The sequence below is a fragment of the Carettochelys insculpta genome, chromosome 6 (genome assembly GCF_033958435.1).
Source record: "Carettochelys insculpta isolate YL-2023 chromosome 6, ASM3395843v1, whole genome shotgun sequence".
Classification (NCBI taxonomy): Eukaryota; Metazoa; Chordata; order Testudines; family Carettochelyidae; genus Carettochelys; species Carettochelys insculpta.
The window spans coordinates 19,531,893-19,603,981 of record NC_134142.1 but is presented as its reverse complement, the minus strand read 5'-3'; the positions used below and the strand labels follow the sequence as shown (position 1 = coordinate 19,603,981).

The window sequence follows — 72,089 nt, the reverse complement described above, 5'->3', positions numbered from 1 at the left end:
CTTCCTATTGGCTCAGTGTCCAATGACAGAGTGTCAGTGATGGTGGACCCAAGGTAAACGAACTCGTGGACGACCTCTAACGTATAGTTGTCAATGCTGATTGATGGGGATTCAGCAACATCCTGACCGAGTACGTTTGTCTTCTTTAGGCTGATGGTAAGCCCAAAGTCCTTGCACGCTTTGGAGAACTGATCCAGAAGTTTTTGAAGCTGGTCTTCTGTGTGAGACACTACAGCAGCATCGTCTGCAAACAGCATGTCTCTGATGAGGACTTCCCGCACCTTAGACTTAGCTTTCAGCCTTGCAAGATTAAGCAGTTTCCCATCAGATCTTGTGTGCAGCAAGATGCCCTCTGTTGAAGATCCAAAGGCATGCTTCAGGAAGAGTGTGAAGAAGATCCCAAACAACGCCAGAGCAAGCACGCATCCTTGTTTGACACCGCTCCTGATTCTGAAAACATCCATAATGCGCCGTCATATTGGATGGTTCCTCTCATGTCTTCGTGGAACGACTGGATCATCTTGAGTAACCGTGGAGGACAGCCTATCTTGTGGAGCAGTTTGAACAGACCATCCCTGCTGACCAAGTCAAAGGCCTTGGTCAGGTCGATGAAGGCTATGTAGAGTGGCTTCCTCTGCTCCCTGCACTTCTCCTGCAGCTGTCTTAGAGAGAAGACCATGTCAACGGTAGACCTCTCTGCGCGGAATACGCACTGCAATTCGGGGTACACCCTCTCAGCAACCTTCTGGAGTCTGCCAAGGATGACGCGAGCAAACAGTTTACCAGTGACACTTAGGAGGGAGATTCCACGGTAGTTGTTGCAGTCACTTCTGTCTCCTTTGTTCTTATACAACGTTACAATGTTAGCGTCACGCATATCCTGTGGAACCTCACCCTCTTTCCAGCACAGGCACAGTAGCTCATGTAGGGGTTCCAGGAGTGTGTCCGTGACACACTTGATTACCTCTGGTGGTATACCATCCTGGCCAGGGGCCTTTCCTGCTGCAATGCTGTCGATGGCTCTCTTCAATTCATCCACAGTTGGTTCCTGATCCAGTTCGTCCATTACTGGTAGGAGCTCGACGGCATCGAGGGCTGCGTCAACCAGAGCGTTCTCGCGTGAGTACAGCTCGGAATAGTGCTCAACCCAGAGCTCCATCTGTTTGGCTTTGTCAGCGATGACTTCACCAGATTTAGATTTCAGAGGTGCCATCTTGTTCTGGGTGTGTCCTAATGCCTTCTTCATACCCTCGTACATTCCTCTGAGATTACCAAGGTATCCACATCCCAAGGGAATCTGTCAATTACTTTCAAGGTGTGCAGTGTTATAAAAGTGCCAAGTTTTGTTACAAAAAGGGCCATCTTAAGCCAGCAAAAAACTCTAGGAAGAGAGCAATGTGGTAAGATGCTCTCTTAGGAGCAGATGAACCAATTAGAGAAATGTAAGAACTTTCCTCAGTGTAACAAATAGTGTAGCACAAAGTTCATATGGTTTGGTTTTGTTTTCCTGATTTCAGTACTGCAGATGTGCTCTGCTCCTTTGTCTACAAAATCCCACACCTGTCCCCTCCCTGTGCTTTCTGTTTATCCACACCCACTACACAATTAGCACCCCACCAGGCTACACATCTGCAGCAATTTTACTGTCAGATAACTATGCTCCATTCTTTAATCCTTTGATCTGTTTTCATTATAGAATCCGAGATGTGAAGTAGGGATGGTTTTGAACATGGATTAATTTAATTACACCCTTTCTTGCCAGGACTGGATTAAGACATAGACCTAGACCTCTGCTTAGAGCCCCAAATCCTAGGATCCAATCATGAGATCAGAGGCTCAGATTTCACTTGAAATAAATGTGCTTCTAGCCCCCAGGGATGCAATGAAAAGCTTGAAAATATAAGCTGAAAGTACCAATGCCCCGCCTGAGTCTGCAGAGAGCCAAAAACAATGGCTCCAAGAAGGGCACAGAAGAAGGCCCTATTCATCTCAACTCAGAAATCTGAAGTCCTCCCTCAGAGGGAACAGGGCCCTGAGGCAGGTGATAGGATCAGGAGAGGTCGTATGTAAAGTCTGCATATAGCCTGGAATACCTTTAACTTTCTGTGCCAAGGTAGTGAAGTACAGCATTTCCACAGTGATACCATGGCAATCACTGGTGGTGGTTCAATCGAGGGTTTAATGAGTGACAGTTCCTGACTACTCTCAAATTAAGATTGAACATGTATCCCACCAGAGAATATCTAGGGTGTGGAAAGAACAACAAAGCCATTAATTGCCAATGCTGTGCATCACCACATGAGCTGTTATCCCACATCCTGGGGCAATGTCTAGCAGTGCAGGGAACTTGTACACTAAGACTTAACAAACTCTGTGACGTGCTGAAATGTGAGGTTAAGAGGTTAAAATAGGTGGTATAACATGTGCCACACCTGCTCGTGACCAATGGAGAACTGAGGAAGATGGAGTGGTAGTTGATATCACAGTTTGGTTTGAATGCAAAGAAGATGTCTTAGAAAAAGTGGCAGATGAAAAGGTAACACACTACGAATCCCTGACAAACCAGATAACAGACCTTACTGCTGCCAAGGCAGTGGAATGCTATGGTGCAAGGGGAAAATGGCCCAAGATCAACAGAATAGTCTTGACAGCCATTGGTATGCCAAAGGAAAAATGGGGAAGGCTGGCAAGAGTGTTTAGTTGGAGAACATTGTTATACTTTATAGCCATGCTAAATGCCTTTACTAATATTGGAAAGAACTTTAAAAAGACAACACATGTTCCATGAGGTATTATCCCTCATGAGATGACCTTTTCTTTCTTTCCAACTGTCTCTTGTTCCACCTATCTCCCATCCCGATTTTCTTTGGAGTCTCTTAAGGATTATACAAACTCATGGTTGCCCACTGAACTTGGCACCTTGGTTGGACGGGCCACCAGGAGTATACAAACATTCCAAATAACCCAGAAAAGGAAACTTGCCTGAGTTTTAGAAATTGACTTGTTTTCACACGCCCAAATAGGCCTCCTACTTTTCCTAGTAGCTCATGTAATTTATCACACATCTTCCTGTTTCTGTTTCTGCTGGCTCAACACCTCTTTTCAAATCACAGGTGCTCCAGAGCTTGAGGGTCATTAGCATACTATGAACATGACTGGACCTCTGACCAGGGAAAAAAACAGCGTGAGCAAGATTTGACTTAAAGCTGCCAGTGACTCTGCCTCTGTTAACCTTCCTCTCCCACCTCCTTATCTCTGGTCTCTCCGCTAAGAATGGAAATCACTGGCTTGATTCCTGAGCATGGCCTTCTCTGATTCCTTATCTTGTGTGAGGCACAGTTCAAAGAGCCATTTGCTGTGGGTCAGATGGCAAGAGGACCCTTGGAAGAATAGCTTCCTGTTAATAGAGAATGGCTTGTCATTGAACTAGAGTGCTGAAGTGACCTACCTGACACCTGATAAAAATAAAGAGGCTTACCAGACAGGAGCATTAATTCAGCAAAGCAGAGACCTCACCATCTAACACATCAGTGCAGGGAAGGAGATACCTGTCCACAGGTCGGTGAGCATCCCCACTGAGAGGTGGATGTGCCTTTGCTGAACAGCAATTCTCCAATGGGTTTCACTCTAGCTTTTCAGCAAAGAACTGGACTTGCTGTTTCACCTACACAATATCGCCAATGCTTATGATTTTTGTCACGAGTCTTATACCCTCTGTTTCATTTAGGTCAAAGGCGAAACCCTCATTGACTTCGGTAGGGCTAGGATTTCTCTGCTCCTAATGTTTTTCTTAAAGCCCAGATCCTGGCTTCATGCATCTACCTATGAATGTTAGCTTTCATTTTAAATCCAAAGTGTCTAGCCCTGAGGGTTGCAGAAAGAAACTCCAGACGTGAACCCTACAGAGGCAAAAAAACAGACACGACACAATTGAACACTACAGATGCAAAAAACAGAAGGCCAAGAAAAAAGAATCTGAAAAACATTTTTAAATAAACTCATGGTTTTAAAGTAATGCTTTTTGAGAGTGGGAGGTCTGACTCAGGATTCCTGCATGCTTGGAGCTGACAAGACTGTATTTGGGTGCATATTTCTGTATTCACTTACTACAAATTTGCTGGCAAATTGCATAGATAATGAACATGCCAAAACCATGTAAGGCTCATAAATTACTGATTACGGCTACACTTATCTGATTTGGGCAGGAAGATGTGGTAACTGATGTCATAAAGCCTTGCCAATTTTTCCTTGTTTTTAAAAAATTAGCTTTTAGAATTTGGTGGCACATTTAAGAGAGGTAACAACAAGAAGTCCTGTGGCACCTTATAGACTAAGCTTCTGTACGTGGGCCACAAAAGCTTCTGCTCCAATAGAAGTCTGTTAGTCTATAAGGTGCCACAGGCCTTCTCGTTGTTTTTGCAGTCATGAGTGAAATTAATGCAACTCCAAACATTCAACAAAGTCTAAACACTAAATACATTCTTATAACTACCTATTGTAGCGATAATAACACACAGGTGAGCCAGAGTGACGCCAGTTTTGTCAGCTGTGTTCAGTGGAGACATGGGGCCCTGCATCACAGTCCTCCCAGCTACATTTCTTTCTAAAAATAAGCCAATGACCACACCTGTCTCCTTCCCTTTCTGCTGTCCTGTCAGCGCAAACGAGAGCAAACAGAGCACCTGAGCATCTCCCTGATGCAAGCTGAGCTGGCGCTGCACCATCTGCTGCTGGCCCATCCTCATGCTGAGATGGGAGCAGGGAGGTTTTGGCTGCCTCAGGATGGCAGGGGTCAGAAGGGGTGTGGCTAAAGTGCCTTGTGTTCCTTTCTTCCCCTATGCAACTGTTCCTGGCAGCACAAGTTAGAGCAAGCGACAGGCTGCTCTAAATAAAGCAGGGGCACCAACTGGCTCTCAGGCTGCTTCAGTAGTGAGTTAGTAGAAGGTTTGCTCACAGGTCCCTTTGTCCTTGCCTTCCTCATTGTGCTGCCCTGAGCAGAGCTTGAGCAGATCTTGGGTCTCCAGTGCTCTCCGTAAGCTGTGTGCCTGGGCGGCCACCCAGGAGAGCTTGAAACGTCGCCCTGCTGATTAGCAGATCGCACACAACTGCCCACACCGGGCAGCACGTGTTCGTGTGGGTGGTGCACAGGTGCACACGCCTTAGTGTGCGGAACAAACTTTATTCCGCCCTTGAATGGAAAAAGTTAGAGGGAATATTGGCCTGAGTCCTATATCTTGTACTGTTAAGGGAGTAAAGCTGAAAGCATTCGAATGTAAGAACAAGGCATTGTCCTCCTGGAACAAAGGGAATGGACTGCGTGTAGCATCTCTTCATTTCTCTTCACTGAGGCTCAACGAACAGTTGCCATCACCTAAAGGCAACCTATGCTCTTATTCTCCCCCTTAGTCTGCGTGCACTTGTTCAGCCATTGAGCTTTAATCTTTCACTATTGATTTCCACCCTGTTAGCTGAAATATTGTTCTGTTCCCTGAGAAAGGCAATCGCACAGACCACTCTCACAAATAATATGCAGTTTGGAAAACAATGATTGAATTCCCACAATACTCTCTGAAGGAAAAGCACTCTGCTTTGGCAAAGAGACAACATTTTACCCAGATAAGATCATAGGAATTCATCAAAACGGTGCTTTTTTTTTAGTTCATACCGCCCACCTGAGTACTGCTGAGATTAAAATGTATTATCCTGGGATATGGGAGCTAATCAAGGCAACAAGCTCTGCGACTCAGAATTCAAACTGTAATTCACACTCTGGAAATTGTAGATCCACCCTTAGATAAATCTCAGCTATAGTGCAGAGGAACTAGCTAGGCTTTGCATGTATACTTCAGTTGCATCCATGTGTATACAAATGGGTAGATAAATTGCCATAAGGGAGTTGATTAGCATATGTTTTATGATCCAGAGGCAAAGACAAGCTGTGTGAACATTATGACTTTTTTCCCACTTGGGCAGTCACAGGAAAATTTTCTCCGGTCCATTTTTCTGAACTTTTAAGGTAACAGATTTTTTTAAAAAATAAAAAAACTGGTGCAAAGGCAAGGAAGTTACTGCCTGGGTGTCTAAACTTAGGCTTCTAAATCCATATACAGACACTTAAATAAAAATGGCCTCATTTTCAGTGGTGCTGAGTACCCACAGCTCAGTACCTGAGTGACCAGACTCCATCCCCCACCAGGAGAGAAGATCCCAGTGGTACTTGTGCATGTGGCATAGCACCTGTGCGGATGAAGCTAGTGGGTGAAATCTTAGCCCATTAAAGGCAGTGGGAGTTTTGGTATTGACCTTAATGGGGTCATGTTTCCACCACTTTTTTAATGGGCTGGTTTTGTATTTGACCTATAGAAGGCTGCCCACAGATGTTGCACTGAAGATTAGCAAATGATCATTTCTGAGATGTGTATGTAGTGAGGCTCTCTGACAGCAAACACAGGGATCTCATATAGACCCGTTGGCTGCAAAGCAATCACCTCTGGCTCTCATCAACTTCGCAAGGAAGCAGGACTTTGTCTTTGCAGTCTTGTGTTAGGAAAATGGCCCTAGTTTTAACAAACCAGAAGCAGATGGTACTGTGGACATGGCGCTTCCCAAGGGTCTCCAGTTGCCATGGTGGGACGGAAGACATCTGCAACCCCTTCTAAAGGCCCAGTATACATCCCTTCCACAGCCAAAAACTAGAGGACAAATAGGAAGAATCATACCTTCACCTATGCCGCCTACCTCACTCCCCTCATTTGCTCCTAGGGAGAACACAGATATCCCGCAAGCATCCAGAACAGTAACATAGCTAGGCCTTAAATGACTAGCAAGAGATGCATGAATCCTTCCTCCCTCTTGCTCTTCTGTAATTTACTCAAAACACCAAGAACTAGATCAATATTCTTGGGCTCTGTTGCCTGTCTCTCGGAACTCTTCCCTTCTGGGTATCAGATCAAGGGACCCCTCGGTTACTTGCTCTCCTGCATTTTTACCACAGACCTTTCTCAGTCTTGATACGATTTGTTACCTTCCCATGCCATTTACTGATTTTTCAATAATGATTATGCAGTAGGAATTGCTCCGAAAAACTGCTTATGAGGGTATTATATCTATTGCAATGGAAATTCTATTTTAGTAACAACTCAGTCATAGAGGAAAGGGACATTGACTGTGAAGTTACTTCAAAATCATAGAGTAATAAAACCAATAAAATTTTAAAACCAATATAGTAACAGAAATATTTTGAATAAAAGCACTGTACACATCACATTGAAAGAAATATCAGGGTACAAGAAACTAGAAGATTTTTTTCTCTCCCAAACTGTTTTTGTTTTACTTTTTTATGCATTGAAGAAGTATTTCATCGTAATGGCTGAATAATTTTACCGTAAACAGAACTTGTAAAGGATCCATTTTATATGCCATGGGACTATTTGATGTTCTTAATTACCTGAGGAGAAAGGAAACATACCAATATCTAGGAAGAGCAGAATAAAGGCTGAGTGACAGCCTAACTCTAAGGCTGTGTCTATACTACCAAAATAACTTCGTAGTACAACTTTGAAATAAGCAACTTTGAAGTTGAGCATCTACACACGCCCTCCTTCGAAGTTAAACTTCAAAGTAGGGCACTGCTCCATTCCCGGGAATAGAGTAAAGACTTCAAAGTTGGGCTCCCTACTTTGAAGTTAACTTTACAGTAAGGAAAAAAAATAATGTGTGTAGACTCTCTCCTGGCTACTTCGATGTAGTGCCAAACTTCAGAGTTAACTTCAAAGTTAGTTCCTAGTGTAGATGCACCCTAATGGTTTAGGGACTGTATCCCCTCTTCTGCCCTATGCTGAGGGACAGACAAAGTCTGTGATTGTGAGCTAGGAAAGGAGAAAACGTGGGGAAGATCAGCCCCACACCAGGCTTCCCGCTCCCTGGGGAAGAAATTTCCTGGAGATCCCAAGGGTACAGCAGACAGGGTTTGGAGAAGGAAGGAAGTTGAGAAGGAGCTAGCAATGAGACACAAATTTTTCCCTAGCCACCGAGCCCATATGATGTGTCTGCCGTAACATTTGTGCAAGTTTATGCCATAAGGTCTTCTCCTGGCAGTGGTTCTCAGAGCAGACATTGTCAGGGAAGCTTCTGGTAGCAAAAATCTTGGTACTCAAAGGCAGTACTGAGCCCAGGGGCTGGATGCACAGTCCTCTTACTTCCAGCCAAACCAGAGCAAGCCAAACAGATCAAAGCATATCCATTCTGTATGAGGCTGAATCCCTGTCCTCTTCCTTGGGTCACCCTTCCTGTTCACTGGCCCAGTAGGAGGTTTTCCGACATAGAGGAAGCCTGTCTTAAGACTTTTTACACAACTTTGGGAGACTGGGCCTGAGGCTCTTTTGAGTGCTGTACGTTGTACATCAGTGTGTGCTCACCTCAGACCAGACCTCCTCATACAAACCACCAGGAACTGCCTTTCTTCTGTAAAGAACAATGAGTCGGATTATGGTTCAGCAACCTCTTCTCTGCCACGCGCTGCCAGCTCAGTCAGCAAGACCCTGCGTGGGGATGGGAGGAACCAGGAAGTCGTCCCCTCATGCCAGAGTTTGCAGTCCACAACCTGTAGCTCCCAGGGCTGCTGCTGAAACACACTAGCTGTTGGGCTACACTTGGCAATGCAGTTCCTGCCCTGCTCTAGCAGGCTGATTGGAATAGGGAATTATTAACTGAAATTCCCAGGCCTGGAGTCACGGGAGCCATTCTGGGAGGGCAGGGGGTGAGGCAGCAGCCATGAATACCAGGGTGACACTTGCTCATCTTCCTATTCTCCCATCGGGGGTGAGAAGAAAGTACACAGACTGTGGCTTTCTGGTTCTTTCATGCCTTCATGAGCCCAGATTGCCCAGACATTATTTTTATTTATAGCTGGCGTTAGAAATACATATCAGTTTGATTTGCTGATTTAGGGAGTTTATTTTGCAGAGCAGGGAGACATTTTCATTTGTGTAGCTACCATAAAGGGGGGGAGTGCGAGAAAGTGTGGTTTCCTTCCTGCTGATTTTTCAGAATGAACAATTCTTTGACTGGTAAATGGCCATCTCCTGTGAACTGCAATGCATGGATTTGTCCTCTCTTTTTACTGATACAACAGATGACTAAAGACCCTTTTAGGGATTAAATGCAGTGTCAGATCATACCATTTCCATGCATAAATATGTAAACAGGTGGTTATTTCTGGGGCAAAGTGATGTACTTTTTTCAGGACAGTAGGAAAATACTACCAGCAACAGCTACAATGGTATGAGAAATACAGACACTGAGTTTACAACCCAATGTTCAGTCACCGTAGCCTTGAACACCAGATTAAAATAACCATGGCAGGAAATCTAGCCATGGCTCTTTAGCCACTAGAGCCAGAGACGTGGATCCAATGCCAAGAAATAATATCTTGGCAAAAGTGTTAATGTCCAAAGTTTATTCACAGATGGAGATAGCTCTGTGAATAAGGTTTGGAATCTAAGTACATCCATTATATCAACAACACAGCGAGGTGCTGGGTATGCTGGCCCTGATCCGGCCTAGCACTTGAGCGTGTGCTTCACTTTACCAACCATTATTCCCTTCCCAGATGGCCCACACCGCAGCAGGAAAAGCAACTTTTGAGAGACCTTAGATCCTCCCAACATAGAGATGGCCTGGAGTGGGCAGGAATAGGTGGTCTTAGCTCATTCCCAAATGCATAAGCCAGAACTTGTGCCCTGCAAGATGGGGGAAGTACACTGTGCCGCAGATAGATCTGGTGAGGTAGAGTTTCCTTCAGAGGAATCATCCTGACGTATGCCTTTAGGGCAGCTCAACACCACCTGCCCCTGGCTCTTACTTCTCTCAGGGTATGTCTGTACTTAGTGTGGGTTCAACGTGCCATGATTGATCTGCCAGAGTTTCATTTTGCCGCGTCAGTGAAAATGCATTAATATCCATCTCTCTGGGCTCGTCCATCGATCCTGGTACTCCATGCTATCATGTGGAGTAAGGGACATTGGCATGACCCCGAAGGACCCCCGCACCCTATCTACACCAGGGAACAAAGTCAATCCTGATACGTGAATTCTAAATAAGCTAATGGTGTAGCTAGAATTGCATATCTGGGATTGACTTTGTGCCCTAGAGTAGACCAGGCCTAAAGGACAGGAGGTGTTGCCTTTCACAGGAAGAACAACACCACAGAGCTATTTCTAAGGCTATGTCTACACACGAGACCTTAGAGCTCTACCAATGCAGCTGCGCCAATGTAAGATTTCTTGTAGAGCTGCTCTGTGCTGAGGGGAGAGAGACACCCTGATGATCTAATTAAACTACCTCAACGAGATGCTGTCCCTCGCATAGTACCATGTACACTTACCACTCCATCGCCTGGGGTAGGGTGCTTTTTCACACCCCTGCATGACATTTGTTTCGCCGACATAAGAAGTAGCATAGACATGACCTTAGTCACCTTCCTCATGGGGTGAAATCCATTCATAGCAGACACCTGTGCAAGCTCCCATGTCAGTGCCCAGGGGGTCAGATGTGCAAAGGCATTGCATGGGTCCTGTGCTCAGATCCCCCACCCCAGGTAGGACAACACTCAGACAAACAATGTTTACCTTAAAAGATTAAATGTAAAAATAAATACACGAGACAGACCTCTGGATCTAACACTTGCTGCACTGATGGCAGGTTGTTCCATTTGTACCTACGCAAAACCCACCCTCAAGTGGTTAAAAAAGAATGGGCCCTCATGAGCTCATTAGACTTGTCAAAACTGCAGACATTTTGCTGAGAAGTGTGGAAGTGCTTGTGCAACCACGCAGGCATAGATGTCAGGTTTAAACTGTGGTATCCAGAAAATGGTGTGATAAAAGAAGACAGACTGCCATTGTCAAGCACAATTAGCTTCAAATTATGACAAGGCAAGATACCCATTTAGAGGTACTTTGCTGTTGTTGTTATTATTTACTTCATTGGTGCACCTAGTTCCCCGCAACTAAGATTCAAGCCCTACCATGGAAGGCACTATGCAAACACTTAAAACTAACATTCTTGGCTCCCAAGATTTTACACTCCAAATAGACAAGATAGAAAAAGGGTGGGAGAAAGAAAGGATTATTATGCCTGTTTTAACTACGCAGGCACGGGCAATTAAGTGATGTGCCCAAGGTCAAATAGGAAATCGGTGGCAAAGTTAGGAGTTGAGACCCCAGTTTACCAAATCCCAGTCCAAAGACATAGCTACAAGATCAATTTCCTCTCCATACACCATATTTCATCTACATGATAGAGCACGTTATTTTCCCCGTCCCCAAATGCGAAACAGAAAAATAATTCAACGGAAAGCATGACGTGTTGTGCCCATTGCACTAAGACCTACAGGTTGAACTGCTCTTGTCTGGCACCCTTGGGACGTGACTGGTGCTGGACAAGAGAATTTGCTGGACCACAGGAGGTCAATATTGTTTAGCAGCATTACCGACACCTCCACTGCTTCCTGGGCTCTTAGAAGATATTTGGGGGTACTTTAGAGCTAAATAACAGCACTGAATACTGACAGCCAGGACTGGTGGCTGTAAACAACTTAATGGGAGCACAGGAAACTTGGCCGTATCCATGATAAGTGGTTGTCTGGCTAACTAAAATTATGCCGAATTACAGATGTTGCTGGATGAGAGAGTTCCAGATTAGAGAGGTCCAACCTGTAAGTGCAATGACGAGGCAAAGTGTTTAATAAATTACAGGGGCACTGAATATGAGCGTGGTTCTCTGGAAGCCAATTGTGTGATATCTATTTACACCAGCTGAGGATCTGGTGCTAATCTGATGGCAAAGAAGAATTGTAGTGATTGCCTTTGTTCAGTTAGTTAAATAATACAGCAACTATACGCTAAAATATTGGATTGAAATGGAATTATATCATCATCCAATCTATTACCAAGTTGCATAGGAACTAGAGTGAGATGTTCACAGGACCCATTGGCAATCAGTCCTCTCCATCCTATCTGCTCTCTACCTATTGGGCTCATCCCTTTCAATCTATTATGACGGTAAGCAGTGTTCCCTCTCGTTTTTCTCAAGCATGTGCAGAGTGAATTTTATTAGGTGCACCACTGATGGTGATGTGTCACAAAATTCATGTGGCAGGGTGAGGCCAAGGTGTTTGGTGTATGGGACGGGGCTCAGGACTGGGGCAAGTTTGAAGCTCAGGGAGAGGCATCTTTCCCCACAGTAGCCCTGAGCATCTATGCAGCACTTAAGAGGCTGCTGCACTGTCACCCAGCTGCTAGGCTTAGAGGGAACGTAGCTGCTAAGGGAGATAGATAGGTCTTTGATCCCAAAGAACATAAGAACACCCAAACTGGGTCAGACCAATGCCCAGCTAGCCTAGTATCCTGTCTTCCAACAGTTGCCAATGCCATATGTCCCAGGGCAAATAAACAGGGCAGGTTTCCTTTCAATATTTTGCGGTGGTTTCTGTACCCTACCATATTTTATTCCTTCCATCGCTGGACAGCAGCTGTAAGGTTTTCTGGATACTTTAGGCCTCGTTTTCTGCACAGAGCTCTAAAATGTTTCAGTTCAGGTCTTTCAGATAAAGTACCTTTTTTTCATTTGTTTGCATTGACTTAGCCCCTGGTTCAGGGAAGGGTCCCTATTCAGGACAGCAGCTGAGCATGTGTTTAAAGTTATGTGCTTTCTTAAGCACTATCCTGAATAGAAACAGACTTTAACGTGTCCTTTCCTGAATTCCATCTCAGGGAGAGGAAAGATAATTTTCTGGTAACTTTGGTGGCTGAAGCCCTCTGTTTGTTCCCAGAGCAACTAGAGAAAAGACAGTCCCCCTGCAAGCTTCCCCAACTTATGTCACTGATGTATCTCACTCTTGTCCTGGAAACAAGTCTGCACAAATGGAGCCAGTGAGAGCAGCCTTAGGCCATTAGAAGGACCCCAGATTCATATTACCCTTCATTAACTTCAGAATTTCACTTCTTCCCTGATTTTAATTTAGCCTCAGGCTTACAAGTTTTCTTAAAAGGGAATGAGCCTTCCTGGCAGATATTTTCCTAACCTCCAAAGCTTAATTTCTTATTCACTAAATTACCCATCATGTTAATGGTAGCTTACAGGCAAGTGACAGTATAGTAGCTTTACTGCTGATTCTCACCTACATATTTTGGGCCTGCTTATCTGCTTTCACGTGGCCAGTTTGCTCTGCAGTACTGGTGGATTCTAGGTAAAAAGTGAGTTTAGTCAGCCATGGAACGTTCTCCAGTGTAGGGAAATCCGCAGTGGAGAAAGTGTAACTCTGGAAATAGAGGCATAGCCAGAGCTGCCTTGTGCTCTGCTATTCCCAACTGTGATATCAGCACCAGGAGGCTGTTGGCAGCCAGAGTAAGTTAGACTGACATTCAGGTTGCTCTGATTGTTCTGGTAACCAGCCTGATATCCCACCAGCCTGAGATCAAGGGGAACACACAGGCATGCTTTGTACCTCTCCTTCTGAGCTATGGCTTAGATAAAGACTGGTGCCTTCATAAATAATTACTTTAGCGAGTTATTGCTTGTGCTTTCATAAGGTTAAGTTTTTAGTTCATTGTTTTCTGCTAGGTTCTATTAATCTTTCTTAAATAGTAGTTCTTTCCTGCATGCAGCTACTGTACCTGCCTTGGAAAGAATGAAAATACCTCTTCCAGGGAAGGATTTAATATAGTAAAGCCCCGAGACACGAACAATCAAGTTGTGTGTGTCTCAGTTTGATGGAACTGGGTTCCCTGATAGGAGTGGTTTCCTGTCAGGGGCAGCAGTCATGAGTCAGACTGCCATCCCTGACAGAAAGCTACTTGCGGTGTCGTTTCTTCCAGCTGGGGAGCCTGTTGGGCACACAGAGACTTGTGGTGTGGTTTCTTAGTGACTGCCCCCCCCACCCGCCTGCTCCCCCCAGCCCCTCCAATTTACGAGAAATTTGATTTACGTGGAGGTTGCCCAGGACGCAACCTCCATGTAAATCGAGGGATTACTGTATTGGTGCTAGCTGTGAGTGGAGATCTTTGCAGAAGTGCATACTTATACTTAGCTAAACTAAATTTACCACAAGTAGTAATTTTATTGTTGGTTTTAGAAATGTACACACACACACACACACACACACACACACACACACACACAGTTTGTTTGTTTGTTTTTTCCAATAATATCCTGCTGAAAATAATGTATACCAGCAACTCAGCTACAGCCCAGCTCCTGACCCTGGAAATATGTAAGGAATTGCAATAGCAGCCAGTCACCAGGGAGGGGAGTTGAGGCCACTTTGAAGTACTTTCTTGCAGGTTTCTAACCACTTTCTGAGGAGGTCAGGGTTTTTTTGTTTGTTTGTTTGTATGTTTGTCTGGTTTCCTTTACAAGAACAAATCACTGTTTTATGCACAGACACCCTCCTGTGCACACATTCAAGCACTGTCTTAGTCGTAGCTACTGAGCAACAGGAAAGGTTTTTCTTCAGCATAGTGGGGGGATCCTGGCTCTCTCTGAGCACAGCACATGTACTGAGTGAGGAATTCAAGTACACTTTCCTCAGCAAGCACTTTTTAATAGAGATGCTGTGTTGTGGGTGTGTCCCTTCCCACTATGGAGTAACATCCCTCTAGAAGCCTCAACAGCTTCCTCTGTAGAGTAACTGGGTGAAATTTAAAGGCCGGTGTTACACAGGCAGTTGAAGTAGATCTGTGCTTTTCAACCAATGAGCCAAGAAGCACTGGTGTGCCAGGAGAACTGCCTGAGCGTGCTGTGAAATTTCTCCAGTTTCCCCTCACCGTGACTTTGCAGAGCCACCATGGGGGGAAATTGATGACCCCATGCCAGCTGGGCCTCAAGCAGCAAGGTTGCCTGGTCCTAGCTGGAACGGGGTTTGTCGATTTCCACCACAGTGCCACGAGGGGAAATGCCAAGCCCACAGGAGCCCATTCATACTGGGAGACAGCTAAAATGCTGCTTGCAGACCCAAAAGGGCTGGCACGGAGCCCACCCCCATCCCTGCTGTGGGCAGGGGAGAGGGCAGGAGCCTGTTAGAGCAGGGATGTGGCTTAAATACCACGTCCCAGCTGGAAGGGAGGGGAGCCTGCTCTCTGGAGCCACCTCCCCTTGACTTGCCCCCCATTTTGCACACTGGCAGGCCCAGATCTCCCACTCTCCCTGAATGTTGCTATTTACTCTACTTTGCATTTTGCTCTGACCCATTGAATTTCAATTATTTAGCAGCTCCATTATTTCCTAAAAATTATACTTTTAAAAATATTGTTTCACATATGAAATTCATAACACAAAAAGGCAAAATTCAGATGCCTGAACTGTACGCTGCCTGTGGAACAGATTTAGGGCTATGAATAGTTAGAAAAGAGTTGAGTTGAGCAGATTTTGAGACTGCGTGGGTGCTCGCTCTCGAAGACAGCATATTGTGTGGTGGATTTGAAATATTAATGCATTTGATACTAGTTTAGCTTGTTGTATGGAGAGCCATGTTACAAACCTCTGTAGGAAGACCAGACCCATAGTAAATGTGACATTTATGAGCAATCAGTTCAGCTGAAGAAAGTGAAGGTGCCATAGAATTGTTTGTCTCGTTGAAGTGTGCTATGCAACTGAAAAGGTTGGGAACCGCTGGACTAGATAATCTAATGGCCTGTCCTGGCCTTCAATGCTATGAAACTATGAACATCTGGAAAAAGAAAGAAAGAAAGAACCCTTGCAACTTGTCAGCTGCAGTTCTCACTGACCCAGGAGAGAGCTTAAGCCTTAGCAGACCGGGTCAGAGGACCATGTCACCTGCTGGTAACTACATGTCCTCTCTTCAGTGCTGGAAGAAGTTGATGAAAGGAGTGTGGATTAACATTGCTAACGGGCAGTTATTATTCGTGTTAAGAACGGTTGCAACTCATACTCTGCACTATATAATCCCGACAACATTGCAGCTGTTGAAGTTCTATCTCTCTGAGAAACGTATATGGCCCCCATTGAACTTGGGTGTCCCTACGTCCTAAAGGAGTGGTCTAATCACTGGATCAGCCTTCCTCTCTCATCACAATTACATTGGAAAATATCTAACTCCATGATAGTCTTTGTCTTCTCTCCTATGGGACCATCACTTACAACGTACTGTATTACAAGACGAAAGGCAGTCGGTCTGGCTCAGATCCCACTGTCCTTCCTCATGTTGTACCACATCTTATCTATCAGTACACTTGTATAACCTCATCCCTGTCATATCAGAACAACTCACAGATCTGTCATGGATGTCCTTTCACGCCAGACCTGTAAGGTAGGGCAATGTTATCAGTCTCCCAGAGAACAAAGGAACAGAGAAGCCAAGTAACTGGCCCAAGGTCACATAGGAAATCTGTGGCAGAGCTGGTAATTGACCCCCCCCACACACACACACAAATCCCAATTTCCAGGCCATTGCCTTTACCACTAGACCTCCCTCCCTACCTTAAGGAGAAATCAAGTGCAAGTCTGGGTCTACACGTGCCCCTTCCTTTCGAAAGGGGCATGTTAATGAGCGGGTTTTAAAGATGCTAATGAGGCGCTGCATATTCATTGCAGCGCCTCATTAGCATCTTTCAAATCTGCTCATTAATATGCCCCTTTCAAAAAGAAGGGGCACGTGTAGACCCAGCCCAACTGTGATTCCAGTTAAAATGGCTCTTATTCCCCAGCAGCTGCTCCCAGTTGAAATGGACCAGTCTTTTTGGGACGTAATACCTGCAGTTATTATCATTATTTTACATTATTTATTTTATTCTTGCTTTTTGTAGAATCGTTTTCTTCGGTGTCAAGCTCCACTGAGGAATATGTGCACCCGAGGAAAGACAAACCTACTCCGAGGAGGTCATTTTAAAATGGCTGGGGCACAAAGGTTGAGCTGGAAGAGGTTGGAAGAAAAGTGAGGCAATAACCGAGGAAACAAGAGTCATAGTGATGTGTGCTTGAGGCCTCTTGGCTGTCCCTGGCTATCATTCTGCTCTGATCATAGTGGTTTCCCAGTCCCTGGGAGAGTTCACCACCTTCTCAGATGGTAAGAAAGCCATGAGTCCTGCCTAGAGGAATTCTGGGATGATGCTGATCTGTTATATCCCTTTTTCTAGTCACTGAATTCAAGGCAGGGGAATCACTACTTCTCTCTTTAGGTACTTAATCCTGCCACAGTGCTGCCTGAGCACCTCATAATCATTAATGTATGTATCCTCATAACTCCTCTGTGAGATAGGGCTTGTGTGCTTGTGCCCATTTTAGAGATGGGTACTGAGGCATACATGGACAAGTAAAAAAGAAAAGTAGTCAAGTAGCACTTTAAAGACTAGCAAAGTAATTTATTAGGTGAGCTTTCATGGGACAGACCAAGTAGATCTGTCCCACGAAAGCTCACCTAATAAATTATTTTGCTAGTCTTTAAAGTGCTACTTGACTGCTTTTTGTTTGGATAGTGTATAGACTAGCATGGCTCCTTCTCTGTTACTATGGACAAGTAACTTTCCCATGGTCATAGAGAGAGTCTCTGGCACTGCAGGGAAGTGAATCTGAATATTCCAAGACCAGAAGAGCACCATAATCATGGGGAAATCCTTCTTCACTCTTCTCTCATAATTCCAAGATACAGAATAGCTTCTTGCAGACAGGAACAACCAGTATAAATTATGCCAAGGACTTTCCTAAACCTGGACCCAACTCTAGGGTTAGTGCATCATTCCACTTTTTTCCTCTGAGTCTCCTCTCTCACCTTTTTCTGGGTACAACTCAGCAAGTACAGAGAAACTAGCCCTTAATGTACATTCCTAATGGAGAGTCTAAAATTTGATAGAATACATGAAATGATAGTAGGCATTTGCATTTTTCCTTGGAAAAGAGCAGGACAAGAACCCATTGACATTGAAGTCAAGAGAAGAAAGTGGGGGTGGCTAGGGCACACTCTTGGAAAACCATCATCCAGCGTAGTCTGTCAAGCTTTCACGTGGAACCCGCTAGGAAAACACAAAACAGGAAGACCTCGGACAGTGTGGAGGAGGTCTATTGGGACTGAAGGACAACAACTGGGGTACTGCTGGAGCAAGCCAGAAGTTTGTCCCAAGACAGAGTGAAGTGGAGGAGATTTGTAGATGATCTATGCTCCACTCTGAGTACAAGGGTTAAGTAGTAGTACTAGTACTTGTGTTTTTCCTTGATATTTGGGGCCAGTTTCTCAGCTGATGAAAATTCAGGTGAGTTGAGAATCTGTCACAAGCATTTGATTTTAATAAAGTCTTGAGTATCCTAATATGATTTGGGCTCCTTAACTGATCTGTATTGTTTAAGATGATGAAATTTGCACAGTAGATATAATTAACAGGCCAATTTGCTGTATGAATATTCTTCATTTAAGCAGAGGGATGGCATTTTCCTCTTAATGCTTCTGTGCCTTCTTTAGAGTGGATAAGCTGAGTTGGCTTTTGTCTTTGCATTAATTTGTTGTACTAGCTCAAAATAATTGATTTTTAAAAATTGATTTGATTCCCAAGTCAGTTCCCATGTCCCCCTGTGTGCACAAGAACCCATACTCTGAAGGGTTTAGCACAGGCTAAAGGAAAACACGTTGTGGGAGTCCTTTGTTAAAATACAGGCAGTGTCTCACTGAGAAGAGATGGCTTTAAAGAGGCATATAAACACAAAGATTTTCCACAGCAGGAAGATACAAACAGTGAATTACGGGCTAAATATTCTCAGCCTGTACCTAATCAGTACTGTTTGAATAAGACATCAGAAACTCCGCTAGTTGTTCTATGTATCGCCACCGACTCCAATTAACCGTGTGTATGAATTTTGGAGTATTACAAAACCCTGTGCTGTTAACTCAATAAATCTTCATTAATGTTGCAGGTAGCAGCAACCACTGGTAGAATCATTACTAATTGACCCTCTTTTCAAATCCTCATAATCCTGCACTGGAGAGATATACATAATTAGGCTAATTAAAAATGAACATTGATGGAAAGGCCCACTGGGATTGGTAAAAGGCCTGCACAGTACAGAAGATTCATTGTGTTTCTGCCCATCTAGCACATCTGCCAGGTGTTTGCTGTTGCAAATGTAGCCCTCAGAAAGTATCACAGTATTGGCTATAGCAGGCTGCAGGTATTGCAGGTGGGAGAGGGAAGGCTGTCAGTGACAGGGGGACAGCCAGCAGAAAGCTATGGACAAAGCAATGATATTGAGTCTCGTGTTTCCTCAGTGAAAAGTATGTGGTGTGTAACCATGTCCCGTTTCTGTGTTTTCATTCTATTTCATGGCTAAGGTGGCAAATGAAAATGTTTTTCCAGCTCGCAGAAAACACCACCCCAGAATCCCCACTCTCTGTTCAAGCAAGGTCAAGAACTGAAAGAGCCAGGTGAAGCTCATCAGGCAGATCATCATGGGGTAGTCTCAATAGTAACAGCTGACCCAAGTAAAGGCACAAATTCAGCTGGATGGAGTATATTGGGAGCTTACTTGGTAAATGAACATTATGATTGATGTGAGATAAATGGCAGGAGAATTAATGGTCTGTGGGACTGTGATTGACCCTTATAGACTTTGGGTCTTTTTCTCCAGTGGATCACATTTTGTATAGTCAATAGCATCTCTGCAAAGTTTGAGCCAGTTGTGCATCACACAGGCCTCAATAACTGCAAGACAGCCAAGAATCAGACTGTCCGACTTTTTAGTTATCCTCTGTTGTGAATGGAGTTCAGATGAATTCTGGAAACTATGTTTTAATCAAACACAGAGGCTCAGTACAAGGGTAACTGGTTGGAATGTTCTAGCCTATGTTAAATGAGAGTCCGTACTGGCTGATGTAATGACCCTGTGTAGCCTTAAAATCAACAAATCTATCAATCTATAAATGTTTCCCACCTCCAAAAAGCTAATATTTTTATTGGTTTAGTCTACAATTGGAATGACTTTTAGCTAGTGCCTGGAGGATTGCCAGGAACACAGAAACATTTTTCTGTGAGTAAGTTCATGCAACTTTTCACTGTATAGTTTCCCTTTCTTCTGGATCAGTAATCATGTTAGTATCTTTGCAACTGTCTTCTGGGGATCGTGCATCCAAAACTAAAATCCAGAACAAAACAAACCAATCTTGTATCCAAAACAAAATCCAGAACTAAGCTCAGAACTGTATTATTTCGGTTGAATGCCTATTTTCACTTATCGTATAGCAGGTGAGAGACTGCACTACAATGACCTGCCCATACCACAGGCCATACAATAATCTGTGCCCAGGTATCATTTCTCCTGGCTGCACTTGGTAAAGGAACAGGGATGGTCCCCATTGAGATTTATTTTCTGTTCTATTCCAGTTTATAAAATGATCATTTCACACTGGCACAATACAGCTGTAGAAGCTCCCTTCAAGTTTCATTGCAGTTTGAAAGTGTGCCAGGAAGAATTAGTGTCTGGAGCTATTCAACTGTCCGCAGAACAGCATCAGAGGACCAACTTTGCCAAAATCAAGCAAATATCTCTCAAGACACTTCTGATGCTCAGCTTGGGTAACAGAACAATTAAGCATTCACAATACATTACAAAGATAATGTTCTCCTTTGGCATTGAGAACACTGCGTGATGTTGAATATGCCTCTGGTTGGCAGTTATGAAACTTCTGGGAAATCATAGGCAGCCTTTCCCAGATCTATAGGCTGTGTAAGTACTTTTTGTCAATGGCTGGACACCACATCAAGGGATGGTTGGAAGTTTTTGAAAGAAACTGTTTTTGTGGGAAAATGCTGAATTCTCAACATGGGAAACTTTTTTGCAGGAAAGAGTCTGTTTCAGCAGAACTTCCTTGGGTCAAGGACAGAAATTCTGGTGAAGACCAAAGAGGGCATCGTCAGGGAACTCACCTTGAATGTGCAAGAGCTGCATTCCAGTTCCTCCTTTAGCTGACTCGGAACGGAGGCTTTTATACACATTTCCCATGTGAGGATCCTAACCATTGGGCTATTGGCTGTTCTGAGGGGTCATTTTAGTCCTACAGTGGAACTGGAAACATTTGCAAAATCAGAACAAATGTCATCAGAGTAGAGAACCATTCCCCACTTTGCACATGAGTGAGAGAGTTTATTTAATTAGTAGCAGAGCCAAACCCTCCCAAGGAGCCATCCCACATCAAGAGTGGTATTTGAATCATGCCATACTATGATCGAAGAGCTCATTGTGCCAGTGTTATACCTGCTGGGGTGGGGTGGGGGGCTCCCAGCTCAGAAGAAAGGAAGATATGGCCCAGATCCCTCTTGCTCCTCTCCATAAAAAGATAAGAATGGCCATAGTGGGTCAGACCAAAGGTACAGCTAACTCAGTATCCTGTCTTCTGACAGTGGTCATTGCCAGGTGCCCCTGAGGGAACAAACAGAACAAGTAACCATCAAGTGATCCATTCCCTGTTGCTCATTCCCAGCTTCTGGCAAACAATGGCAAGGGACACACCATCCCTGCTCGTCTGGTGAATACCTATTGATGGCCCTACTCTCCACGAATGTATCTATCTCTTTTTTGAACCCTTGTATGGTTTTGGTCTTCTCAACAGCCTCTGGCAAAGAGTTCCAGAGGTTGACTTTGTGTTGTGTGAAGAAGTACTTCCTTTTGTTTGGTTTGCATTAGTTTGGTTTGGTGGGCTTAAATTCTTATGTTATGATTTTATAGACCTTGTGGCAAGGTGCCCCTTTGTCCTACTCAGGTCCCCCTTCCCCCTGTCTCTCTCTGTCCCTCTCTCTCTGTCCTAGCTCAGGCTGCCAGCATAAGGAGCCTTTTTCCCCTTCCTAATAGGCCTGACCCTGCTATAACCTCTATCAGATCCCCCCTTAGCACTGTTTCCATGTCTGCACACCAGCTTAATTTCAAAATAAAATATTCTGGAATAGCTTATTTTGAAATACCTACTGTTTGCATAAGACATCAGGAATACATATCTTATGCCACCAAAATTTATGAAATGTCAGAAATTCCAAATTTCCCCATTGCTAATCCTGGAAGATAGGAAATAAAAGAATTCTGAACCAATGACTTTGGGAAATGAAAGGTCCTATTGAAATAATTACTAGAATTTCTCCTTCAAAAATGGATACAATAAATTCACCAATGGAGGAAAAAACAAACAGAAAAACCTACCCTTTCACTGTTTTGTTTGTCTGTAATTCTTGTCTCACTCATCATTCTGTCTGAACTGTTTCTCTCCCTACAATACATTCCTGTAATCAAATAAGAATATAGGAATTGACAAGCTGGCTTAAATCCAATGCCCATATTGTCCTCCATCATGTCTCTGACTTCAGCCAATAGCTGATGCTTTAGAGAAAACCGTGAGAACACTGCAATAGGAGGCTGCAGAAAAAGTTTCCTACACACTTTAGGTCACATCCTGAGTAACAGCTAAAAATTAGTTAAAGACAAATGAACCATAGGCAGTGTTTCCTGAAAGCTGAGTTCTTGGGCTTCTGCCCAGGAGAGATTCTGGGGCCTCCCATCTAATTAGCAGAGGGCTCACAGCCACCTAGAGCTGGCAGCAAGTGTTTCCATTGGTGGCACTTGCCTTGGTGCACATAACAAAATTTATTCTGCCCATGAATGGGAAAAATTAGAAGGAGTACTGACTGTAGGCACTATCCTTTCAAAGCTGTCTTTTCCATGCCTATGCATTTTAACTACTTTAAGGTTCCCTGATAGTACTGGCACCTAGAAAATAATTATATTGAAAGCTTCTTAAGGCAAAAGCTATGTCTTTCCTCATGTCTGCATGGGGCCAAGCTCACTGATGGAGCCCGATAAATAATAGTATTGTGCATTCTATCTTGTGACAAGGTAAGGCTGGGAGCAGGTAAGAACAAGAAGGAAAAGCAGGGCAGGCAAACAGGCAGAGTGTGAGCAGCTGGGGAGGAAGATGCCCTGGGTCTGGTCCCACTTAAGCCTGCTTTTAGAAGAACCCTTGCCCAGGAGGCAGGGGGAAAGAGCGAGAGCGAGAGCGAGAGGAAAAGGAAGAGGAAAGGAAAGGAAAGGAGTATTCTAGAGGCACCAAGAGGAGGAGAGGAGTGCTCAGCTGCAAGGAGCTAAAGCCCCTGCCCAGGAGGCCCTGAGATTTAGTGTAAGCCAAGCAGGCCGAACACACAGGAGGAGCCAAGCTAGAAGGAAGGGCAGGCTGCTGCTGCTGCTGCTGCTGCTGCTACTGCCGCTGCTGCTACTGCCACGGAGGAGGAGGTACCGGGGGAGAAGGAATTGTCTGGGGAAGTGGCCCTGGGAACAGCTGCGGTGCTCATAACGAGGGGAGCCCTCCCCCACCGGCAGCAGCCACACAGGGTCCCTGGGTTGGAACCCAGAATGAGTGGGTGGGGCCCGGGTTCCCCCCAGACCACCATCTTCCCCCCCCGCTTCCTCCGTCTCAAGGGCACCGATGTCCTGGCCGTAGGAGAGTGGACTAAACAGGGGCCTGGAGCCCAGGAGCCAGGCCAGCCATGTCACAATCTGCATATCTCCTTTTCCTCAGACTACAATAATATCACTGGAATCCGTGATCATTCAGCACAGGGTGATGCCTCACACTCAAATGGGGCATTAACATTATTTTTATGTAATGTCTATTCATTCTTATTTCTATGGTGCAAGAAGGATGCATGGGTGCTTCACAGGCATGCAGAAGACCAGCCCTGTCCCCTACTTTCAGAACATTCCAGAGATCTAGCTCCTGAATATCTCTTCCCTTTCAACATCCATCCCTGATAGAACTGCAGCAATTGTTACCCTCTAAAAGGGCAGGGGGACTGGACCACATTGAGGTAAAACTTGTGCCTGCAGCAAAAAGATTTGTGCTGGTATGAAATAAGAAAAAATGCAAAAATAAAAAAATGTGCATTTGGGGCCGGTTTCTTATCCCATGTATGCTAGCGTCAATCAGGAATAACTCCAGTGTGGTCAATAGAATTTCATCCATGTGAGACCAGAATCAGACCCATTACATATACAGATGTAGTCAGGATGAGAGCCATCCGTAGGCTCCAGCAGTGTTTACCACTTTGAAGGCATAAAGCAGCCATAGGCCGAGTGTAACTGATCAGTTAAATTTGGATTTACATCTACTTTGCACTGGTAATGTGGAGTAAAGCAGCTGAACCACACTGGTGAATCTGGCCCCTAGTGTGTGAAAGACAGGGCAAGATTCTCTTCTCACTTTCACCAGTGTAATCTGGGAGTCATCAAACCTCTTAACAACCTGCCAACGCCCAAATATGGTGTGCAATATGTGACAAAGACTCAGAAAGGAGAACACCATAAAAATCATTCATGCAAGAAACAACGTTCTGGGGAATGGGTGTCGTTATTGTGATTTCATATAAGCTTTAGCCTGATCTATAAACTAAGTGTCAATTACGTTGATTACTTAAGAATACCCAAGTTGTCACTTAGAGCGTTGACAGGTTCTTATCCCAAAAATCAGCATCAGTATTATTAAAATTACTATGTAATGGGGAGACTTGAGTTGTACAGTTTGCAACACTCATGCTACAGGATCTCTTCTGTATTTAGCAACCTTTTGGGGCAGGAACTCTCTCTTTGTTCTATATTTGTACAGTGTCCTGCACAGGGTGGTCCTGGTCCTTGACTGGAGCTTCTGGGCTTTATGATAACAATAACAGTAATAAATAATATCACATGGGCCATAACCACACAAGGAAAGAAAACGCTATTTTCAGCCTATTGTGTATGTTCTGCATCAGCACTACCCAAAATCTTTTGATTCAAAATAGAGCTGGACTAGAATCATACATTCCTTTACCAGAACAATCAAATCTCTCCATTCTTCCCCATTGTCGTTTGTGGAAGAAATACTCCCCCACCTCCACAACACTCATTGCAGGATCCCGTATGCAGACCAGAGAGTATTTCCAAAACTAAGGAGTGGGTCAAGCCACCAAACAAATAGGAGATGCAATACATTTATAGTGAATGGGCCATATTTTAATTCCCAACTCAATGGTGAAAAGACTCAAAAACGCATTGTAACTAAAAGCAAAAGGACAAAATAATGAAAAAAACTACTTTCCATCCAAGGCAGCTCGACATTATTACCTTATTAATGTGCCTGCTCCACTTGCCAAGTATATAACGTGAAGCGTACCCTGCATATTTTTTTCATGGGGATGGAAAATGCATTGATTAGAGGAAACCGGACACACCTGAAGTTATCAAGTTTATTTAAATAAAGAAAACCGATACAGCGAATGAGTTTCCCAGAAAGCAAGGTTAGCTGTTTGGAAGGCTTAGTAATCCCAAAACCCTAGCTTGGGCTGTTCACACTATTGGAGTGTTGAGCCTCTGATGATATAAATGTAAGCAATGGTCTGTTGTATTTTAAATTGTCATCTATTGCCAGCCCACTGCTTTATTTTATTCCCACACTCAACAGACATATTTATTCACTAACTGCGGGAAGCTCTGTTGCTCCTCCTGTGCTCTGTGGGAATCATTAGAGATTATATTCTGTAGCCGGGTTATTCTGTGAATGGTCTAGGCGAGTGTTTCTCAACCAGGGGTCCAGGTACCCCTGGGGGTCCTCCGAGCTCTTCCAGGGGAACATCAACTCATCTAGATATTTGGCTAGTTTTACAACAGGATACATCAAAAACATTAGTAAAGTAAGTACAATGTAAAAAGCAGTCAAGTAGCACTTTAAAGACTAGCAAAATAGTTTATTAGGTGAGCTTTCGTGGTCTGGCTATGGTCTGAAGAAGTGGGTCTGTCCCACGAAAGCTCACCTAATAAATTTTTTTGCTAGTCTTTAAAGTGCTACTTGACTGCTTTTTGTTTTGATAGTGTATAGACTAGCACGGCTTCCTCTCTGTTACTATACAATGTAAAAGTTCATTCAGACGATGACTTGTTTCTATTGCTTCAGGTGCTTTATGTTGAAATATCAGTACAATATTTCTGTTCCAATTCATGTATTTAATAATCAGATGGTAGAAAGCCAGCAAGTTTTCAGTAGTAGCCTTCTGTGAAGTTTTTGCATGCTTTTGTAAGTAAATAGTTTTTAAGTGAGATATAACTTGGTGGTATGCAAAACAAATCTGACTCCTGAAAAGAGTACAGTAATTTGGAAAGGTTGAATGACACTTGTTTCAAGACCTCAGATTACCTTAGAGCCATGTTTCTCAATTGGTGATACATGCGTCCTTAGGGGTACATGAGAGAAGTCTGGGGGCACTTTATATAGATTTTAAAGGGGGTACCTTAAAAAAAAGATTGAGAAACACTGATCTAGGCAGCCAGCCCCAGGAGAGTCTCAGTTCAAGATATCAAGAGTGGGTTACTAGGTCTACAAAGCCAGGGTATGTTTTGGAAATCATTGTGAAATATCGTATTCCATTTGGGCCTTGAACCCTGTGAGCTGGAAGATCTCCCCAGTAATGTGCTTGTGTTTTTCCCCCCCTGAATTCCTCTGCAGCCTGAGAGACCCTGTTAGCCTTGGCCCATCCACCTGGACTAGTCTTGATAATGGTTAAAATATGCATTGGTTAACATGCATTTGGGGACTGGGCATTGATTGTCACAGGCCAATGTAAGAGGAGCAAAATATGAACAAGACAGAAGCAGTAACTGGCTATCATGAAATGTCCTGAAAAGAGATATTGTAATCACCTGATTAGAGGCATTTTTCTTCCTTATTCTCCTGCCACAATAACTCCCACTGACTTCATAAAATAATGCAAATGTCAACAAACAGACCTTTAAAAATACAGGGCCAAATCCGTGCCTGATATAAATTGGCATAGCTCCACAGAAAAAAATGGAACTACACCAGCTGAGAATATGGCCCACAGCCCACTAGCTCTATATAACAGTGATAGGTAAACTCTAGTGATGTATTGTGATTCTTTGAGGCACCACACATGGCTCTGTAGGAGCTGCCGGGTTTGGATGAAGGACATGCCTCTCAACTGATTGCAGGAAGAAGTATGGGAGCTGTAATCACAGAGGGACTCCTCACATTTCTAGTATGTTTCAGAAGACAGTGAAGGTAACACAGAGCAAATGGACTGTGGACGTCAACAAGATACATATGGGAGGGAGGGAGATAGAATCCACCTCTCTTTCCCATCATACAGAAAAGAATGGGGAGAAAATGAAGACAGGAGAAACACCTTTTCAAAGGCCCTTCGGACACCAAAAGGCAAAGGATACATCTTGGAGAGTCACAAAATAGCGCTAATAACACAGTGATATTGCAAGGTTATGTTATGGATGTAACCGCTACCACTGGTGCTGGGAGAACACCTTCCAATGAGACATCAATGGGAATAACTCCTCGGCTGTGACGAAACAGGGACCCCAGTTGAGAAGGACAAATATTTAACTCATAATCTCTCTCTTTCTCTGAAAGCATATCCAGATGGCAACTTTATCATGCAGGGAATTTCTGAACTGAATTATTACCTCTGGACCTTGAGAAAAGCACCCCTTTGGATGATTGACAAGACATAATAGTTGGCTTGATGGTGGAAACAAAAGAAATCCTCTCCATGGCAGATTTAGTTTCATGAATTTATTGATAATGCACTTGCCACCTATAAATCAGAAATCTGTTTTACCCATTTGGCAACCTATTTTTATCCATGGCTAAATCCAGTATGCTGCTGGAAAAAAAATGAGAATGCTTGGGCACAAATAGAAGAAATCTACAGTACATATTGGTAAAGAAAAAGAAAATCTGGAAAGAGGTGAAACAGATTCTTTTATATGCAAAACTAACTTGTTGAGATCAGATTGAATAGTATCAAGACATGAGTCTCTGTTCAGCCCTGGAATAGCCCACACAACTCACTTTGAAGTTAATGAAATTAGGTCTGATCTCATTTCGACAGTTTAAATCCAAAATAATTCAGCGGCTTCAATGGATGTATACAAATGTCCGTCTGAGTTCAAAGTCAGGCATCAGCCCCATCAATGTTGTCATTACTACTCCTACATCAAGTGTCTCCCTCAAGGCTGAGAACTGTTTAGACAACAGCAAGCGCCTCTGCCCCAGAGGCCTTATCGTCTAGATGTCAGACTGACTCTGACAGGTGGACAAAGGGCAGAGGAGTAGGGTAAGAGGACAAGTTCCAAATAAGAGTTGAGCAGCAAAACGGTATGCTGAGCTCGCTGTTTGCCTAGCGATTGGGGGTTTCTTGTGCCTGTTTCACCAGCAATGAGTTTTACCCACAGATCCTTCTAGTTTATGAGAGTACTATAAAATCATGTATTTCGCAAGTACAGGTTGAACCTCTCTTATCTGGCACCCTCAGGACCTGACTGGTGCCAGAAGAGAGAATTTGCCAGAAGACTGGAGTCAATAGCACATTACCAACACTTCCACTGCTTGTTGGGCTTATAGAAGACATTGAAGGGCAAATTAGAGATAAATAGCACAGAACACTGAGAGGCAGGACTGATGGCTAGAAACAAACTTTATGGGACCACGGGAAACTTGGGCAGACCCATGATAAGCAGATATCTGGGAAACCAAAATCATATCAGATTATTTATGTTGCCAGATGAGAGAGTTCTGGATTAGAGAGGTTCAACCTGTACTCTATGTAAAAATACTGTTCTGCTTTCCCTACTGGCTCCAAATGCTTTGGCCAATATGACCTTTCTTGAAGTAATGATGTCAAATCTAATCTGACATTTCTCTTGAATGAACTGTCAGTCTCACATGGGACAAAATAGCTTCATATTTTACTTACTTTCATCAACTGCTTTTTTTCATAGCATTTTAAGTATATTAAATGCAGGTGGCTACTCATTCATTGCTAATCTCCTTTTTGCTAATTAATGGAAATTAATATCACTTGATTTTCCAGACTTCCAAGCAACTAATCGCTTTACAAATAACAAAACCTGCCTTAACCAACAACCAGTAAAATCTGTCTATTGAGGTGATTTTCCTATAAAGGTGGGGATCATTTTTTTCCTCTAGGCCTCGGCAGACACTTGCCTACAGCAGCATAAATCAGGAGTTACACTGTTAAAGTCAAGATTGGTTTTGGTTTTACCCAGACAGGAAATAAATGATGGTCCTAGCAAAAAAGAACCCCAACTACAAAACAAATAAAATGTAATGAATATTTTGAACATCTTGGTTTGGTTAATATTTTTTTAAATGTCAGAGCTCAAAATTTGTTACCCAACTTTATTAGCAGGTGTTGAGTGAAACCTATGATTCAGTTGAAACTATATAAAAATACTTTGGTGAAAACTCTATGTTTTGCCTGAGGTATAGTTTGTGGTTTATATTTCTCTAAATGAAACTCAGAGATCCCCATTCTCCAGTACATTTTTGGAACAACTTTGAACTAGTCTATCAGCTCAATGTTGCCTTAAAACTAGTTTAACCAGCCACTTCTAGAATCTCCCAGCATGTGGGAATCCTAGGTTGGGAGAAGCCCTTTACTGGTCTATGAGGCCAGCACGGAGTCTGGCTCAGGGTGCAGAAAGGTGGGGACACCGGGCTGTGGCCAAGGTTTTCTTATGTCCAGTGATCACTGGCTGCTTAAACAGCCCCCAGGGCAATAGACAAGCAGCAAAAATTAAAGCAACCCTCCTGGCTGCTCTAATTGATGTTGGAGTCTTGATTCTCCCCTTGATTTTCCCACAGCTCATGATGTTGTTAGAAATCTGCCTTAATCAAAACCAAATAAACAGTGACACAAGAGCTATGCTTTACATGTCTCACCTAGCCATACAGTTTGTATTGTACAGCTAAACTCCTAGTCAGTTATGGCACCATGCCAGGTCTAAGCCCAGCCAGTTCAAGCATGATGGAATGTCAGAAAAAATGAAAATCCTCTTTTCCCTTCCACCACTTTGGCAGCTCAATTCAAACACAGCCTGCATCATACACAGAAGGCAGGATGTGTGGTAACCAAAGGGGCTACAGAAGAGAGGTGAATACCTCAGATGCTAGCTCTACACCAGGTGCACACTGCCAGAATGCAAAAATGTCAGCTTTCTTCTCTCCTCACTGCACAGTTGTTTTGTTTCTGTGAAGAGGTGGTATGCATGACAGATTAGGAGAGTTGCAAAGCAGACGGGTCAGTACTGTAGTGAGGGTCAATGCTGTTTCTATTACCACGAGATGCTATAATTATAGCATCGGAAAAGTTGGACGCTGCCAAATTCAGTTCAGGAATAAATAAATCCTCCCGTGGCACAGGGGCTGTTGAACTAGAGAACGAAGATATTTTTATCAGCGGAGGACTGAAGCCTGGGAGTCAGGAAAAAGCAACTCTAAGGTTTTAGTACTGTCTGGCCATATTGAATGTTTCTAATTAGACTCCTTAAAAAGCCAAGCGAGCCCTGTGTTTATTGCATCAGCTCTGCCTTTTTTTAGTTTTCTGGCACTGCCGTTTTCTACTTGATCTTCAGATAATTGACAGACTGTTAAACATCCTTCACTAGCATAAACAGACGAGAAAGCTCTGCAGCTCATTTGCGTGCAGTGCCTCTGACAGTGGTGGCCGGGCAGAAAGGATCAGGCAAGTACATGACTTTATATATCCTCAGATCCACCTCTTTGTTACCGTCTTTGTGCTTTGCTATCCCTGTCTGCAAAGAGGTTCTTGGGTGACCGCTGTGTGCTTGAGGACTTAATGCAACATATTCCTCAGTTTTAAGCTTCGCTCATGCATAATATTCTCTTCCCAGATGTTATTGAGTTGCATAATTTGTAAAGCTTTCGTTTACTTGGCAAGAGGGGTGTATTTGTATGAGGTGAGGGCAAGTGCTCCAGAGACATGGGATCCTTGTCCTGAACAGCTGCGGATTTGCTGTGTGGCCTTGGAAGGTCACTTGCCAGCCCAGTGCTTCTGTCTTTCATCTGTAAAATGGAAGGTGCAGTTTGTATCCAGCGTGGCAGAGCACGCCAGCACTTTAGAAGAAGGTGGCCGGATAAGTCAAAATTATGAATGGTTATTAATAATTATGACTTGTAATTGATAACCCTGCTGGCAATCTTCTCACAAGTCATTCTTTTGCCTCCTGTTACTTCATAATACCTGCTGGCACCCACTTTCCCCAGTCATTCTTCACTGAAATCTCTCTTATTGTTTCCAGCATTCTATAGCCACCATGGGATGCAGGGCTTCACTTTCTGACCTGCCTTGGTGGCCTTTCCTCCTGCCTAGCTTATTTAGAAGTTCATGTTGGATATTCTACCTTATCGTTCCTTTTTTCCAAGCCCTCTGCAGCTCCCAATATTTAAGTACTTGTCCATGTCTTACTCTTGGGCAGGCTGCAGCAGTAAGGCCCAATGTCCAAGGAGAATCCTAACACCTTAAGAATCATTGCACCTGAAGTCATCACAGTGTAATCAGCATCTGTCCTTTTTCAATGTCCATTTTCTGGTGGCTGGGAGGCTGCGTGTTTCCCTACCCAGCTGTAAGTCCAGCTACATGAGACACAAGGCTGAAAGTTAGACCATTGTGTGGCAAGGAAACTAGACAAAGATTTTGCCAGCTATGCCTGTGTTGTACTTCATTTTCTACCACAAACCAAGGCTCAGAACCACAGATTGGGATGGTTTGTTCTTAAATTTCTACAGAGCAGAAATAGATTGAACTCAAACGCTCCCATAGCTGCTTCTATAACAATGGGATTGCAACAAGGATGCATTTTGACCAATTTGCTGAATCACTGTTACTCAACTGGGATTCACTCCTGTCACCAAAGCTCAGCTACTTTGGGCAAGATTCTCAGTTGATAAAAATTGAAACTGGTCCCTTTAATTTTATCCAAGGGTGGCTTTAAATTCACTTCAGCTCACTTGCATCCCAAGTATAGCTCCTGACTCCCAGGAAGTCAATCAACATTGCCCCTGGGAGGAACTTGGCCCATTTTCTCTTTCTTTATACCAAATGCCTTATGCAAACAGCAAAAGTGCTGGCACGGGCCTATACACAAACGTGGCACTAAAATCATAGTACTTCCACTTCCCAGGGGCAAGTGAGCAAGTTACGTTGCTGCATTCCCAATCTAGTCTACACATTATTAAGCATATTGACTGTAGTTTCAGGCTTTCAGACTGAGAAGAAAAAGAATCACTTTTTATTACCTTATCACCCTTTTATTTAATCAAGTAATAAAACTACTCAACTGCCTGGTGAAATCTAAATTAAAATTTGCCTTTACTTTCTGCAGTCACACAGATAAATGCCCTGGTAGTTGCCCAGGTTGGATTTGCAGCATGCGTTTTGGTCTGCTGTCAGATGCTCTAAGGTGGCACGTACATTCCTGCCTTGCCACTAGCATCATTTGAGGAGGTATTTTGAAAGATTTCTGGCTTTTCCAATTATGGCTTAACTTTTCTCACACAGCAGTTAAAGTCCCGTCCTTAATTTCAACAGAAACTAGCATTTTAGACCTTGCCCACACTGCTCAACGCTCATCCCTGGATCTTATTTCCCAACCTCATAAGGCCTGGGTTTGATGACCTAGTCTGATTACAGGATCTTTGCCAGCTTTAAAGGAATTTGCACAAAGGAAGAAGACAGCGGCTGTTCTGATGAAAGGTTGTTCTGAGCAGGCCTCCCAAACTAGACGTGCTGCTTTGAGATGCTGCCTATGCTATTCATCATGAGCAAGAGGTACGTCTAAACAGATTTTGTGTTCTTACCTGAATAGGGCATTGCAATGAATATTTTGCTCTTAAAACTGAGTAACTTGAAACTGGAAAATGCTGTATCTTCTTAGTTTATTATTCAGCATGTAATAGGTTCAGGCTTCTAATCACACCGAAAGCCGCATTAACAGCTGGTATCAATCAGCATAGCCTTAGTTTACAGATTGCCCAGAGACAGACCTGTCTTTATATAGTCTTTATATGGGCCCCGGTGCTAGGGGGCCTCAATTTCTTATCAGGACCTTTGGACACAAACATATTACACTCATGCCTCGTTAAAAGAGTACTTTATTTACGAGTACTCTCTTAAATGAGGGACACATATACTTACCTTTTGTTCACTGGATGAGTGAATTCCCCTCGCTAATATGAGCCTTACCCTCTCCCCGCAGCTCCAACCCGCCGCAGCCTGACCCCCCACTGACCCCACAGCCCCAACCCGCCACAGCTTAAAACCCCCCCACCAGCCCTGCACACCAGAACTGCCACAACTTAACCCCCGCCTCCTCCTGCTGGCCCCATGCACCCAAACTACCGCAACCTAACACCCCCCTCCTCACCGCAGGTCCCACACACCCAAACAGCTGTAGACTTAACACCCTCCCCAATGGCCCCACACACCTAAACTGCTGCAGCCTAAACCCTGCCAGCCCTGCAGACCAAAACGGTCGCAGCCTTACCCTCCCACTGGCCCTTCAGACCCAACCTGCAGGAGCCTGAAACCCGCTCCGAGACCCAACCTGCCACCATGTTTTAACCCTCCCTCCCACTCATGTCCCAAAACTGCTTCCAGCCTTTAACCCTCCCCAACCCGCCCCCCCAATCCCCCAGGTTCACTTACCTTTCAAAAGCAGCACCACCTGCTGCCACTCTGAACACTTGGAACCAATCAGAGACTTTTATGTGTATTTTAATAGGAATTTACTGTCCCTCTTACGAGTTTTTGCCTACAAGCAGAAAGTTATGAACCAATTGCGCTCGTATAGCGAAGGATGAGTGTAGTGTTTTCTTTGAAAAAAGAACCTGAGTATTTATTAATCTGTCTGAAATGTGTAAAATGCATCCTTTAAATCACATTTTGCCCAGTGATGATGTTAGCAATAGGGGTAATAATATTTCAGACCCACAGTGTCACACTTTGTACAGAAAAATGTCACAGCATGTTGGGGGAAAATTGCCTCTCGTGATCACAGTGCCACTTCCAGATGCAGAAACCACCCACTGTTTCCCTGTAATTAGAAAACCTTATGGTCCAATTACTATTCTTAGTCAAATACTAGTATTTTGGCATACAAGGGGCTGTGAGGAATCAAATGTTATTTTAAAAATGCACGTTAGAAGATTAGTTGGTATATTTTGGCCTAACTAAAGCAGAGGTTTCAGTAGTGGGAGAATTTGTTAACGTGTGGGTTTCTCTCTAGTTTGACTTCTAATACACAGTTATTTCCCAGACACTCAGGCAGTAGGATGTACTCCTAGGGCCGTAAGCTCAGCTATGGAGATCATTGTGCTGGGTGCAGCTGAGAGGCGGTAGAGAACTTTGCCTTCGGGCAACTTCCCACTCCATGGATTTTGTGGCCAACAAAGACCAACATGATCTCTTGTATAACTCAGGGTAACCAATGGCTGCTCTGTAGTATCCCAGTTTGAGCAGTTCCTTTTGCTGTCTGAGGTTTGGCCAAAGAACCGCACACTGTGGCTCCACCCATTTCTGGTCCTGCCCTGCCCTCTCCTGCTCCTCACACAATGGCTTCTTACCCCAAACAAAACTGTGGAACAACGCCAGCCACGCCCCTTAAACTAGGAGAACACTCATCAGCCTTTTCTGGTCTCATTAAAGTCCTTTTGCACCACTCCATGGCACAAGCGGTGATATCAGAGCCAAAGAGCAGGCTCCAGTGCTCTCTTGAGAGCATGGGCATGGCCAATAGGGTGTGGTCATCCTTTCTGAGGACAGGACAGGCTGTGCACATGATAGAGTCAGAAATAAGTGGGGGCGGGGAGTGAATGCTGCTCTTTTTTGATAGAGCAGTAAGGAGCATTAGGGCGGCACAGTCCTTTGAGAATCTTGCCGTTCATACTCTGGCAGTTGCTAAGTTCTCCATTCAGAAGCTGTTTTCCCGGCGTCTGGAGAACTGATACAGTATTTGACTTGGGTGTCCTGTTCCTCCTAATAAATTATTTTGTTAGTCTTTAAAGTGCTCCTGGACTGCTTTTTTGTTTTGATAGTATATAGACTAGCACGGCTCTCTCGCTGTTACTACTCATTAGTTTCACTGCCCCACCAGCCTGGCGAGATCTCTTTCCCCACCCTACCAAAGGGAGACCTCTAGCAGTCAGGGGAGGCTTCTCAATCTCCAGAACCAAAAGAGGGGCCATTCCCCAATTGACCACCTAGCCCACAGCCAGCGCAGACTCACACCCCACATAAGCCAAAACAAAAAGCAGTCAAGTAGCACTTTAAAGACTAGCAAAATGGTTTATTAGGTGAGCTTTCGTGGGACAGACCCACTTCTTCAGAGCACAGCCAGACCAGACCAGACTCAATATTTAAGGCACAGAGAACCAAAAACAGTAAGCAAGGAGGACAAATCAGAAAAAGATAATCAAGGTGAGCAAATCAGAGAGTGGAGGGGTGCGGGGGAAGGTCAAGAATTAGATTGAGCCAAGTATGCAGACGAGCCCCTTTAGTGACTCAGAAAGTTCCCATCACGATTTAAACCATGTGTTAATGTGCCGAATTTGAATATAAAAGCCAGCTCGGCTGCTTCTCTTTCTAAAACAGAGCGATAATGTCTCTTCAGTAACACACATACCTTGAGGTCATTGACAGAATGCCCCATTCCATTAAAATGTTGACTAACTGGTTTGTGGAGCTGGAGTGTTTTGATATCTGTTTTGTGCCCGTTGACCCTTTGTCTAAGGGAGTTAGAAGTCTGTCCAATATACAAAGCATCTGGGCATTGTTGACACATGATGGCATATATGATGTTAGTAGAGGAGCATGAGAAAGTGCCCGTGATTCTGTGAGTAACCTGGTTAGGTCCAGTGATGGTATTTCCAGAGAAGATATGTGGACAAAGCTGGCAGCGGGCTTTGTTTCAGGAAAAGGTTCCAGGACTGGTGCTCCTGGGGTATAGACTGTGGCTGTTAGTGAGGATCCTCATGAGGATGGGAGGTTGTCTGTTGGAGAGAACAGGCATGTCACCCAGGGCCTTCTGGAGTGTAGCATCCTGATTAAGAATAGGTTGTAGGTCTTTAATAATTCGTTGCAGTGGTCTGAGTTGGGGGCTGTAGGTGATGATCAGTGGTGTTCTGTTCTTGGCTTGGAGACATTATCTCTCCGTTTTAGAAAGAGAAGTGGATGAACTGACATTTATATTCAAGTTTGGAACATTAACACATGGTTTAAATCGTGATGGGAACTTTCTGAGTCACTATAGGGGCTCGTCTGCATACTTGACTCAAACTAATTCTTGATCTTCCCCCCCCACCCCTCCACTCTCTGATTTGCTCACCTTGATTATCTTTTTCTGATTTGTCCTCCTTGCTTACTGGTTTTGGTTCTCTGTGCCTTAAATATTGAGTCTGTTCTGGTCTGGCTATGGTCTGAAGAAGTGGGTCTGTCCCACGAAAGCTCACCTAATAAACTATTTTGCTAGTCTTTAAAGTGCTACTTGACTGCTTTTTGTTTTGATAGTGTATATAATAGCACGGCTTCCTCTCTGTTACTATCCCACATAAGCCAGCACCCCGTATTCTGAGACAGCCAGAAAAAACTTGCCTGCCCTTACCACTGCCAGCAGAGTCTGCAGACACGTCAGCTGCCACCACTCCTGCTGTTGCAGGAAGCCCCTGTCAAGTCAGACAGGTCACCCAAAAGAGCCACAATGATGGGGAGGGGAAAAAAGGATCCATGGCAAGATCCTGGGAGAGCACACATCCATCTGGAGGGGAAGGTGGATTTGGGAGTCAAAGAGTCTGGAATGCATAGCTTCAGGGAGGAAAGATGAAAATGTGGTACTGCTGGGTGTTGTGGGGGGTGGAGGTTCCAGGGGATGTTCGTGCACTGCCAGGATGAAAAGCTTTTGAGAAAGCCCATTCTTAAAATGCTGCAAGTCCCTCAGCGATGACGACCATGTGAGAGGATAGGAGCAAGGACACCTATTTTTGGGGGGCTCCATAGACTAGCCAATGAAGCAGCACAGCTGCCATGCAGCCCCTTGGCACAAGAGCACACCCCACGCAGGGTTTCAGCATTGCAACCAGCCGGCTCCCAGCGTACTGCAGAAGATTTCAGAGACAAGAAAATGAGGGATTGTGCCCCTTGTCTGGAAAGTAGCTTTCCATCTGGCCTTTGGAACGGGTCATTTACTGTCCCTGAAACTGTGTTGCGTGACCCTTCAGAAGTTCATGGGAATGAAGAGAGCCAAATTCTCCTGCCACAGCCTCACACATTTCCACTGACTTCAATAGAATTGCCTGGGGGTAACTAAGAACAGCATTTGGCCCAACCAGTGTGTGCTAATGGGTTTACTGCCAAATGAAGCAGATTGAATCAGTTATCTTGACTAATATAGGAGGGGCCCAATCCTGCCAATGTTCCACGCACACAACTCCCGCTATACACAACAATAGCCCTGCCCATGGAGCACTCACGCAATCAGCCCCTCCATGCATGCAGCTAATTTCCTCTCTTGAAAATGCAGCCCGAAAGGGTTTCTTGGTAGAAATTTATCTCAGTCAAACACAAGGCAAGTCTGGAAATCAGTCACGCAGCATCCCGCAGGAACAGTTCTTTGCTTTGGAACAGCAGGTGTCTGTCAGGAAAGTTAACATGACTTCTTATCGCTGCAAAATGATGTCTTATTTCCCAACACTGATGTTAGCCATATGGCAGATGATAAAGTAGAAAAAGAGTGGAGTCAGGGGATGTGTGTTTGTAACTCCCCAGTGGTAGTGACTGCCTGGATGGGATCAAAACAACACGGATGTGAGAGGCGCCTTGATTCACTGCTCTGGCAAAACTGTGCTTGGCACAGGAGCAGGGTGTGTGTGGGGGGGGAAGCGGTTTTCTACCCTCTCCACAGCCCCCAGATTTTGGAAGCTCTGTTGTATTTCTTTAGCCCTCTGTGTTAAGTTAGAGCAGCACAAACGGTGCTCCAGTTTGTTTCCTGGCTGCCCAGAGCCACAAGGGGCCATTCCGACCACTGTGAGCAGGCAGAACAGAGCAGTCCCCCAGCCTCACCTCATTTCTCTCCAAAATGCCCCATGAATGATGGATGTGACTGAGGGGGACAAGCTGAAATGCCACCAACCAGAGATTTCCCCTTTCCAAGGAATTCCCAGAGTTCACTGGTTGGCACCTTTCTGACCAAACAAAATAGACCAGCCTTGCCCCACCCCTTTTCTGAGGCTCCGCCTTGCTTACTCCATTCCCCAACTCTGGGTAACTCTCTCTACTCCACCCACACGTCCTCATTTTCACTGAGCTTGGCTGAAATCCTCAAGCTTTGGTGCATTCCAGGGTGGCCTGTCTAGAACTTTGGCTTTGCCTCCCTCCACCCCAGAGTTGTGTGGCTCAGATTTTGGTCCCCCTGCCTAGTTGTGTAGTAATTTGAGTTGTTGAAGGGAATGGGGTCATGGTGCAATGACATTTAAGAACTCTTATGTAGCTTGTCAACATGCACCTCACTCTTACCAAGTTACATGTATTTCATGTGTTATAACTTTTCTCAGATATCAGTCTCTCCAGTGTCCTAATCATTGTCTTACTGTTCTCCGGTCTCTCTTCCGCAAGGTACTCAAACCTGAATGCCACATTGCAGCATCAGTGCCATATAGAGCAGTATAGCATCAGCTCAGCCCATGATGTGATGTCTTTGATTATACAGCTGAAAACTGCATTGGCTTCTTTTATTTCCATATCACTTTGCAAAACTCATGTCCGGTTTGTTGTTCTCTATCATCCGTACGAGCATGTTGGGTATTAATGGTTTCCAGGTTTCTCATATCTTTTTAGGGCCTGATCTAACAGCCTTGGAAGTCAGTGGGAGTCCTTTGATTTCCCCAGGATTAGGCCCAAGCCCTTAAACCCTTTGTTTCACATTATTTCCTACAGATATATTAGTGTGCACTCTATTTAAACAAAGAATACAAAGATCTCATTGTGAGCTGCATTAAAAACAATACCCTGCTTGCATTCTCCTGTGAATTAACATGTGTCATATTTGAGGCCTGACAGGTAACTGTCCCTCTCTACTTGGCGCTAGTGAACACTGTGTCCATTGGAAGGTGCCATACTTGAGGGAAGATGTGGACAGATTAGTGAGAGTCCAGATGAGAGCAACTTTTCCTGTGAAGAAAGGTTTAAAAAAAAAAGAAAAGAAAAGAAAACTTGGCATGGTTAGTCCTGAGATAAGAAGTCTAAGGGGGGACCCAATGATAGTTTTCAAATATGATAAGGGCCAGTGAGGCTGACAGCCTTTGCAGGCCCCTGGGCAAGTGGTGGGTGGGGCATTGTATTCCTGGAAGTGGGGACTGAAGGCAGACGGGGTGGCACCAGGGGAGCCAGTCCTCAGTGCCAGCTGGAGTGCACCATGCCAGCCCCCTGGTACCCTCAGGGCTGCCCAGAGTGTGGTGTGCCCCCACATAGCCCTTAGTGCCTCCAAGAGCGTGGGGCTGTGGCAGCAGTTGAAAGGGAATGGGTCTCCAGCCACCCCTGCTGCTACTGCAACAGCAGCTCAAGGTCCCTTTGAATTCCTGGGCCCCATGGCAACTGCTCTTTGCCCCCTTGTCAGTGGGTCTGGTAAGGGCTGTTTCGAAAGAGGTCAGTGTATAGTGAACAGCATGGCCGATAGCCACCAAGTGCCCAGGCCAAAGGTGAGAGGGGAGCTGGCTCCATGTCCTTGGAAGGGGTGCGGCCAAAGGCAGAAAGAGCAGGACCTAGGGTAGCCAGCCCTTAGCACTGCCCAGACCATGGCACTGGCCCCCTCCTCTGCCACACTGGGCAGCGCTGGGGCGGCTCTTCACACAGGCCTGCAATTCCAGCCACTACCAAAGTAGCAGTGGCAGTGGCAGCCAGAGCTCTGGGTTCCATTGAAATGCCAGGGCCCTGTGCAGCTCCCCCTTGACCCGGCCCTGTCAGAGGGCCTGACAGCGGAGGCAGGGCAAGAAGTAATTGGTTTCATCTGCAGCAAGGGAGATTCTGATTAGCCGTTAGGATAAAAAATAAAAGTAGCCAAACTTGAAACAGGCTTCCAAGAGAGGTGGTGGAATCCCCATCACAGGAGGCTTTTACAAACAGATTAGACAAACCCCTGTCATGGATGATATAGGTTTACCTGGTCCTGAACAGGGGTTGGATCTGATGATTTCATAAGTGCCTTCCAGCCTTACATTTCATCATCATGATCAATAACCATCGGCTCAGCGCCCATTGGTGTCTGATGCCTCTCTCACTATTTCCTTCCACCTTTCCCTATCCAATGCAGAGTGGCTTAGTTTCTGTAGACTAGCTCCACACCAATCTACTATATCATTTATCCATTCTCTGTGGGGTCTGCCTCTCCTATTCGAACCACCCATTATGCCGAATACCAGGGTCTTGATTTTTCGTTCGTCGTTCATTTTGCAAATATGTCCAAGTAGTTGTAGCTTCCGTTTTATAACCGTCTGCAACAGGTTCTCTTTCGGCTGTATCTTCCTATATAATTCCTCACTGGTGACCTTCTGCATCCATACTATTCTCAGAATCTTTCTATAACAACTCCTTTTGAATGCCACTATTCTGCTTTTCAAATCTTTCATTATCACCCATATCTCACATCTGTACAACATGCTGCTGAATACACATTTTCAAGACGCCCAGCTTCATTCTTGAGCTAATTGCTTTGCTTTTCCAGATCTTATCCATTGCCTTCAAACTCGCTCTTGCTTTCACTATTCTAGTCGCTATTTCCTTCTTACAGTCTAGATCATACGTTACGTTGCTCCCCAGATATGTGAACTTCTCTACACTTTCTAGTTCAATACCATCGGCACTGACCTTCCTTCCTATTTCCTTACATTTCCATCATAAACATATTTGCTATTTCCAAAGTTTTTCATGATTTTCATCTCCTCTTACTTTATCTCAGGTCAGCAGCCATGCACCTGCTGAACATTAGCTCACTCCATTTAGTAGGAGTGCTGATCGCACTCCTGCATGTACAGCGTTCCAGAATCCTTTAAAGAGCGACTGCCTTAGTACTAAACAACCCCTAATATATGCCAGCTGAAGGATGAAAGGTCACTCTGAGTGACCCCTCTAGCCAGGCTTAGCTCTGTGCAGCTGCAGCATTCAGATCAGTAGGACTGACCGATGTGGAAACAATGAGTAGAGAGCCGATATTAGCATTTGGTTACTTGGTAACTCCTATAAAATCAATACATACTTTACATTTTAGAACCCAGGGGCAGGATAAATAGAATGGAGGGGGTAACGTCAAACAAAATAAATTTGATAGTTATGGGGCATTTTTATCTCTAAATGCACTGTGGGTCACAAATGCAAGCTTGATTGTGAGTCCAAGAGTTTAATTATCAAATAGATGAGCAAAACTGGTGACTAGGAAACTTTGTTTCAGTGGCACAGCTATTCCAATATATATGTACTGTATATATTCCTGAATACTCAGTTTTACAATCTGTCCAAAGGAGCCTGAGTCAGAAGGCCCAGTGTTAAAAAATGGAGCCCAATCCAAACTCTTTATATGTCGGTGGAGTTACACCATGGATGAATTTGTCTCAGGAGCATCTAAAATAAACAAAATTATTTTCTGCCCGATCCTACAGGCCATGTCAGGGATTGGCAGTACAATAAGGTCTCAGAGAAAGCGAACCCACTCTTACATGGCTGACCCCAGTTCCTACAGTAAACCCTGAAAATGCGTGATTTCCGGTTGCTCTTAACTCGCTCCCCTACTTCCCGCCCTGGCTCAGCCTCACCACCAGCTTTGCTCACCACCTGTGCATAGTTCCTGCTCATCCCCTACCCCCACCTCTGGTTCTAGCTCACCACCCCTCAGGCGTGACTCCAGCTAACCTCCCTAGCTCCAGTTCAAACCCCCTGCTGGCTCACCACCCACATGCAGCTCCAGCTCACCCCTCATCCCTGCACCTGGCACTGACTTGGGCTCACCACTCCTCACACGTGGCTCCAACTCAACCCCCACCCCCACCCTGGATCAAACCCCACGCTGCTCCAGTTCAAACCCCCAGCAGCCAGGCTCACCACCCCCATGCACAGCTCTGGATCAACTCCACCCCTTGCCCCCTGCAGCCCTAACCCATCCTAGGCCCCCCACATCCGCCTTTCATGGTCCCAACCCATCGCCAGGCTTAACCCTCCCCTACTGCCCCCCACAGCCCAGGACTTACTTTTCTGCTGCTTCCCTGGCTGCAGAATGTGTGTTCCGCCAGAGAAAAAGCCAGACCCCCACTTATGCGAAATCCGGGTTACACGAGGGTGCGTGGAACAGAACCCTTGCATAACTTGAGGGTCTACTGTACTGCCTAATGGTGGGTAATCCAGTGGTTGATTTCTTTGGCCATTAAAGATCTGAACATCAGAATCAGGAAGGCAGCTACTATTTTTGGTAGACTTACGAAAGGTGTATGGAACAATCCTAAGCTAACAGTGAAAACAAAGATATTAATCTACCACTCCTGTGTATCGAGTATCCTCCTATATGGTTCTAAGGCATGGACTACCTACTTGAACCAGGATCAAAAATTGAACAGCTTCCATCTTCGCTGCCCCTGCAGAATTATGAATATCAACTGGCAAGATGAAGTTTCAAATGCAGATGTCCTGTCAAGATACGGAATACCCAGCCTCATAGTGATCCTCAACAGCAGAAGATGACATTGGCTTGGTCACGTGAGAAGGATGGGTGATGATCACCTCCCCAAAGAAATCCTCTTGGGTGAACTGGCATGTGGGTTGAAAACAAGAGGAAAACCAAAGCTAAGACTCTAGGATACATGGAAAAGTGCCATGAAAAAATTCAACATTGATCCAAAATCCTAGGAATCTACATTATCAGATTGAAATACCTGGTGACGACTGCTATGACAGGGCACATCATCCTTTGATAGTATATATGCAAGCCACGCAAAAGAACTTCATCTTAGAAGGAAAACCTCTCAGACTCCAGAATTCGGAAATAGACAGACATGCGGTTATTGCAGTGGACTGTGCAAATCCAACAGTGGATGGATAAGCCATGAGAGAAGCTGCAGACTCAAACACTGCCCACAGAGTCTCACCACCACTGCTAACCACCATCTCTCAAGATGAAAAGGGGATATATACAGCTCAAGGTAGCATTGCTTATGCTGGGAATCCAGCAGCCACTACACCTGACAGCTATGGTTCAAGAGTAGCATCAGCTTGGGATTGGGAGTGGGGAGGGGAACCTGAACCTACCCTACTCCACCAGGCTTTGACCCAATGCCCCTCCAAAAAGTAACCCTGATCAAAGATTCAGGGCCTGGTACCCCAAAGCACTCTCCCTGGGTCACTTGCTACCCTTGCTCCACGTGCCTCTGGTGTCATCATGGAACAGACATGGAATCCTCATGTGTTCTCCTTCAATCCATCCCCAGCATCTCTCCTGCTGCCCCTGGAGAGTCATCACCCTTGACTCTCAGAACTTGCCATTCCAGGGGCTTCACTATGAGGCTCATTTGTAGTGCCATGGACCATTGGCAACTTCCCAGCAGGAGGCTGCTGCACCACCTGCTCTCATCCAGTCTGAAACCTGAGCCTTTGAAATGCTACCTTCATTGGGCCCATACTCAGCAGAGGCAAGGGTCATGGACTCTTGGGGCCGGAACATATGTTTAACCCTTTCCTCCACGGGGTGAAGTTGGTAATACCCTATCGCAGGACAAATTCTCCATTCTGATCTGTGAAGATGCTCTATGGACCATGCATGATCCTGTTCCGTATGCTTCCAAGGAAGTAAAGAACATACAGTACAGTATATGATTATAAAATAGCACTGTGAGTTAAGGAGGAGACTTTTGCTTTAGAACTGCCAAGGGTATACTGAGCCAGAGCCAGTGTTCTGTCTCCATAAAGCACCTTCTGTTTGATATTAGAATGTTGCCTTTTCCATTTGCAAACAAAAGTTGATATATGGACCTCAGTGCATAGAAGAATTCCTACAGAGATCCAAGGGACTTGAAAATACAGTCAAATGGCTGCACATAGTTCTGTGTCATTAATGAAAACTTTCACAGCAGATTAGTGATAGAGAGCATGAAAAATGCATGGCTCCCAGGCATGAATATGAGTGACCTTTATGGAAAGCAATAGGAATATTGTAGCTTCCTGCATGTTTCTTAGCATATTTTTTTTCCTTTTCTCTGAACAATTGCGTTCATGATACAACGGGTCTGTAGGTATCAAGAAGATTAAGGAACACGTGCTCAGAAATAAATTAAAGCTGAGCACTTTCTATTTAGTTGGGTTCACACTAAGACAGTTTTAAATATTATCGTGCCACTAGGCCAATGTATGGCTTCCTTTACATTTAAAAACAAAACACAAAAAACAAAACAGAACAAAACAAAACAAAACAAAACAAAATGCCATTAAAATGCTTGCCTCCCAAACAACCATCTAAAGAAACACTAATCTTCACCCTTCTTGTTAGAGGAGATGCACAAAAATTGCCCGTATGAATGATTTTCAGAAGAACGTGATTTTTGCAGGACCTCCTTTCTGTGAATATCCATTCTGTAGATGTCACAAATAAGAGCTAGGCTTATGTTCCATTCTGTGGGTGTCCTGACGCATGGATATCTTTCAGCAGAGAATTTGTTTCTCCAGGGGCAAACCAGGGATAGTACACTTTTCACCGTTAATTATGTGCTCTGGGGCAAATAATTTTCTGATGTGTTACATGATGGTGGAAAATCACACTTGACCATCAGGAAAACTCATCTTGCTCCCTACAGATGCATGGCTAAATTATTTATGGTCTGTGCACAGAACCACTAAAGGTGGAAAACTGAACGAAAGATCAGTTGACACTGGCAGTTGGAGGAGATATAGAAGAATCCTTCTAATTAATCACCTTTCTGTTTTGCTATAGCAATCTGCAGCTTCCAGTTACAGCTGCACCCCTTGCTGCGTGATATTACGTGATTTTGTTTTCTGATTGTTCAAGATAAAGTTACTTCATTATTAATATATATTCACTGTGCATGTACATAAATATTGTATATGTGTGTGTGTAAACCTATTGGAAGTGTTAATAGTTAAGATAAACTAAGTCCATTATCGCAATGTGTGACTATTTCTATGACCCTATTTGCAATAAAACCAGATTCAATGATATGAGAAAATTGCTAGGTTTCGAAATAATTGAACCAGGCCAGATGAATCCCCACAAAGGCATCATTTACAAAGTACTTTGCTTGTCTAAAATATTTATTCCTGCTGGAGGAAATGGAAAAAGAGTTCATACAGTTACACTGCTATCCTCTGAGCATAAAATTGTTTTATCGTGTTATGTTTATTTCCTAAACATCTTCCACTGGGGTATTGCAGGAAAGTACTCTATGTGCAGTCAGTCCTTTTGTGGAGACTATTCATGTTTATTCACTGGGACGTCAATCATAAGGGGGGGGTTTCACCCTTTTTTTCTGCTGAGCAGACACAAACTCCCATTTCTTGTAAAGACATGAATTTGCATATACAATGCAAGCCATTAAAAGTCAGCATTTCCCAAAATGGTGCTGTTTGTGATGCCATTGTTTCCTCCTCTATTTCGGATAGGAGACAGTTATGGTAATTTGTGGAAGGTGTTTTAGTTTTAATGACTAAAAATGTTTCATAGAAATTGGTCTAAGTTCTCAACCACTGGCTAACACTTTTTTTGTCTTAATAATAAGGTTAGTTTTTGACTCCTGAATACTTGCAACAAACTGTTTGCAGCAATCCAAAGACACAATTATCCACTGTTTAAATCTGAATAATGAATGTCTTTAGAAAAATCACTTATCTGGACAATGGAAAATTAGCAAAGCAAAAAAGGGATTATTCATCAGTCAAATAATTAATTCAGAATTATTTATCCAGCATTGTTTCTGACATAGGTTGAGTGAAATTATACCAACACTGTGATTGAAAATAATAGGATGATGAGAGTGAAGATGACATGCCAGATCTTTACAAAGTACTCTATTCCAGTAGAGTAACACTTATTTCTTCTCTCAACATCACCTTAAAAGTTCACTGTCATTATTTTTCTGAAATCTTTCACATCATACATGAAACTCTGTTTTGATTCTTATCACATATGCAATTTTAGGTGACTAATCTCCAATCAAAAGCCCTTAGCAAGAATGGAGTAGTCGCTGTTATGAAGTATAAGCACATAGAATTTTTTCATGCTGAAAAGTGAAGGCACAGGTAACTGCTTATTCAAACATTTACAACTGTTGCTATTTTCAAAATTGCAAATATCTAAAGGTGAATAGTTACAAGCGGCTGTTTTATATGATGCTTTCTTGGAGCTGTTTGACAATTTTGCATCCATGCTCTTTTTGCATGAGTAATGGCTTTTCAAGTGAATTGTTGTTTAATTATAGACTAACAGATATTTTGGTGCGTAAACTTTCGTGGGCAAAGACCCACTTTGTCATGCGTCTGACGAAGCGGGTCTTTGCCCATGAAAGTTGATGCTCCAAAATATCTGTTAGTCTGTAAGGTTCCACAGGACTTCATGCTGTTTTTGAAGATGTGGACTAACTCAGCTACCTCTCTGATATTTGTTGTTTTATGGTTGCCCATAAAATTTCTTTTCATTAAAATTCTGGAGGCAGAGGATGAGAAACAGGCGGGGCTTGTTCATTTTTCAGGAACATTAAAATCTTTGCCCCCCAATTTAGAACTGGTAATTTTCAATTACTGAAAGTCAAAACATGCTTAGTTTTCACTTTTTTTGAAGATAATCCCCCTAAAATTTCAAATATAAATTTTGCATAGTTTTGTGTTTTTTCCCTTGGGGAAAGAAATAATTATCCAGCATTCTAATGTATAGGGCCAAATCATGGCTTGACCTATGTAGCCATGAAAGAAACTAAGCGGGCATAAAAGACCACCCTTATTTCTACTGGGGTAGTATAGGGGTATAAAGGATACTTCCTCCTTACTATCATCCTGGGGCAGTTTGGTGGGGAATGGGTAGATGGGTACAGGCTGTACCCCTGTGCTTACTGACCACAGTAGCTTCGTCAGCATATGGGGCAAACAGGAAGTGCGGGAGGAACTGGGATTTAGTACATATGGAGCAGTGCAGCTAATGTACCCTTCCTTGCTCAGGGCTACCTCATGTCAGAGCCTAGCCATCTAGCTCCTTACCGATTTGGGCATCGGTTAGAATTTTGTGTAAAAATCTTACAAACTAGATCCTCACATATGCTGAGGGGAGCTCCTGGGTAATGTCATCACCCAAGGAATTCAGTTATAATTGTGGCTTCTTGAACCAGGAAGCCCTCAACAACCATAAATTTGTTAGTCGTTAAGGTGCTACCGGACTGCTTGTTATCTGCATAGGGTCTTTTATGAAGTTTTAAGAAAGAAATTCCCCCACCCTGCAGACTATATCCTGACACAACACAAATATGGACTTCCAGATACAGTGAAATCCTTGCTGGAATCAGCAGAGAGTGGATTGCCAGACAGTTTTAGAAGACCTGCAGCTGTCAGTCCACTGCAGCATGAGGAAAAGTCTTCCATCTCTCCAATGTACAGGCAAGAGAAGGTAAGAAGACTATCCAGGCAACTTCAAACAGCTCTATTTATATATGTCATTCTGTGGAGAATCACAACTCATCAAACAAGTTGCTTCCCTGCTCTGAATGCTGCTTTCCTGTCAGCAAGTGAAAAGGAAACTTCATTATGCTGTCATGCTTTTCCCAGATGGGTTGCCATTCTATAGTCTTCCGCTGGTGTACGTCAACGGGTTTCTTCCCAGCTAAAATCTTATCAATGATTTTATTATAATACCTGTAGAAAATTCTAATGTTAGAATCCCACTTTATTACTGTAATAATGGATCTAATTAATGCACACCAATCCCAATCCCCGGTTCAGATTTCTTCCCATGGTTTGTCAGCTCACTCCTGCTGCCCAGTGCATTGGATAGCTAGAGCCAAGGCTCTGTCCTTTTCCCATCCTTGCCTGCCCTCTCCCGAGCTCTAATGTGCAGCAGAGAGAGCAGCAGCTGCACAGAGGCTGCTCTTCCTCTCCCAACTGGTGAGGTGGGTAGCAAGGGGGACAACATATGCCCCATCCTCCCCATCTGAGAGTCATTATCATACCAGCGTAACTGAGAATGGAACTACGCCCAGTCACCCTGATCAGTAATAAATTTGCTGTGTGTCTAAGGAGCATTTACAAGGTATTGCTTTGTCAGGATCTCACCAAGCCTGGTAGGAGAGCAGGAAAGCAAAATAGGTAGGCCTGCCACCATGGATAAATAGCCCCAGGGAAACAAAACTGTAAGATCTACTTGTGCTATTTGTGCAGTAGAACAATAAAATACCATATTTCAGTGATCAGCACTGCGGGGTTTGATGGAAGAATGTATATTTCATGATGACTGGCCCTCACACTTTGACAAGGGGCTGTTAAAGCCCCTTGGAGAGTGAATCATGTTTCTTCCCAGCTAAAATCCTATCAATGATTTTATTATAATACCTGTAGAAAATTCTAATGTTAGAATCCCACTTTATTACTGTAATAATAGATCTAATTTGTGAAGCATGCAAAGTGAGGCCATAACTGTACTGGGGAGAGATATATGTTATCCCACTACCACTATATCATTTCCTTGTGACTTTCAACCGCAGATTACCAACAGAAGCAAGATTAAGAGCTGTGCTATTTCCAATAGTTTGGGAATTGGGAATGATTTCTGAAAACCCAAAATGATCAAAGACACACAATAATAATTATGAAATGCTCAGCCTTATTTATGTACATGGACGGGAGTCTGCAACCAAAACTGCGAGAAAAGCCATTTTTTCAAATTCATTTACAAAATCAACACTTCAAGAACCACGATGCGTGTGAATATAAGACAGTCCTTAATAAGTAACGTCAAACTGTACTTTGTGTAACCCCTATTTTGAGAACAGCACACACAATGATTTGTATCCGTTGGAATTTTTAAGTTGCTTGCACCTGTGTTGGAGAGCAAATGAGGGGAAGGAAAATGCTGCGCCTGGGGAGAGGCTCTTAAACAGGAAGGAGCAATGATTGCATCAACTCTCCCCACCAGTGTTTCTCATCCTTTTTTTTTTAAATAAAGTACCTTTTTTTAAAAAAAAAGTATAAGTACTGTAAGTACTCTCAGCCCATCCCTGCTTTAATCTACTCCCCACCCCAAGCCAGACACCCCTAGTCCCCTGTCCTCCACTGTAATCCAATGCCGTGACACTCCAGAGCCGCCACAACTGTCACTTCTGCCATGCACTTCTCCCTTGCATTGCTGGGGCAGGACGCAGGTGCACAGCGACGCACAGCACTTCCGTGGCTTCGAGCATTTTGTTGCTAAAAGAGCCACGTGCAGCTCAGGTGCGCATACCAACCCCCCTCCCCACCAGACTGTTGTGTCCCGGGATCAGCAACCTGCCAGCAGAATGGGGATCCCACTTGAGGCGAGCTCTGTGGCCAGGCATTGCCTGGGGGACTCTTGTCAGAGGCAGCGCAGAAGAAAGCCACAGACAAGACAGCAGTGGCAGCGTCTGGAGCCACAAATGACTCCTTAAAGAGACGCATGCGGTTCTGGAGCCGCAGGTTGCAGACTCTTGTACATGGATGTAGAGACATTTGTCAGGGATCTACTCCATCTAACTCCTTTCCCCTTAGCTGGAAAGCTTCACTTTTTGTTGCCTATTCAATAATATCATTAAGAAGTATTCTTTAATATGTCCCTACTTCTCTCAATTTCACTGCCACCTTTGCTTCAAGATTTGGTGACAAATTTGTATCCCTTTCATCCTTTTTACCTAGAATCCCCATGCCCACCCCCCCAGAAAAAAAAAAAAGATTTGCTCCACATTAACATAGTTCCCCTGTACTTGTGAAGTTAGGACAGAGATACCGAACTCTATCCATATGTGCCCAACCATAGTTAGTCTTCTTCCATGTGTTGATATCTGGTCATCTTGATCTGAATTCTAATCAATCTATAAGCTGTCGAGGGTAAAAGTGCACTTTGTCTGATGCCTCTGATGAAGTGGGTTTTCACCCATGAAAGCTTATAAATCTGTCCATCTTTAAGCTGCCACAGGACTCCTTGTTTTTCCGGTTACAGACTAACACGACTACCCCTCTGATTCTTGATTTCGATTGAAGTGGAAGCCTCTGAGGCATGAGGCAGCTCATGTGTCCTCTCTACATTGGGGGACAGGGATACATGTGAGGACAGTTGGCTCAGCCCTGCACATGGTGTAGTATGTGTTAATCCAGTGTCTGCAACCTGATATGCATGTGTGGTTGGGGTTTAGGAGGGGACTGAGGTGAGAGGCATTTGACCTGTGTTAATGGACTGAAGGAACAGGCCATGAGGGTAGAAAGATTAAACTAGTGAAAGAGGAGGGCATAGAACATATTTTTATTATGTATTATTTTTATTTGTGTTACCGTAGACCCTAAGAGCCCAAGTCATAGATCAGGACTCCGCTGTGCTAGGCACTATCTTCCCTGTCTCTGTGAGGTTGTCAAGGGAGGAAGGATGGACACTTGTGGGCAAATGCATTTATCCTCATCATAGGATTTTCATCAAATAATAACATAGCAGGGAAACTCCTATCACCACAGATAGGCTGTTGTCAAAATATTGAATGTTACATCTGCTTTGCTCACTTTCAATGTGTGCATGTGGGCAGCGTTCAGTTCTGAACTCATCGGGTTGGAGCTCACTTGTACCTTTGCCCATACCATAATAAAGTACATTTGTAATAAAAAACTGAGATTTGGTTTAATTTGCCATTTGTCCATAAAATCCACAATAATCTGATTCTATGATCATAGAATCATAGAAGATGAGCGTTGGAAGAGCCCTCAGGCAGTCATCTAGTCTAACCCTCTGCTCAAAGCAGGACCAACCCCCAACTAAATCATTCTAGCCAAGGCTCTGTCAAGCCTCACCTTCAAAACCCATACAGATGGAATTTGTGATCAAAGATTGAATCTTGTTTTCAAGCAAGAGTGAGAGAGACAACACAAGTATGTCTAATTCTAAACAAGCATATGAGTTACCCTATCACACACATCAGGATGATTTACAAACAGGAGATTATTGTGCTGTGTCAGTCACTAAAATGATATGTGTTCATTTGCCATAAAGCTGCTTAATTTGGAAGAACAGGTTGAAAAACACCCTCACAATAGGATGCATACATTTTGTATCATGTTCACATTTTTCTATCTTTTTAGGAGTATGCTGCTCTTTAAGTAACATTGTTCTTTCAGATTAAAAAGAATTCCTTTTTGAATTAAGCTAGTCTGTTCCAAAAATAGCAATTCTTGGATTTTTATGTTTCAATCACTTTCTGTTCTGTCATTTCTTCTGGTGATGACAATTTACGCTAAACTCGAGGTCTGTGATTCAGAAAGGAAGTTCAGTGTTACTTCTCTGTAAACATTACAATGATCTGAGTGTAAACAATGTCACAACTAGTATGTTTCAGCTCATGTCTTTTGAAGACACCTTACACATACTATACAGCCTGAGAAAGTTCAAAGCCTCATTCAAAAGACATTACTCCCATTTGAACAATCACATTTTGTGCTTTGATCAATTATCTAGACCAATTGTAGTAAATGCCCTCCTTCGATACTGAGAAAACGGACGCGTGTGAAACAAGCTGTGGGCGAAAAGAGGAAAGCAGAGAGAAGGGTTCGATTTCATGAGCCAGAAATCACTGGATATGGTATGTTTAAAACATTACAAGTATTTATACTCTCCCAAGAGTGGCATTCTCCTTCCAGGGTTTAGTGTTCTCCCAATCTTCCCACAGCCCTTCACTCACCAAAGTCTGTTACCACTTTTCCTTGAGTTATCTGTGCAAATCAGAAGTTTCTTGGGGCCTAGTCCTTCAACTCAGTCTTCAGCACTGTGGGCGGGAGCGGGGTGTGTGGCTGAAATTCACCGTTCTGCCTTCTGTGTGGTCAAAGTAGGCCATAGCACAGGTTAGACAATCACAGAACTATTCTTGCTGACTTCCTCTAACAGTCCCCTATGAGAAACAGTCTTAACAGTTCACAAGTGACAGATCATTTTGTTAGTTTTTAAAGTTCTCCATGACTGCTGTTTTCTTTTGTTAGAATACAGACAAATGTGGCTACCTCTCTGTTACTGACAGATCACATCTCTTTTTAACTCATCCCATCCCAGAACACCTCCTCTGTAAACCAGGACCGGAGAAGGTGTCTATTTAAAACAGATTAACATGCTGTTTATATCATTCTGAAACAAAAAGGACTTAGCCTGGGTTGGGGAACAGTCCCCTTGACTTCTTAGATCTACAAAGCATCCAGTATGTTGCCCCTAAGTTCTGTGGCTGTCCATGTGTGTGCTTAACACCATAAGTCTGAGGAGAAATTATTCTGTCTCATCTCACTCCCAGCATATATGTCCATATCAACAGTAATGAGAAGTGCTGTGGCACCATATAGACTAACAGATTTTTTGGAGCATAAGTTTTTGTGGGCAAAGACCCATTTGGTCAGATGCATGCCCATAAAAGCTTATGCTTCAAAAAAATGTTAGTCTTTAAGTTGCCACAAGACGTCTCATTGTTTTTGCAGATGCAGACTAACACAGCTACCCTTCTGATACATATCAATGGTGACACATGCAGTTATATTGCCCCAGTGCAAACTGAACTGTGTGGAATGGAATTCCAAGGAGTCTGATTCTCCTATGACTTAGATCCATAGAATCATAGAACCACAAGTTTAGAAGGAACCAGGAGTGTCACCCATTCTAACCCCCTGTCAAAATTCACTTTGTTCAAAGACAGATGGCTAACCAGACTCCTTTTGAAACCACCCGGAGAAAGAGCTTCCACAACCTACCTTGGGCTCCTGCTGCATTCTCCTACTGTTCTAACAGTTAGGAAGTTTTCACTGAGATTTAATCTAAATCTTCTATGCTGTAGTTAGGGAAGTAGCCGTGTCAGTCTGTATCCTCAAAAATAACAGAAGTCCTGTAGCACCTTATAGACTAACATTTTGGAGCATCAGCTTTCGTGGGCAGGTCTTTCCCACAAAAGCTTATGCTCCAAAATATCTGTTAGTCTACAAGGTGCAACAGGACTTCTTGTTGTTTATGCTGTAGTTGAATCCATTGCCTCTTGTCCTGCCTTCTGTGGCAAAAGAATACTTTTCTCCTTTTTATAGTAGCATATCAAGTATTTGAAGAGCATTATCATGTCCCACTCAATAACTCTTTTCCAAACTAAACATCCTCATTTATTCAGCCTCTGCTCAAATGTTTGAACTCCATCTCTTTGATCATCTTCGTTGTTTGCCTCTGGATTGGTTCCACTTTTTCCACATCCTTTCCACACACTGGTGAAATTTTATTCAATGCTGAGTAGAGTGGTACTGTCACCTCCTCTGACTTGCATGCGGTACCTCTACTAATGCAACCTAAAATTGCATGTGCTTTTTTTTCCCAACATTTATCTCATTGCTGTCTCATGTTGAGATTAAAACTCAATACAGTTCCCAGATGTGCCAAGCCATTTTTTCTACATTCTCTATTTGTGCATTTGGTTTTACTTCCCTAAGGCTACGTCTACACTAGCACTAGACCAATGTAAGGTGCTACACTTAGGCCATGTCTACACTAGCCCAAATCTTCAAAATGGTCATTGTGAAGATTACTAATGAAGCACTGAAATGCATATTCAGCGCCTCATTAGCATGCCGCTGCCCGTGGCTCTTCAAAATTGCTGTGTTACACTGCCACGTGGCTCATCCAGATGGGTCCTTTTCGAAAGGACCCCAGGAACTTCGAAATCCCCTTATTCCTATCAGCAGATAGGAATAAGAGGATTTCAAAGTTGGTGGGGTCCTTCCAAAAAGGACTCCTGCCTGCATGATCCGCGCAGCAGCGAGCCGCAGCAATTTTGAAGAGCTGCGGCCGACAGCATGCTAACGAGACACTGAATATGCATTTCAGTGCTTCATTAGTAATCTTCAAAATGGCCATTTGCATGGCCATTTCGAAGATTTGGGCTCGTGTAGACATGGCCTAAGTGTAGCACCTTACATTGGTCTTTGCTGAATTTCTTTTTGTTGTCTATAACCCAGTTCTCCAATTTATCAAGATTCCTCTGACTTTCAGCTCTATCTTCCAAAGTGCTGGCAATCCCCTTAGCAATCTGTCATCTGCAAATCTGAGCAGCATGTTTTCTGTTCCTACATCCAGGTCATTAATACAGATGCTAAAGAACGTTTGCCTTAAAATAGTTCTCCATGACACCATGACTTTTACTTAAGTACACACACATACACACCCAAGCAGCTGTAGTTTTACTCTAGTAACTTTTGGGGTACTTTCTCCACTTCTGCAATTTCTAGGCAGAAACTTTCACTTAGGCCAGATGAGCCAGATTCTCAGCTGGCCTGAATGGGTGTAGCTTCATTGAAGTCAAAAGGGTTGTGTCAATTCACACCTACTGAGAATTGGCCCAGTACCCTTAACACAACTGCGCAAATGGACAATTTCAGAAAAATGTAGCCAGGCCTCCCAGCAGGTTTGCCTGTTTCACTCTGCTACCCTGAGGAGGCCTTTGTTAGCATGTAAGAACATTTTCATTCTATTTTCTAGACATTTCCTGCTGGGACTCGAGAGTTGGTAAGCTGAAGTTTTGCAGTATAACTGTGGGCCATACAAGGCACTAACTAAGATTGCTTACCTGCTGCTGAGATTAATTGTGCAGCGATACTCCATGAATAGGAATTGTTTCATGCTGACACGGGTTTTTGTGCGCATGAAGCACAACATGTGATCAGTTCTGCTCCAGTATTTTAAACCAACAGAAAGTAAGGCAAATAGTGGAAACAAGAATTCAGTCCCTGGAGCCATATTTAATGTTAACATAATTAATATATTTTATGGTACTAAAATGGAGCTAGGTTTTTCATTGAGACAGGGATGAGAAGCTCCCTCTGCTCACCCCTCCATTCACCCCTAAAAAGTAAGCCCTAGATCTCTTGACTGAATTCTATCCATGGTGAATATGCAGTTTATTAACACAATAGTGATATAGAGAAAATCATTTAAAAATCTGTTTTCTCTCTTTTGTGTTTGCAAGAATACACAGGGGAAACCAAAGTCACAGAAACACACCAGCAAATCTGTGCACAAGTATTATTGATGGTATGATAGAAAGACCTGAAGTCCCCCCAGCCAAGGTGCTATACACATACATAGAGATCATTTCTGCTCTGAAGAGCCCACAGTTGAAACAGAAGAGTTAGAAAAAAGGGAGCAGAAACAATATTATCCCCATTTTACAGATGAGGACCTGAGACACACAAACATGTTGCATTAGATCTACAGCTGATCTAAATGAGCTGATCTGGTTACAAGTGATTCTCCCCCAGGCTTAGGATATCTGAGTCAAATGCAAGAATAGAACTCTGAGCCCTTAAGGGCCAGTCTCGTGCCTGTGTCACAGGCCAGCTGCACCTTTATTATTCCAGGCCCTTAATTGGAGTGGAGTGTGCTATCTGTAACTAACAGTTTAACTAATGGGTTTAATGGACCTCTGCAGAGAAGGGAAGTTCCATTTCACAAAGGATTTTCCTATCTAATTTGGTTACAAATTGCAGTGAAACCTGAAAATTATATACTCATCTCATGGTGGAAACTTCCAGAATAAAAATAAAAATTTACTCTGAGTTGTTGAAAGTATTGTATTTCCACACACTGAGAATGTCAAATTTTCACATTCCACTGAGGAAATTGTTTTTGTTGTATTAGAATAGAATAGAATAGATAATAATACAAAATAAAATGTTTTGAAATGAGAATTAATTCAAAACAAAAACTAGAAACATTTGTTTTTCATTGTTACACTGGAAAAATCTTACAGTTTCACAGTCTTTTGATTTCAACTGCATTGCATATTCTGATGGAATACCATTCCACTGAAGCTTCAACAACCAGTCTTTTTCCCTTTCCAAACAAGACATGAGCAAACTGATTTTTTTAAGAATTTGCAACTGTGCAGCAAACACAGTTAAGCCCAAAGATTTTTTGAATGACAACAACTAACCTCCTATACCTGGACACTGTCTATTATTCACAGCATTGGACTGTTATTTCAGGGGATGGCTATGTTTCAGATGGATGGTGTTTAGTCCTAGCTCTAATCAAGGCAGCATGCTACAAACTGAGTGTTGCTCCAGTGTTGTGAGCAGCAGGAAGGGCTACTGTCCTGAGTCTTAGATGGGGCATAGCCCCTCTCACTACATCCGTCCCTGCAACTATGCTCTATTTTTAGTACAACCTGTTCAATCACACAGGTGTGGCCCTTGAGTTGGGGATTACTCCTCCAGCTCCAAGTACTGACACACGCTCACTCTATTTTTCCTGCTCCCTTATTGAAACTTTATAAACAGGGAGTGAGCATTTCCAGTGTGAACAGGGACTAATGAGTATCTACATTTATATCTGAAGTGTAAATCCCTGGTAAGCCAGGCAGAGAGTAACACAGGTGTGACTTGCAAACCTTTTGCAAGAACTTCATAGAAGGGCAACTAAAAATGCCAGAATGCAAGTGTGATTCTTAATTCACAAAATCAGTTCCCAAATAATTTTCACTACCACAAGACTAACTGTGACCTGCTTATTGAAGTCTGTCACCAGCTCAGAACCAGAAACAGTATCAGATGATTCGAAAGGCAAATCATGCATTGGAACTATCAAACACCAAATTGTTTTACTGGAAAGAGCTGATGAGAGCAATCCACAAGTTAAAATATGGCCACATGAACCTTCTGTAGAATAATTCCAAGTACCAGACAAATTAAAAAAATGAAGCCTATTCACAGATAATCTGCAAGCAGAAAGAAGGGCTACATTCAAATGCAGAAATTATTTGCTGCAAATAATTCACCCAACTCTATTATAGAACATTGATTTGGCTTCTGGTGAGCTTTCAAATGATTGGCTATTAACATTCTACCTTCTCCCCACACGCTTTTTGATACATTATTATGTGCTTGTTGCTTGATTTTATGACTTTTACCTTACTTTATGTACATCTGTATGACAGTTTAATTGACTGCTATGTATTCCAGGGCTGGTAATAGAAGCTAATTTAAATACGCTGCAGCTAATGGCAGCCCTTTACCTATAACAATACACACCACATCTTTATCTTATTGATAATGTGCATATGCCAGGCAAATAGTTGCACACTATCATTTTTTATTGAGGCATGAATTTGGTTTTTGAGAGCACATTTAACACTTAGAGTGCTTTATCAAATGCTGACTGTGCAGTGACCATGCACAGAGCAGCCATTAGGCTCTCAGAAATAGCTCGCACATGCTGTTGGGGTAAAAGAAGAATGGTTTGTAGCTAAACACAAGCCTGAGAATTAGGAGGGTGGAATCTAGATCACAGGGGTTAGCTTGCCACAGCTCTCGCTTGGCTGCCCAAGGTAGAGAGAGGGAGTTTGGCACAGCTGTTGCTACAATAGGATATGGGTGCAGATTTGTAGCCCACATGCCTACTGGGTGTGATTCACTGTTCCATACAGTGGCACCTAGACCACTTACACAGCAAACGAATGAATCTCCTCTACAGCCTTGGCTGAAAGGCAGCTGCCTTTCAGCTCAAGCATTAGAAGCTCAGGCACTAAGCTCCAGTAGTCCCAAGTTTGGTTCAGCCTGTCTGCATTACAGATCTGGGGGCCAGAGCACCTTCCATAGTGACGGCCTGGGTTCTGGGATACAGCCAGGTGAGTGGCAGGTCTGCAGTGGGCACCAGGCCCTGATTTCTGTCATTAGAGTGCTGTAATCTCTACCTAAACCTAATGTAATTGTGACATAAAAGCTTTTTGTTGCTTCAGTGCAGAGAACAAGGCAGGGCTAATGTGCTTACTGGCTTACTCCCTTGCTCTGATTATGGCTCCCACTGCAATAAAAAAAGCCCCACACTCCCTATCATTGGCAAATGGATAGGGGCAGGGAAAGGGATGAGAGGAGTGCCCCCACAATTTGTCACAGAGAGTAGATGGCTAGGCACACAAGGGGCAAGAAGCTATTCGTGGAGAGGGGGTGAAGTAACTTGCTCCCACCCGAACGCAGCAGGGAGGAAACAGGAAGTGCCTGACACACTGTCTCTTACAGAGAGGAGACTGTCTAGATAGAGTTTCACCCTAATTCTGGTGTGCCTGTTTCCTTGCCTGCATCATGAGCCACTAAGGTGTCGCAAGTTTCAGCTGACCACGCAGCTGGAGTGCATACTGTGCCCCACCATAGCCACGCTGACTCGTAGGAGAGTGACAACCCTTGCATTTGAGGTAGCTGCACCAAATTCCACCAGCTGAGGATCTGGCACCTAATGTCAACCCTTGTGACACCATCCAACAGAACTGACCCTTCCCCCTCTTCTTTTGATCTACTTTTTCTGCTGCTCATGTCTTTGTTCCCAGCTTCCTTCTATTGCTGACAACCTGACACCCTATAGCCCATGACCTTCATACACTGCACTGACCATCCTGCAGCAGGGAGAACGTACAATTCCTTCCCAGATTCTTGTGCTGCTTAGCCTCATAGATCCAGAGGGTTAGATAGGACTGCAAGGGTCACAGTCTACCCCTACCAAGATGCAGGATTTGTTGTGTCTCAACTATCCCAGATAGAGGTCTATCCAGCCTTTTTGAAAGCCAGAGCTTCCATAACGTCTCTAGTTAGTTTGTTCCATTCTCTTACTGCTCTTAGGCAGTTTTTTTTTTCCTTAACATTTACTCAAATTGCTGCATTGTAGTTTGAACGCATTGCCTCTTATCCTGCCCTGTGTGGCAAGAAAGAACAACTTTTCTCCCTGTTTTTCATGGCAATGTGTTCCTCTCATTGGGATAAGGCAGAAGAACACAGTGCAAACTTCTTGCACAGGTCTCTCAAGCAATGAGAAACATTGTACCTCTACAGCTACCTTTCAGAAGGCAGGGAACTCTAAACACTTAATGCCAGATCCTAGCCATTAGCCTAATGGTGTTACAGTGCTGCAGTGCCAGCTTGATTGAATCATAGAATCGTAGAATCCTAGGGCTGGAAGACACCTCAGGAGGCCATCGAGTGCAAGCCCCTGCCCAAAGCAGGATCAACACTAACTAAATCCCAGACAGGACTTGGTTAAGGCAGAACTTTAAAACATCTAGGGATGGAGATTCCACCTCCTCTCTAGGTAACACATTCCAGTGCTTCGCCTGCCTAGTGAAATAGTTTTTACTAATATCCAACCTAGACCTCCACCACTGTAACTTGAGACCATTGCTCCTTGTTCTGCTGTCCCTCAGTACTGAGAACAGCCTCTTTCCATCCTCTTTTAGAGCCCCCCCATCAGGAAGTTGACGGTTGCTATCAAATTGCCCCTCACTCTTCTCTTCTGCAAACTAAACGGCCCTAATCCTTCATCATCTCCTGATGGATCACATGCTCTAGCCCCTTAATCATTTTGTTGCCCTCCACTGAACCCTCTTCTCCAATGCATCCACATTCTTTCTACAATTGGGGGCACAGAACTGGATACAATACTCCATTTGTGGCCTCACCAGTGCAGAATAGAGGGAAATGCTGCTCTAAACCTGCTGGAAATGCTCTGCCTAATGCACCCCAATATGCCATTAGCTTTCTTGGCTTGTGAATAATTCCTACTGGCTTCACTGATGTATCTTCCAGTGTGATAGGGATGTTGTAATATCCCTTCTCCATTAATAGCCCCAACTCACTGGAGGGAAGGAGATTATGCCCAATGGCTCCAACTGGTTGGATGGTAGGTGGTCATGCCCCCATTAGTGTTTGGGCTGTCATGGTGGTGGTCATAGGATGCACCATGTAAAAGTTATAGCTAGCGCTATACTTCGTTGAAATTGGTGGGTGTACCAGCCACCTGTCATTCAGATGAAGAGCAAAAAACAAATGAGATACCATACGGAACCAGAAAGCTGAATGAACAGAAACACCCAAAACATGGGAAAATAGCAAGGTTGGAGTAGAAGTTTAATTATATGACCCAGGGAGTTTGCCTGGGAGCTGATATACTAAATGCAGATGCCAGAGTTGCAATTGCAGGATGGTGTGCCTGTCACACACAGAAAAATACCACACACCGCAGAGAGAAAGGAGAAGAAAACCAAGACAGTAGAACAAGCACTAGAGTTGTGGCCCTGAGAAAGCATTGAGAGAGCTTTTGAGGCAGAGTGCTGGCTGAATTTAGGCTTAGAACTATGAGCAAAGAAATGATCTCCTGCTGTGCTCAGGAAAACTATACTTTAAATATTCTTATATAGGACTGCACCAAAGATGTAACCAGCGCCATTAAAATTTCTCCTTTTAATGAAAACAACCTGCAGGACCCTCAAGAGCAGCTAACTGCCTACAGCATAACAGAGTAACAAAGATTCACTGAAGGTGCAATCTCATATCTAAGTCACTATTTGCCCCTGTTATTCCTAACCAACCCTTTTGAAAATGTTGCAATGGTGTTTTCTGGCTATAAGAAAGAGCAGAAAGGCACCCAAGCTGTAATATGTGGCCCACATCTTTCCACACATCTACTTAAACGCAGAGTAATCTGAAATTCCTTGAATTATTTCTGCAAGCAAGAAGAAATGTTTACAATATATTCCTTCTTATGCATAAACAAAGTGGACATTGCACCAAGATTGGCAATTTTAACACTGAGAAGCAACCAGGCCCTGGGAGTGTGTTGTAAATGTGCCGCTCAAAGGACAGATTCTCACGATAGTCTTATTTTAATTAGCAAGACCTAAAACAAGTTAATGTTACAGAGGAGAGGCAAGTTATATACTTCCTCTCTCTTTGTGGAACATTTCTGAGCATTAAATAATTCGTTGCGGTTATTTAATATTCTCTAGTATTTAACCTAATATTTTGCTTAAATGTATAAAAAATAATTGCTGTGAGGAAATTTGAGAACATGCATTAACTATGGTAATCCTGTTCTTATTGTACATAATTAAACCCTTGTAATGCTCCATTAGATTACATCTTTTATATTCAGTAGCCTCTGTAGGGAGGTCTGACTCACTGCCGTTTAGCTGATGCATATAGAAGCACTCACAATCACAGCACTGCTTAACCTGCTGTTACCAGAAAACCAGGACAAAAGCAGCAGTGGGGGTCAAATTTGGAGCTATTTCAGTGAACTAAAATTATGCTTGTTTCTTTTCTCTCCCTGACTTGTCCTAGCACATGACAGACCAGCAGCTGGATTGCCTTTGCTCCTGTGGATTTCACTTTGTTTCGTGCTGATCCTGGCTGTGAGTCTCTACTGCAGCCGCATGAAGCAGAATTTCAAAGTCTTGGAAGAATTTCAATCCAAGCTCGTTATCTTCTTTCTTCAGATCAGACATGTTGCTCTGAAATGCTGGACATGGTTTATGAGGCAATAACAGTGTTTTCTACTGTCACACATGTGAAACTGTGCATGGTGCAAGACAAAGATGTTAGCAGATAACATCTAAATCCATATTCCATTGTCCTCGGCAATATATAAATACCTGGTAAGAGGCAGTCCCTGTTGCAATGAGCTTATAAACTAACAGAACAAGAAAAGACAAAGGAAGAGATTAACTGGTTCAATCAAGGTCATGTACGTGGCTAATACCAAGAACTGAACCAGGTCAGTACCTTAACCACAAGACCATCATTCCTCTCCAGCTGTGCTCTTGAAGCGTGTGCAAGTATTACTCCTTGTGTTCGCAAGCTGTATTTTAAATATATGTGAAACAATTGTGAGTAAAAACCTTAGCAAATGGCTCTCTCATTTCCCCACAAGTTTCTCCTGTGTAAGCGAAAGATAGCTCTTGGAAACATTTCACTGGGCTCCCAGGCACAAGAGAGAGCATGGAAACTCATTTAAACAGGCTATAAGTATTTGCCTAACATCCCACATAGCAGGATTGAATCCCAGGTTAATTATCAAGTCAGTAGTTCAACCTTGTAAGTTTGATTCAGTCCATAAACCTCTTGAGTCAAATTTACCTAATTTGTGACATCAGCAAACTTCTTAAGTTTACTTATGCCTTATAGTCACTCAGGGACTATCTATTCATTCAAGGCACCCTCAACTACAGTTTGTGGTTTTGCATAGTGCTATAATTGTTTCTGAAAGTGGCAAAGATATTTCTGAAGGGGATCATTTTAACAATAACGCAATAAATTCTGAATGCCTCCTGTGTGTGTGCGCCCAGGTAGAATCCAATGTGTCTATTCAGCTGTGTTCAAGAAAGAGTCAACAAATTCACCTAGCTTGTGAGCTTTCTAGCTTTTATTTTCTTCACAGACATAAATAGCGATATTATTCTTTCCTGGCCTTCTTTTCAAGTAAAATTAAAGAAAACATTAGTTATCAATGGTTCACAGTTATGCTGGAAGGGCACATAAAGTGGGATTCTGCAGCGATCAGTTTTGGGACAGGTTCTGTTCAAGATCTTCATCAATAACTTAGACAATGGTACAGAGAGTACGCTTATAAAGTTTGCAAATGATACCCAGCTGGGAGTGGTTGCAAGTGGAGGATAGGGATAAAATTCAAAATGATCTGGACAAACTGGAGAAATGGTCTGAGGTAAATAGGATGACTTTCAATAAAGACAAGTGCAAAGTAGGGAGGCTCAATCAATCAGTTTCACACATACAAAATGGGAAGCGACCATCTAGGAAGCAGTACTGCAGAAAGGGATCTAGGTATCATAGTGGACTACAAGCTAAATTTGACTCAGTGTGATGCTGTTGCAAAAAAAGCAAGAATCAGTCTGGGATACATTAAGAGGAGTGCTGTAAGTGAGACATGAGAGGTAATTATTCCACTCTATTCTGTGCTGATTAAGTCCCAACTAGTGTATTGCATGCAGTTCTGGGCATCACATTTCAGGAAAGATGTGGAAAAACTAGACAAGATCCAGAGAAGAGTAACAAAAATGATTAAAGGTCTAGAAAACATGACCTATAAAGGAAGACTGAAAAAAATTGGGCTTGGTTAGTTTGGAAAGGAAGAGACTGAGAGGGGACATGATAACAGCTTTCAGGTACCTAAAAGGGTGTTACAAGGAGGAGGAAGAAAAATTATTCTTGTTAACCTCTGATGATAGATCAAGGAACAATGGCCTTAAATTGCAGCATGGGAGGTTTATGTTGGACATCAGTAAAAACTTCCTGTCACGTTGATGAGGCACTAAAATTGCCTAGGGAAGTTGTACAATTTCCATTGTAGGAGATTTTTAAAAGTAGGTTAGACAAACACCTGCTCAGGATGCTATAGATGATGTTTAGTCCTGCCATGAGTGAAGGACTTCTCAAGGCCCCTTCCCATTCCAGTGCTCTATGTTTCTATGATGTTGATAAGTGTCCTACTGTATTCAGGTAAGGTAAAGGCCACCTGAACGTCTGCAACAGGAGAAAAAATCCTACGAAAAAGATCAAAACAAAAAGCAGTCAAGTAGCACTTTAAAGACTAGCAAAACAGTTTATTAGGTGAGCTTTCGTGGGACAGATCTACTTCCTCAGACCATAGCCAGACCAGACCAGACTCAATATTTAAGGCACAGAGAACCAAAAACAGTAAGCAAGGAGGACAAATTTGTCCTGATTTGTCCTCCTTGCTTACTGTTTTTGGTTCTCTGTGCCTTAAATATTGAGTCTGTTCTGGTCTGGCTATGACCTGAAGAAGTGGGTCTGTCCCACGGAAGCTCACCTAACAAACTATTTTGCTAGTCTTTAAAGTGCTACTTGACTGCTTTTTGTTTTGATAGTGTATAGACTAGCACGGCTTCCTCTCTGTTACTATGAAAAAGATGGAAGACCAGGCTTGCAAGATCACAACCCAAAGTCCTGTCATGACAGCCACCAAAGCACATGCCACGAGGCACCGAAGGAGAAGAGCACATCATCTTTCAGGCAACTTAAAATAGGTAAAAAATTAAATAGGAACAGAAAGAAGCAACCTTTCCTCATAAGGAATGTATGCATCCTCTTAAAATGGATCAAATGAACTACAATATTCAGACTCAGACAGAAAAAGAGGACCTCAGCAGCTAATAGGATGCTCACCATAGGCTGTCACATGCCTACAGGCAACTGCATCAGACAAGCTGCTAGTCTGGGAGTCAAAGGATGCTCAAAGTGATGTATTCATCCCCGTAATTTTTCACTGATTGTATGCTTCAGTCTAAGTGGTATTATCACCTTGCTCCCACGTTTCCTTTCTTTAAAGTCATGAGTCGAGAGATTAATAACTTTTATGAGTGACTCATTCCAAGTTTCTTGAGAAAAGTTAGGAAATGGTATATTAGTGAGATGACCCAGTAATTTAATAACCTTCAACCCCTACCTCCCACCATCGACCTAGGGGTTCCCCATCCCTGTTTATCTCAGCTTTCTTAGAGATGAACTATAATTTTGGAAGAGGCACACTGAAATTAAGGGACTCATTTTGAAAGGGCAGTTTGTCCAGCAAGACCCATGGTGTGGAATAGCAGGTAATACGTACAGCAACTTCAAAAGTCTTGGGAGGAGCTGCAGCTTGTATCACCCCGATATGCTAATATAGTGCTATAGGCTACACAGAAAAAAAAGTCAGAGTTAAGAAGATAAAATGACAACTCCAGAATAAGGATTGGAAAGGAAAAGAACAGGCATGAAATCCACATTTAATAGCATGGTATTTATTCATAAGAAAATAACCACCTTTACAACTAAACTGGTCTAAAAATTTTGAGGTCAGCTATTCACAGACTATATCAGTCTCAAACCAACTATATTAAGTATACATATTAGGCCTTTGAAATTATTTAAGCCTAACCCCATTCCTGTGAGGGTTGTGGTAGTATCCTCATTTTATAGCAGAAGCCAAGTCTCAGATAACTGGGACACGTCATTAGATTTAAGACAGCAAGTCAGTAACAGAGCCAAGAATTTCTGATCCCAGATTCCCAAATCTCCCATTGCCCCCAAACCTCTTGCAATTTGTGAACCTCTGAGACTTAAGCAGGTCATCAATTTGGACAGCCAAATTTCTTTACTACTAAAGAAATTAGTAGTACTTAACTATTAAACCATATCTCTCTTCTGCTGCTAACCATCCATTTTCTCCTCACATGTAAGCGATGCACAATCGATCCATTCACTCAGATGTTCTCTCTCTCTCTCTCTCACACACACACACATATCCTTTTCCCAATGTGCAGTCAATTGTTTATTACCTTACTATTCTTTTTTCAATCACCAGATTTACTTGAACCATTGTTAACTGAATCTTCACTGCTACCCTTAGATGGATTGATGTCAAAAGGAGACTATTAATGCCTTGATACGCCATAATATCTGAAAAGCTAAGATGGTGCTAGGTAATCAGCAGACAAAGGTCGTGATGGGTTGCATTCCTCTTAAAGACTGTAACAAAATACGTGATGTATCAGAAATTGTCAAAACTTTTCATATTTATTCAATTCCTTGAGAGCATTCACTGAGATTGCATGAATTCAGCAATGTAATCAATAGATTTATATGGTTTGGAGAAAAGTCAGGGGTTCCCAACCATTTTCACAGTTAGGACCACGTTAGTGGAAAGACTCAGTAGCAGACTAAAAGTGAGTGAACTCTCTCATCTCCCCTTGATGAGTACATATCCCCATGTCACCACTACAGCAGTTGCTTAAGTGTAAACATAACACCAGGAGAACACTTATGGACTGTGACCTCAAGAGTACACAAATGAATGAGATGAGACCACATTGTCTAAAAATCCAAAAGAACCTTTAACATATCGCAAGCCCTAACACAGCAATGTCTGACCAACCCCGTGTTCCTGAGCTGGTTACACACTGCCCCAACCAGCAAATGAAAATTTATTTTTAATCCTATTACCTCAGCTTCTTTCAAACGCCACCTATCTGCAGCCCAGCAAATGAGGATAGGCACGGCACTGCAGTCATTTTAGTTGTCATGTAATGTATGTTACCACTTGGAAATAAACCAACATGGCCACCATGTGAAATGACTACTCTCTCAGCAGAATTATTAAGTATCCTGTGAACAACAATTGAGGAACCATGAAGGTAAACTGCAAGCATGCTATAAATGAACTAGTTCCTTTTTAATTCACCACCCCAGAATAGTCGTGGCTCTCAGCAATGTTTGGAAACACCATGCAGAGGAGCACACCCATTTATTGCTTTTATATATGTTGCGAGGAGATCAACTTGTTGGGGTTCAGACTGTGGACCTGCCTCAAGCAGACAGCTGATCCCCTAGGATACTTGTTAACTGGTTGGTCCTCCACAGTCTACAGAAATCAAAGCATCCTTTCCACATCAGCTACATTATAGGACATCCACGGCTGAGTTGGAACCAAAAATGACCCATAGTGGAGGATGGTAGATTGAATCCTGAATGCTGTTGTTTTTTCTAACCCCAGCTTCACCCGATTGGGCTTGGCATTTCTACCTCAGCATTATGACAGATATGCAAGTTTTTCACGGCTGAAATGGGTCCTAGTGGAACATCGGGCCATACAGTTTGCAATCTCTTCCTACAATTTGCAAGGAGTGTTAACATCTGCATAGATCAGGATCATGGAAAGGAGTCATTAACATCTTCATAACATTGCAGCTTCCCAGGAAGGAGGACAAAAAGCCAGAGAGCAGAAACGGTATATACGGAATGAGTGCCATTTTAGTAATACAGATCTAAAACAGGCACTGCTAATGAAGATGATTTTAAGACAGACAGCACAGATAGGCTGTTTTACACTGGCTGAGGTTCTAGGCTGCAACATTTCTGCAATGTTTGCAGCCTCTCTCTTTTGATTCTAGGAGTTCACTATATGGGAATAAGGCCCTACACAAAAATTATTCCAGTTGAAGTTCAAACGATAGACATAAAAACACTGAATTTTCAAATAATTTATTTGTGTCTAGCTCTACAGCATAAAAGCACAGTACACTGTCCAGCAAAAAGCATTCAATATAAAAACACATTCACTGCATATCAATAATACTAGGTTACATTAGTTCCACTGAACCCAATGCCGCTCTCCTTAAAGCCAGTGCAAATTTTACAGGTGGTTTGCCTGGCAGAAGGTTCAGGCTCACTATTTCCATTTTGCCAGGTGTTTACTCAGTGTTCTGATCAAATGCTAGTAACTGATTTTCCACACGTATGTAAACTGCATCCCTTTCGCTCGCGTATAAACACAACAATAACCACCGTTCAGACTTAGCGGTTCTGTGAAACTGCATGCAGCTCATCCCTGACATCAGCAACCAAAAAACAGAGACAGACAGCACAATGCATGAGTTCTAATATTTAAAATACACTGGGCCATAGCCTTGGTTGGTGTAAACAGGCCTGGCTTCTAGGATGTCAATGCAAGCTACACCACATATTCCAGTTAAGGATCTGGCCCACTTTCGGTTTGACAGATTAAAAGAATTATGTAAACGGTTTAACTTATGTCCTAAAGAATCTATTACACAGACCACTTTAGCAGAATAAAATAATATTCAGCTAGGCACTGAAAGTTATTTTTCAAAATGGATACAAGAAAAGAAGAGACAGTAGTTCACAAATAAAACAATCATAGAAAATCTAGAAAGTCTAGAACAGGTTCAAATGCATTCAGGGTCTGCATTAAAACAAACAGTAAAGGTACACTTTAAATCTCTGCAGGCAATAACATAATAAAGATACACCCTTTAAATATACAATGACTTTATTAATGCTCTCCTTTCAATAACAGCAAATTTACAGTGATTTTGGAGAACTCGCTCTGTTTTACCATGCAAATCACCAGAACATAAGGAAAAGACCCAGCGATACATTCTCTCTCATATTTTGAAATCCCAGTGTTAAAGGCACATCTTTCACAGACAGAGAGATATTTGAATTTGCTCACTACAGAAAAAAATGTGCTATACCAATTACCTTTACATGAGTATAATTGTGGCTGTATTAGGGGATCACACTAACATAATGAAAGCCCTATAAAAGCTGTGTAGGCCAGCAGAGTCTTCAAAAAGACTTATTTAATTTGCACTATGTAAAGCTACAGCACTTGAATCTGCACTGCCCACAGGAGAAAACAGGCAGTCACATGCATTAAGTGTCTTGCTATCCATTTGTATTCAGATTTATGTGGTACTACAATCTCCAGTTCCCATTACTGGTTCCTGTCTCAAATAGACACACAAGGAATAAGGGTTAAGTATTTCTACAATGTTGTTCTACAACTCTCAGCATATGGAAGTTTGCAGCATCTTTTTTGGAACAAATGAGCCAGGCAAAAATATGTCAATGACAGTTTTGTTTTTTTTTTAAATAAACCTGTAGAAACCTTTTAGCCTTACACTGTAACGCACACTATTGATTTCTAAATCGCACAGTTTGGGTTGGGAAACAGAGTATAAGTTTGGTTCACTGATTAGAGCAATGACAATTGGATAGCATTAGCGCCAAATCTTCTTTGCAGCCTAACACATGTGGTACCCTCAGAACCAATAGCCAAACCCTTTTTCCTGTCCTGGTTAAATGAGTTTCCTTTACAATACCATCATTCTGTGGTGGTTGTGAGCACCAATACAGTTTTTTCTCCCCTTAGAGATGCAGGAGCTGGTCAAAGTCATTTGCAAAAGGATTTTGTTAAAATTACAATCTTGATCTGATATAACAAGAACAGTATACTCAGCAACAACAGTGAAGGTTAAAACCACTACTGGTTTAACTTCTCTACTCCGGCACACTCTGATCTGGCAACATCTGTGGTCCAGCGTGATTTTAGCATGTGTTTGCGTAAAGCCACCAGTTCTGGCTCTCAGGGTTCTGTGTAGTTATTTAGCTGTAATTTACCGCAAACGCCTTCTAAGAGCCCAGTAAGGAGTGGAAGTGTTGATAATGCTGCTAGACAATACTGACCTCCCAAAGTCCTGCAAATTCTTTGGTTTGGCACTGATCAGGTCCCGAGGGTGCTGGACTAGAGAGGTTCACCTGTAAAACGCTTTACTAAGGGACATGGCTAATTCATCCTCACTTGGTATCTTTAACTCAAGTCCAGATAGCTTCCTCAAAGTTATGATCTATTTCATGCACAAGTTATTGGACTTAATAAGGTTCACATACATAGTAACCAAGAATAAAATAATCCCCTGCAGAAGTTACAGGGTGAAAGTCTATGGATTTTGTGATGAAGGGTTTCAAGCTAGATGATCCATAAGGGCACCTTTTGCCTTTAAAGCTATGTCTAAACTGGGAGCTAGGGGTGTGGTTCCCCTGATTATTGAGCTTGTGAGCATATTAATAAGAGTGTAACCATGACAATAGAGGCAGCAGTAGTGACAGGGATAAGCATGGCTTAAGCTTATCCCTGCCACAGTACATGCCTAATGGTTTGAGATGGCTTTGTACTCAGCCTGGCTTAGCTGTGCCTCTGCTGATTCTCCCCCTGCTAGTGCAGCCTACACTGCTATTGATATTCATGCTAGCTCCATGACAGCTAGCGCGAGTATGTGCATACAGGAAGGGGGATCATACCTCTGGCTCACAGTGCAGACATAACCACAGCATTCGGTCAAATATTCTACTTCCTTCATTGGAGGGGTGCCAGCAGAGAATTTGGCCCTATGGAGCTATGAATGTGATTTTTACAATCAACTTCAAAGGGAGCAAGTTTGGGACTTGTGTAAAACAAGAGTGGGGAATTTTCAGAAGAGCCAAAATAAATTGTGAGCTTATGCCTCATTTTCAAAAGTGACTAGCTTAGAAACCAAAGGTTCATTCAAAGTCAATGAGACTTAATTTCCTAAGTGTTTAAGTCCCATATAAAAACAGAGCTTAAACGCCTAAGTCAGTAGGATGTTTTTCAAAATTGGAGCCCATCATGCTTTAAACAGTTACAGTCACTGTTAGAGGTAGAAATGTTTAAAAGATGGGGTATTTACATTCGTATTAATGCAGAATAGTAACAGAGATAGCCGTGTTAGTCTATATACTATCAAAACAAAAGGACAGTCCAATAGCATTTTAAAGACTAACAAAATAATTTATTAGGTGATTAGCTTTAGTGGGATAGACCCACTCCTTCAGACCATAGCCATACCAGAACACTCAATATTTAAGGCACAGAGAACCAAAAATAGTTATCAAGGCTGACAAATCAGAAAAATTGTAATCAAGGAGGGCAAATCAGAAGAGCAGAGGGGCAGTCAGAGGTGGGGGAAGTCAAGAGTCAGATAAAACAAAGTATGTAACAGAGTCCATAAAATGGCCCAGGACTCTTTTACATTCTTTGTTTTAACTGACTCTTGACTTCCCCTCCTCCAACCGCCCTTCTGCTCTTCTGATTTGCGCTCCTTGATTACAATACTTCTGATTTGTCAACCGTGATAAATATTTTTGGTTCTCTGTGCCTTAAATATTGAGTTTGTTCTGGCATGGCTCTGGTCCGAAGAAGTGGGTCTAACCCACGAAAGTTCACCACCTAATAAATTATTTTGTTAGTCTTTAAAGGGCTACTGGACTGCTTTTTTGTTTTGATCGTATTAATGCAATATCTTTGTAATATCACTTTAAACACAATCTTTTGTCCAGAAACAAGACACACAAGAACTTCATTTAACACAATTCCTGAGAAAGTGCTATTGTACAAATACTTCTCCCAATATTAGAACAGAGGTACACTCATCCCTCATTTAACAAGCACTCTACTTACGAGTACTCGCTAAAATGAGGGATGCATATACTTAATTGTTCACTATATACTTACAATTGTTCACTATGTGAGTGAACTTCCCCACTTATACAAGCCAGCCACAGGGTTCCTGGCCAGGGCACAGGGAGGTCCGCAGCCCTACAGCTGGAGCCGAGCCAGCCACAGGGTCCCTGGCCAGGGTGCAGGGAGACAGACAGCCCCAGGGCTGGAATCGAGCTGGCCGTGGGGTGGGGAGACCCACAGGGCCCGCTCCCAACACTCCCCCTGTGGCAACTCCCCATGCATCCCCCCGCCCGTCCAGTCCCAACATACCCGAAGCTCCCCACACAACCCCACCAGCTTGCTCCCAACTCCCACCCCATCCTGTTCTGAACCCCCTGCCCCCACACCCTGCACCCCGCACCAGGTACCTCTGCTGCAGCCAGGAGGAACAAGCCCCCACCTCCTCCACCTGAGCCACCTGCAGGTTTTAACCCTCCCTCCCACTCATGACCCCAAACTGCCCGCAGCCTGTAACCCCCTCCCAGCCCCAGGTTCACTTACTTTTCAAAAGCAGCGCCACTTGCTGCCACTCCAAGCTCTTGGAACCAATCAGAAACTTTTATGCATATTTTAATAGGAATTTAGTATCCTTTTATGAGTTTTCACCTACGAGCAAAAAGTTAGGAAAAAATTGTGCTTGTACAGTGAGGGATGAGTGTATTAGGTGATTATACTTTGCAGTTTATTCATTTTGCACACCATGATTAGGGTTTTTGAGAGACTGAAATGACTGCCTGATCATTCTGCGCCCAGAAAAAATCAGAGCGCTGTGCTGGTCCATAAGTATTAGGATCAAAAATAAATTTATCATGGTTTGGTCACTTTAAAGATATTTATGAGCAGTGTAGCTATCGGTGTGGCTGTCCATGAACATGGAAATACAATGCTGAAAAGCTTATCTTTTCTTAAGCTACGTCTACGCTACCCCGGAATATCAACCAGCAGGTCAAGCAGGTCAATCTTCCAGAGTTCGATTCTGCATGTCTAGTATGGACACACAAAATCGACCTTTCATTGGTTGCAGTTGACCACTGTACTCCTTGTGAGACATGTTCCTAACTGTCAGCGTGGTCAAACACTGGAATAACTTGCCTACAAGGTTGTGGAATCTCCATCTCTGGAGATATTTAAGAACAGGTTAGATAAATGTCTATCAGGGATGGTCTAGACAGTACTTGGTCCTGCCATGAGGGCAGGGGGCTGGGCTCCATAACCTATCAAGGTCCCTTCCAGTCCTAGCATTCTATGATTCTATGATAAGGGAGGTAGATGGG

At 43.3% G+C, this 72,089-nt stretch overlaps 1 protein-coding gene across 4 annotated transcripts; it reads left to right on the top strand.

The window, feature by feature from the left end:
* Positions 1-30,319: 30,319 nt before the first annotated feature.
* C6H14orf180 (chromosome 6 C14orf180 homolog) lies at positions 30,320-63,503 on the top strand. 4 transcript variants are annotated; one of them, XM_074998699.1, is made up of 6 exons: positions 30,320-30,584; positions 32,553-32,690; positions 46,093-46,193; positions 47,420-47,547; positions 51,604-51,727; positions 61,260-63,503. In XM_074998699.1, the coding sequence occupies exons 3-6, from the start codon at positions 46,172-46,174 to the stop codon at positions 61,460-61,462; spliced, it is 477 nt and encodes a 158-aa protein (XP_074854800.1). In that variant the 5' UTR covers positions 30,320-30,584; positions 32,553-32,690; positions 46,093-46,171; the 3' UTR covers positions 61,463-63,503. The 4 variants fall into 4 exon arrangements, with proteins under 4 accessions (XP_074854800.1, XP_074854798.1, XP_074854801.1 ...); XM_074998697.1 differs by having other exon boundaries at positions 47,384-47,547; XM_074998700.1 differs by lacking the exon at positions 32,553-32,690.
* The last annotated feature ends 8,586 nt before the right edge of the window (positions 63,504-72,089 follow it).

Excerpts from the sequence above, each read along its gene's own strand:
- C6H14orf180 (XM_074998698.1), top strand. The coding sequence starts at position 46,172 with ATGCTGAAAAGTGAAGGCACAG. Across the intron at positions 46,194-47,383 it reads GCTGAAAAGTGAAGGCACAG|ACTATATCCTGACACAACAC; the intron begins GTAACTGCTTAT and ends CCCACCCTGCAG. Across the intron at positions 47,548-51,603 it reads CAATGTACAGGCAAGAGAAG|ACCAATTGTAGTAAATGCCC; the intron begins GTAAGAAGACTA and ends TCAATTATCTAG.